Here is a 62,533-nt window from a genome sequence, read left to right as displayed (position 1 = left end):
TCACTCCTCACCTCGCTGGATCACTCCTTACCTCACAAAATCATTCCTTACCTCACAAGATCACTCTTATCTCACTAGATTACCCCTCACCTCACTAGATCACTCCTTGTCTCACTAGGTCACTCCTCGCCTCACAAGATCATGTGCTACTATAAATCACACTTTTCCATTCTGGAACTCCCTACTTAATCCTTCTCCTGATCCTCCTCCTACTTCTCCCATCACCCATCCTCAATCTTCTTCATGAGTTCCTCTTCCTCTCCCCACCTCTGACTTCCTAGTTTTTCTCTCTTTACTCTACCTAACCTACCCAAGACAATCTCATGCCAAGCCATGTCTGTCATTAACATCTATATAAAAATAACTCCCAGCCGGGCTCAGTGGCTCAGCCTGTAATCCCAGCACTTTGGGAGGCCGAGGTGAGTGGAATGCCTGAGCCCGTGTTCGAGATCCACCCAGGCAACTTGGTGAGACCTCATCTCTACAGTAAATCAAAAAAATTAGCTGGGCGTGGTAGCACGCACCTGTAGTTTCAGCTACTTGGAAGGCTGGGGCGAAAGGATCGCCGGAGCCCAGCAGGTTGAGGCTGCGGTGGCCGGGAGCGTGCCACTGCACTCCAGTCTGGGCGACAGAGTGAGACTTCAACTCAAAAAAAATAAAAAAAATAACTTCCAAGTCTACCCACCTCACCCTGGATATTACAACCAGCAACCTCCTAGACATGACCTCAGGGACATCCCAAAGCCCCTCAAATCTGTCATGTCTCCTCTGACGACCCATTATCTTCCTTTCACCATTTAATCTATTTGCTCCCTGGTGCTGCCCATTTTAGCTAGATACTACCCTCCATCCAACTCACCCATCAGGGCACCTCTATTGGCTGACAGTCTCCTTGGCCCTGTCATCCAAAAGGGAGAATCCTAATGATTTTTATCAACTGAAGATTTAGTAAGAGTATCCCCTGTCCATTTCCCCTGACACCACCTGAGAACAGGATTCTGCTTATTCCCCCTCCTTGACTTTTCACAGTTATTATCTAGGGGATAATAACCAAGAATTGAGCATGAAATACCAACCCCTCCACAGCTGAGCTGCCCCTAGGTTTCCCATGTGACACACCTCTCCCTGCCTCAACCTTGGCAATTATGACGAAGCCCAACAAAAAGCTTGTACTCCCTTAACATGCCGCACTGCTGTGTGGCACTGCCTCCTCAGACACACTCCTCACGTGCCCAGAACACCCTTCTTCAAGATTCAGCTCAAGCATCACCTTTTCCAGGACATCCTTTCACACTCCTCCAACCTGAAGAGCCGCCGCTCCTTGGTGCTACCACGGCATTTCACGTCCACCCCCGGCACACCTCACACTCTCTGAAATTCCATCTCTATCTATCAACCTTCCCCAGCAAGACACTGAACTCCCCAAGGCAGGGACTGCTCATAACAGGTGCTCAACTTGATCCCTTCGCACACCAAATGTTACTGATAAATGACTCCTGGCTTGTTTCCAGACTTGTAAGTACCCGGGCATCTCAGATGAGCCCCTTCTACCATGCACTATGTGATCGAGAGGCTCTGTAGTGATCGTGATATTTTATTGTTCAGAGCATAGCAGTGTTGATTGCTACAGTTTGGAATGATGGTCCCCACTGCAGTTAAGAGTTAACGGAATAGAGAACTTAAACTAAAATTAACCATATCTTGCTACTCTACACAGTCTAAGATCTGGCAAGACAAATCTCTTGGGCAGGCACACTGTTGACACAGCACAATGAAATGAAACTCAATCAAGGAGGAAAACCTGCAATACCTTGAACACAGGAAATTCTAAGATCTGCTGACTCATTCTGACTTAAAGCTGCAGTAACACTTGAGTAAAGAGCACCCAAACTGACTCTGCATTTTTTTCTGCAGAGTTCACAGAATTTGGCATAAAGAAACTTCATAGTTGTTCTTTGTAGGCCTCTGCGATTTCTCAGATATTAGCTGCAATCACCTACATGATGGTGTTTGATAGCATTAAGTGGTATTTTTCTTGCAAAGATGCAGTCCTGATCAAAATGCTGAAGGGAGCTTAAAATACTGACAGTAATTTCTAGAACTCAATAAAACCACACAGAAAATCTCTTTCCCCAATGCAAGGCTCAGTGCTGGCTCTATTTGAGGCTGAAGAGCCCTGGTTAAGTCAACAACTCTTGTTCACACTTTGTACAAAGACATCTATACAACTGATTACATCTTAGGAAATAGCATTTAAATATCAACAAACGTGCTCAAAGACAATTGGGTAAATTTTCATCAGGACCAAAATTCTAAGAAACCATATTAGAGCAAATTATGAAGAAAGCAGTCTTCTCAAAATAGGTATTTCCAAGTCATCACTTACTTTGTCGCCCTGTAGGAATCACGTGAATTGCATTATAAAGGGCGAAATGGAAGAAATCTCTGAACTGAAGTTGAATTATGCTTGAATCAGTAATTTATCGTGCTTCTTATGTATAGTGATGATTAAATATTAACCAGCATTACTTCTAATAGTTATTCCATTTAAAATCATAGTATGCAAGTGCTATATTTGAGATATTTAACATGTTAAATGTTATATGGCTTTTCTTTCAGAAAAATAAAAAAACAGAATTCATCACTCAGATATTCACATTTTACTTTACGTGCTCTATGACATATAATCAGCTAGAAAATATGAGCTGTTTCAACAACAAACATCACTTTGACTAAACCAATGTTATAAAATAAAGTTTTATTGTACCCACTTCTTAGGAGGATCATGACTGAATACTTACTTGTTCAGTACAAGGTCAAGAATGAATTTGGATCCAAAAGCTTCAATCTGGAAGCTTGCCTGGGCCAGATGGACAGCCTGTGGATTCAAAAAGACAAAAAGAACCTTAACTTACTTTCCATCTTTAAGGCAGATTATATTCATATCAAGAATGATATTTGAACCAAATGTTCTCACTCATAAGTGGGACTTGAACATTAATCACATTAGCACAAGGGAAGGATTGGCAGTCGATGGACATTGCCAGGGGAGGGAGGGGGAGGCACATAGCACCAAACTGGAATCGGAGACCCAAATCTCACCTGCACAAAGCCTGCTTGTGTAACTAATTCTGACTTGTACCCCACATAGCTATAATTTTTAAAAAAGTAGGCCCAGCTTGATGGCTCAGCCTGTAATCCTAGCACTTTGGGAGCCGAGGTGAGTGGACTGCCTGAGCCCACGGGTTTGAGACCAGCCTGGGTGACCTGGTAAGACCTCGTCTCTACAATAAATCAAAAATTAGCTAGGCATGATAGGGCACGTCTGTAGTTCCAATTACTTGGAAGCCTGAGGCAAAAGGATCACCGGAGCCCAGCAGGTCATTCCAACCTGGGTGGCAGAGTGAGACTCCAGCTTAAAAAAAAGAAAAAAAAAAAAAAAAAAAGTTATATAACTAAAATAAAAAATGATATTTCAAAGGAACAACTTTTGGATGTATCAATTCATTTCTTTATGTGGCAATTCATTTCTTCAGGAGACCAGGTGCATTGTCATGGCTTTGCTGGGAAAATCTAAATACTTGGGCAGCAAAGAGCTAACAAGCAACCAGTCCTTTAAAATGAATCCACTGAGATAAAAACCAAGAACACATTCTTCTGGGCTTCCAAAATGACCATGGTGAGTTATGCAAAAGTCTGACTAATTAGAGCTGGAAGTCAGCCTGTTTTGTGCACAAAGCTCTCTGATTCTTTCTGCACACCTAAGTGAAAACGACGCCAGGACTCTGTTCTTCAGCAGGAATTGAAACTTTCTCTGGAACATTCTCTAAATGCTGTCTCAGCAGAATGTGACAGCAAAATGGGACAGGACAACCTTGTAACTTCAGAAAGCACTGAGAACCTAGCCCTTTTGAATGCTAGAGTGTACATCCCCTTAAAGAGTCACACATTTACAAATACTGTCATTATTATGTCTTAACTCAAAATACAAAGATAATTCCATATAAACATGAATTCTGACTAAGTGTGTTAGAGATTAGTAGAGTTCATAGAAGCATCTTGAATAATGTAAATTAACAAATCAGTGAAGTTTTGTCAAGTATTGCCCAACATAAAACCCTCCCGTGTCACCCTATCAGGAAAAAAAGACAAGGATACATGCGATAGCCTCACCCTCTTCCTTTCCCAGATCACTCCTACAGCACAGCAGGTGTTGCAAATCATCTGTGAGGCACTACATGCATGGCAACTGGACACGGTACAGACACACCAGGCATCCCCCTCCTACGCCTCCCATTCCCACATTCCCCCAGCATCACCCATGCTCCTCTCAGTCTCCCCCTCCACTTTTGATTCTCCCTATTCGTCAGTGGTACCACACCTGCATCACTCGCCAGGACACCTTCCCTCACGCAGTCTTCGTGACCAGGACTCAAGGACCACTTACATATCCCTCCCTCCATCTATCCTTCTCCATCCCTCCCGTGGATACAAACTCCCAGATACATATCACAGGGGTCTTGCAAACAGGTGTCAATGGCAACCCTTCCCCCAAATCTCTGACCTTTCAAGTAATTCACCAAATTCATCTCCAAGACTATTTTGCCATGGCAAATCCATAAGACGCTCAAATAAACCGTGTTTTCTACTTCTAGTCAAGCACACTGCCAAAGCAGTCACTCACTAATAACTGATACAATGTAAAAAGAAAATTAACAAATGTTAAAAGGTAAATACAAAGCAATGAGAGAGAAGGTTCCTGAAGCCTTAACATGTGGGACACCAAGCCAAAAATTCCAAACAGTCACACAGAGCAGGGTCCCCACACTCATCCTGGGCTTCCTGCATCCAGGCAACTGCATGACAGAGGAAGGAACTTTGGACTGTCAAGTGTGAACTCTGCCAGCAGCAGCAGAACTTCTATTTATTCTAAATAGCCATTAGTGTTTAATGTAAATTCATTCTGTACCTTGAAGCATTAATTTTTACATAAAGATATTTATACAGATGAATAATTTATACAAGGAGATATTTTTCAGTTCTAGCTCCAAAAAGGTTTTTCTTGAAGCAAGTAAAACTTTCTGAGAATAAGATAGGCCCATAAGCATATTTTCCTTTAAGAATATTATGGGCTGAGCACAGTGTCTCATACCTATAGTCCCTACACTTTGGGAAGTCGAGGTGAGAGGACTGCCTGAGCCCAGGAGTTCGAGACCAGCCTTGGCAACATGGCGAGACCTCATATCTACAATAAATAAATACATAAATAATTTTTAAAATTAGCTGGGCATGGTGGTACATGTCTCTATTTCCAGTTACTTGGGAGGCTGAGGTGGAAGGATCTCCTGAGTCCAGCAGTCAAGGTTGCTGTAGTCATGATCATACCACTGCACTCCAGCCTGGTGGCAGAGTGAGACTCCAACTCAAAAAAAAAATAATGCGGTAGAAAAGAGTTCACTAATGGTACCCTGGTCTAAAAAAGATGATAACCATACTCCTTGAGCACTAAGGAGAACCTGACAGTGACTCAGTAAAAGGCTAGTTTTACAGCAAATAAGCAGTGAGCCAAGTACAAACACCAATGACATCCTGCTGCAAAATAAGTCTGGCACTGAAGCAGTACCCATCGTCTATAGAATTGTAGGAGTTAAACAACTGGGTCATTGTTAAAACAAGTTTGTATCTCATCAACATGACATGTTTCAGTAACAGAATTTAACAAAAGAGCTAGCAAAATAATATTGGGTTTTCCTTTTGCTTTTTCATTTACTCATTCCACACACATATTAAGTCCCCCCTTGGGTATAAGTATGGCTGGGACACAGCCACTGCCCTCAAAGAAGTGACAGAGAAGCTAGTAGACCCACCAGCCTCAGCTTTTGTAGTGGGCCCCAGGAGAAGAGGGGCCCAAAAAGGCTCCACTGACAAGGTGCACAAAATTTCAAAAGATGAGTAAGAATCTGCTTGCCAGGAGAATAGAGAAAAAACACTTGCAAAACTAGAGTCAAAAATGAATGTGGGAAAAGAAACCTTTTAACATTTTTTTAACATGAATATGGCCTGTAGGAAAATGGTTTTCAGAGGAAATGTCAAAGAATGAAACTGAAAAGGTTGGCTGGAGACCAGCAGGCTTTGTGTGACATGTTCGATGACATAGACAGTGACAACTATGCACATGTGGCCAAGACAGTGAGCTTTCCCCTAAATGTTCATTCCCCCCACTCAGTCAGTACCATGTCTGGAACATGCCATCAATCGTCATCATCGTCATCATCACCACCATCATTACCATCCTCATCACCATCATCACCACAACCATCACCACCACCACCACCACCACCACCACCACCATCACCACCATCACCATCATCACTATGACCATCACTATCATCACCATGACTATCACCATCACCACCATCACCACCATCACTATCCTCATCACCATCCTCATCACCATCACTACCACCATCATCACCATCATCATCACATCAACACCATCATCACCATCACCATCATTATCCTCACCATCATCACATCACCACCACCGCCATCATCACCAACACCATCACCATCACGATCGTCACCTCCACCATCACCATCACCACCACCACCACCATCAGCAGCAGCACCATCAGTACCATCATCACCATCATCACCATCATCACCATCATCACCACCACTGCCAACACCACCACCACCATCACCACCATCACTATCACTATCATCACCATGACTATCACCATCACCACCACCATTGTCACCATCCTCATCAACATCACCACCACCATCACCACCACCACCACCACTACCACCACCATCACTATGACCATCACTATCATCACCATGACTATCACCATCACCACCACCATTGTCAACACCCTCATCAACATCAGCACCACCACCATCACTATCCTCATTACCATCCTCATCACCATCATCACCATCACCATCACCACCACCATCATCACCATCATCATCACATCAACACCATCATCACCATCACCATCGTTATCCTCACCATCATCACATCACCACCACCACCATCATCACCAACACCATCACCATCACGATGGTCACCTCCACCATCACAATCGTCACCTCCACCATCACCATCACCATCGTCACCACCACCATCAGCAGCAGCACCATCAGTACCATCACCACCACCATCACCACCACCACCACCACCACCATCACTACGACCATCACTATCATCACCATGACTATCACCATCACCACCATCACCACCACCATTGTCACCATCCTCATCAACATCATCACCGCCACCATCATCAACATCCTCATCACCATTACCACCACCATCACTATCCTCATCGCCATCCTCATCACCATCATCACCACCATCATCACCATCACCATCATCATCACCATCATCACATCACCACCATCATTACCATAAACACCATCACCACCATCACCATCATCACCATCATCATCATCATCATTCAAACATTAACACATTATTCTCCAGAACAACAAAAGCAATTTACCAGACCAGTAACAACATACCTGTTTCTCCATAGGAGAAAAAAAAATCTGATTTCATCATTTTTATCAGGAAGAATGTTTTAACATTTTGACTTATTTTAATTCTAAGAGGCAGCACATATTCTATAAGTGATTTAAGATTTCCTCACCATATTCATTTTCTATGTGCATGTATCAAGTGGAATCAGTATTTTCATCTAATACATGTGTATCCATTTTAAGTAATTTCAATACATTGATATATGTTATTTTTCTTATATTGTTTCTCTTTCCAGTGCTGTACATTACACAATTACATATAAAGTACAGATTCTTCTCTGTACCAAAATAAATACCTGGCGAGTACTTTTTCCTATCATTCTGTATTTCTGCCCCATCTTAGACACAATTAAGATAGCTTCTCATTTCTGATTCTATGTTATTCCATTTCAATTTATCACTTTTTCTTTAACAAAGTACTATGCAGTTTTGATAAATGTTCATTTTAAATGTTTTCAAATCATGTAAAGTGTGCCATCATCATTATTGTTTTATAAATTGCATTGTTGATTACAAGTTCTTTATGTGATATTAACCCACTTCTTTCAAATGGTAGGAAAATTAGAAGAATGGCTGGGATAAGTAGCCATGTAATCTACAGTCATGTCACTTTTAGTTGATTGAATAAGACTTTAGAGCTGATTAACTGAACAGTATTACTAAAGCCCACTAAAAATACAAAGACTACCTACAGTATTGTTTCTCTTTTACAAAAAAGGAACCACACACAGTGAGGTTTCGAAATGTGTTCAGTAATACAAAATCAGATCCCAGGAATACTTCAGGAAAGAGTTCATGAACCACAGGTCCCAATCAGTTATTTTCTCTTTTGAGATATCTCTTAAACAACCTTGTTTTTATAAGGACATTCACTATAATAGCTCTGTGGAAGAAGCAGGGTCTTATAGCCATAGAGTATCATTTCTCATCAAGAATGAGCACATCCCCAGGCTCAGAATTACCACCCTGGAGGACTGAGAACAGCTGTTACCCAAGCACTTTGGTATTTTTATTTTAAGTCAGAATTTTCTTGTCTGTTGACAAGAAATTACAGAGAGAAATTACAGGAGCTCTGTAAACAAAAACAACTAAATTATATACACAAACCTCCTTCACTGGAGAACAATGTACACATCTTAACAATGTGCTTTTGCTTTTGTTTTTTCTTGCTAGTAGACAGCACCTATGGAATAGTACTCAGTAACCTTGGAAGACTATTAGACTCCTCAGGCAAGGCTTGCTACATACTTTATTATCAGGCAGTGTTAGGATCTTAGGCAATCATACATGCACAACTGTGTGTCAGGCACAAGGCACATGCTGAAGAGGCACAATTAACATTTTCTTGGAATTTGAGTTCTAGAATAGTTAATATGGTCATGGAAAAAGAAGAAAAATGGACCACTGTATCTACTTCTAGAAATAAGAAGCAGGTGTCTGGAAAAAGAAGAAAAATGGACCACTGTATCTACTTCTAGAAATAAGAAGCAGGTGTCTCCATGCAACTGCCACAAGTGTGTAACAGACTTCTTGGCTGCTCAGCAAGGGTCTGTAAGTTCCATAGAGCAGTGGTCCCCAACCCCTGGGCCACAGACCGGTATGGTCAGTAACCTGTTAGGAACCAGGTCACACAGCAGGAAGTGAGCAGTGGGCAAGTGAGCGAACTTTATCTGTATTTACAGGTATTTCCCATTGCTCACATTACCATCTGAGTTCCACCTCCCTGTAAGATCAGCGGCAGCATTAGATTCTCATAGGCGCTCAAACCCCTATTGTGGACTGCGCAAGTGAGAGATCTAGGTTGCACACTCCTTATGAGAATCTAATGCCTGATGATCTGAATTCGAGCTGAGGTGATGATGCTAGCACCGGGGAGCAGCTGCAAATATAATTAACATTAGCAGTGAGGTTTGAATGCACAGAAACCATAATAAATCAATTTTTAGCTGACATATAAAAATAATTTCATAATTTCATAATAATTATTTCAATATTTATGGAAATAAAGTGCACAACAAATGTAGTCATTTGAATCATCCCAAACCCATTGCCCTCTCCCTGCATCCATGGAAAAGTTATCTTCCATGAAACCAGTCCCTAATGCCAGAAAGACTGGGAACCACAGCTGTGGAGTGTGCCTATGACTGGAACTGAAATGAGAAATGGAAAGTTAACAGTCTCCAGAATTCAAAAAATATTAAGAGACTGAATTTTATAATTCAGGAGAAATTGAGGCACTTGGAGAACTGAGTTTCTACAGTAAGGATCACCACATTCTCTGAGCACATTTACTTCAGCATGTTCTAACTCATACATGGTCCGAAAAACAACACAATTTGAAAGTGGTTTCTCTGCCCTTAGGATCTATTCCACTTATTCAGGGAGACACTCATTTAAGTAATGAAGGACACATGCCTAGAGTGGACTATCAACAGACAAGAAAATGCTGGCAATGGAGGTAGGAAGCCCCTTGGGGTATCCAACAGACCTAAGTAAAGCCCAGTGGAAAGATTTGGGCTCTGCTTCCTAAGAAGAGGGCTGTGATCTAGGCTTCTAGCATGGAGGGTGCTAGAGAGGAGAGGCAGCCTTGGAGTCAGAAGCCAGGACTTGCAGAACTGTCTTTCCCACCAGAAGGAACTGTGATGACCATGGAGCTGTGGACCATTCTTTTGTTTTTATTTCTTTCGTTGCTATGACAGTACTGTTCATTCAGTGTTGATTAAAAAACTGGATACCGCATACATGTTGTGTGTGTGCAGGCATGTGTGACTGTAACCTTTTCAGGAATATTTTTTATTCTTTTATCTGTTGCTTGTGACTATTTTTCTTACTCTTACAGTTTTTCAATAGACCCTTCAAGAGTTTCTACTCCAGTTTCTTCAAATATAGTGGAGACAGTCCACAGACTCTCAAATGTCACCTTCTGAGATTGAGGGCATTTGTGATGTTTCAGAGAAGACAGATTAGGAAATTCTCCAACTGATATGACAGGAGGAGAGCCAGTGGACCCGGTGCCATGGGAGCCTGCCTTGGAGACAGCAGGCATGGAGGCAGAGGACACTCGGCTGGGAGGCCTGGCTCTGAGGAAACCTGCCTCATGGACAGCCAGGCTTGAAGTCAGAGGGCGCCTCACTGGGAAGCCCTGCATCAGCTTGGATGCTTGGGATGTTTTCCTTTTCATGAAACAGGAGACACAGAATCTGGTAACCCAAATAATTAAATACCAGTGAGAAATCAACGTCAAGTTTAAACAAAAGTAAGTTTGAGGAAAGTAAGTTGCTTTCTTTAGCTTGTAGAGACTTTTCTAAAGAGGACTGGTCTGGGTCTACCCTGAAGCTGGAGAAACATAAAAGTCCAGCTTGTGGACCTTTTTTCTGTGTAATGCAAAAATCTCACTATGTGAATATATCTTGGGAGTTTCCAAGTCCAAAAGAAAATACCAATAGGTCACTTGTAACTGCAATCCAGTTCTAATCCCTTCTTCTAACCTCTTGCACTCAGAGACATCTTGCAGATCCCCCACCAGCAACTCAACCACACTTTTTTATGAAGTAATAAAAGACAAATAACTTCATATTAAATAGTACAGCATTGGAACCAATTATTTTATTGTAATGACATTTGGCTTATAGTGCAATTTTGTACATTGAAGAACTTTTTATGACAAAAAATTCAAAATTTTATATCTTGTATTTTTCCAACATGTAGTAACATGTGAAACCATCACCAACATGTATTGTAGGCCCATTAATACATGTTGTGCAATAGTAATTTGTTTGATGTCTTCCACCTAATGCTTTTCTTTTCTTTTCTTTTCTTTTTTTTTGAGTTGGAGTCTCACTCGGTCACCCAGACTGGAGTGCTGCTCCCAGCCACCGCAGCCTCGACCTGCTGGGCTCCAGTGATCCTTCTGCCTCAGCCTTCCATGTAGCTGGAATTACAGGCACGTGCTACAACACCTGGCTGATTTTTTTATTTATTGTAGAGATGACGTCTCACCAAGTTGCCCAGGCGGGTCTCGAACCCACAGGCTCAGGCAATCCACTCACCTCAGCCTCCCAAAGCACGGGATTACAGGCTGGGCCACCGAGCCCAGTTCACCTGATGCTTTTCTATTCGAGCAGACAATGCAGTCTCTTTTTCTTTCTCCTACATTAATAATATGCAATTTATTGTCTAATCTATACACCACTGTGAAAGCACTTCACACATTATCTTTCTATATAATGCCAACTGATATTTCTTTATGTATATACCCCATTTCCTTGTTTGCTTTTTCATGCAATTCAAATGGAAAACTTCAAGGAAACATACATTTTTGGACAATTTGTGCAGGCATAAGTTTGTCTTATATAATCACCAGCAATCTTTTTATGTTCCCTAAAGGGGAAGTCCAAGTGGTTTTCTAAGTTTTTAATATCCCCTTAGAGGGGACATCTAAGTGCAAAAGGCTAAATTGACATGTTGGCGACCGCACTGACCCAAGTCATCATAAAAACAACGTCTTCTATTTTTTATATTTTAATCATGTCATGTCGATCCAGAGCAACACAACACCCCATGAAGCTGGTAGGGCAGATGTTTTTAACTCCCTTTTATAGAAGAAAAACATTTTTGAAAGGCACAGAGAGATGAAGTGGCATTTTTGTGCAAGGTCATGCACCAAAGGAAGAAGCGAGAGGCGTCGGCTACAGCTCACTGAGGAAAAGTGCTCATCCAGGCCAGAGGTCCTTAAACCTCTGAGCCTCAATGCTTTCTGGTCATCAAAATATAAATAATAACAGTTGAACAGCAGCATGTGTGTGAGGATTAAATGACATAATAATGTAACAGGAAGTCGTTAGAAAAAGCTGGTCACATTAAAAGCGCTCAGTAATTTAGGAAAGAGACACAAAAGCGGGGGTGGGGGGAGTGTATATTAACATTCTGGAAAGGATCTCAATCAGCCCACCTCAAAACTCTCCCACAGAGAGCTGGTCACCACCTTTTAGCAAATTTCAAGGTGCATTCCTACTCTGCAGAATTTTCAGATTTTATATTTTTATAGCAAATTTCCATTATGGGTTATGCTCAGACCTTGTTCAAGTTGTCGTGTCTTTAAAATAATATGAATCATTTTCCTGAGAAGTGAAACAGCTGCAAACGTTACATGAAGGCAGTTCTGCAAATTAAGGTAATCTACTGAACATTCTTGCTGAGCTGCATTTAAATAGGTAGCTCGTGGGAGAGAATATCATTATGTTTCCTTCTAGCATATTCCAGCTGACAGTATTATGGACCCATGAACAAATCAGCATTGAATACCTACTTTGTGTGAGATACTGGGACAGATGTAAAGCTATGGAGAATCGGTATTTATACCAAAGGATGATAATCTGGTTGGAAAAATAAGATGAGTAACCACAAAGAGTGAAAACTATAGTATGCCAATTAAATAATAATAGTAAATATTATTTGCAAAGATGCCACATACTATGTAAGCATAATTAATTACCAAATTTGGCGTATGGGTAACAAATGCACTTGAATTTGGAAAGTGAGGCAGCTAAGGGCCAGAGAGAGCTGAGAATGGCCCACAGGAAGTCTTTCTCATACTGAAAGACAGAATTCAGACACATCTAGGACTGACTGATAGGATGGAATCCAAAGTGTTTCTAAGTGTTTGCTGACAAATAGATGCTTTAAGAAACATGTCTTCAAAGTAAAACACAGGATGCCTGCCATTCTGGAGTGTTACCCTGCTATCTGAATTGTAGTGAGAATCAGAGATGACAGCTTATCATAAAATATTTCACAAGATTGATAAGTGGTATGAACACATACATGTCCCAAAAATGCTCACGTGCTCTGTTCATCAACCTCTCTGTGCCTTAAACAAGGAAGTTGAAGTCATAGCCTGCGAAGGAGTCCAATGCATCTGCACAGCCAACCCTTCTCCCAGGAGGGAGGTGGTCACAGTGGGACCCTAGGCTGTGCCAAGAGCCAAGACAGAACATCTACCCTGAGAGAAATCTAACCAACATCCAATGGTCCAATCTGATGACACGAAAAAATAAAAGCATGAATTTGGGGATTTTAAGTTCTGACTAAATCTTTACAAGAGCTGTTTTCTAAATAAATCCATTTTAAAGAGATTCCAGATTCACCTTCCTTCCTTTTCTTGCCTTCCCAGCTTGAGGTGCTCTCCAAGTTTAACAGACAAAAGATGGACAATGAAGAGGAAGAGGAGCAAGAGGCATCAGTAATCCAGGTAGGTACTCCAGTGAGTAAATCACATTTGCTGCACTACAATTATTTTGATTCTTCATGGTCAGCCAAGAAGAGATGCTCTACATAGTCCCAGGGCGGTAGGTGGGAAGTCAATCAAATGCTCTCCGTAATGACTATTTAGCAGCCTGGAAGACTTGGTGACAACACACCTTCACTGTCAAAACATCCTTGGACATTTACCTTAAGCGTCCGCTACACACTCACCCTTAGTGATTGACATGTGCTGGATATTAAGCTGAAGATGCCCACTACAGAGAGATTAAGTCACAGGCCTCCAGGGCACTTGCTGTGCAATGGACAAAGCAGTGCATGTCTCGGCACCCTGCACTGTGCAGTTCTCATGTGCTTTCTGGAAGATGAGTGAAAGTACAGCTATGGCAACAGTTGCCATGGAAGCAGACCCTTCTGTTGCCTTTCTAGATAAGCAAGTCTGATGTGACGCATTAACCTTGTAGCTGGGGTGTGACTCACCTTGTGCTTTTCCTCGTCAGCTCTGACAACACCAAACTGCAAACCTTAAGGAGTATCTCACTCCCCACAATCCCTTCCATCCTAATGTGAGAACGTGTTTGTCTTTCTAGCCAGAATTATTGAACACCCACTAAATAACTTAAATAAAAGAATGAAATAAAGTGTAAGTTTTGGAAAGCAAAAGACACCAAGCTTCACGCTCCATGTCTGTGATTCACAACACAGCAGTTTCCAAACTGTGCGTAGAGAATGGGAATACTATCCTGAGTGGAAAAAAGCCTCCCCTGGGGCCACACTCTAGGGGAGTCCTGCCTCCCCAGTCTGCCTCCTTTGGTTCTTGGAAGTTTGGCTATGACAGCCCCATGGACTCAAGTCAGTTCAAATACCTCTCCAGGACAACAGAAGGTTGTCTAACTTGCATCTTGATGATGACAGCATAAGGATTGTTAAGAATGAATAATTCTGAGACCCAGTGTGAGAATTTTGGCACAGCAATTGCACAGTTCACTCAAGCACTGCTGTATCTAGCAGTCATCAATGACACAGTATAGACTCAATTATTAATTTCCAGCTCTTCCTCATTAAGAAGCTGCTGAAAGCAGGTAACCAAATGAGACTGAGCAGCCCAGGCCAGACATCTAGACTCTCAAAACCTTGATTCTAACCCTTGTGCGTATGTCTACAGTTCCCACCGGTGCTTTTTGTTGGAATCTCTATTATTTCCATTTGCAGAAATGTTTCAGGCTTTGCATATGAGACTGCTCAGAGTTCATCCTGGATACCCAGCTGCCTGACAACAGCATCCCAAGAGGTCTTCATTCTTTTGGACTACCCCCAAAAGTCATGCATTCCTAGGGCAGAGCTCCCTTTGTCTACACAGACACAAAGCTACAGACTTAGAGGAAGCCCAGTGCTCTCTGGTCCTCAGTGTGTCTGGCTCTGTCCTGGCTCTGAATTCCAACCCTGTTATAACCATGAATGTGTTGTATTATGCCCCTCTGAATGGAAAGAAAAATTATTAAATTGGGGTCAGGCCAAAAGTGGATTCCCCAGTTTACAAAAATGAAGGTGTCATTTGACTTCCTAGTAGCACTAGCAAGGCCTGTTCCTAGACACAGAGGCTCACAATCATCTTGCTTCACAATCTTACTCAAAACAAATATGGACACTACACATACTTTGCCCAAAGTCAGATGTAGAAAAGTTACTATGGATGTGATCTCATGTTCTCTGACCTCCGGCTTCCATGGAATTCTGCGAAGTGTCACCCATGCAGCCTATACTCACACAGTGCTTAAAAGCAGCATTTAGAATACTGACCACTGTGCAGAACATCCTACCTACCTTAAAAAGCAAACAGTAGCTCTCACCATGTCCATGTAATGTTTCAGGGTTACTAAAACTCCATTTTTATTATCAAATGGGAACCCAGAATTACATGGACCCTTGAAGACACAGAAATAGAAATAGTGCTTTGGAAGATGTCTATTTCCTCAAATTATATACTTTCTCAGTGAACTCTACATGATACATGCGGTTATCCACTCACTCAACAAATAAGTATATGTGCCGACTGAGTTCAGGCAGAAGTGGGTTTTTCCTCAACCACTGCTCCACCCACCCACTCACCCCAGAAGAAATACAATCAATAAACAAGTAAGGGCAAAGCAAGTTAGATGGTGCCAAGTGCTCCAGGCAAGAAGACTAAAGTAGATAAAGGTCAAGGGGAGTGAGGGAGTGCACAGAACAAAGGGGACAGTCTTAAACAGAACTCCCGAGGAGGGGACATCTGACGGAGGGGACATCTGACAAACGCTGGGTGGTGTATGGAGAAGTCTGGGGACAGGAGACAGCTGGTCTGAAAACCTGGAAGGACCATGCTTGCTCAGTTAAAGACCAGCCGTAGGCCAGCCCCAGCCGGGGCCAGGGGAGGGGGTCATGAGGGTGTCTTCGGGCAGTGAAACTGGAGACCAATAAGGGTTTAACTGGGCAGGGCTGTACAGGCCACAGGAAGAACTGTGCCTTGTACTCCTAATGAAATAGGAAGTCACCGAGGATTCTGAGGAGTGACATGATCAGGTTTTCATTTGTAAATGTTTGCTCAAAGCTATCATGCTGACAGATGAAAGGGGTCGGTGAAGGGGAGGAGGCGGAGGGCCCAGTTAAGGGGCTGCTGTAGTACTCCAGCCAGGAGCTGATAGGGTAGGATGTGGTAATAACAACGGTCAAATTATGAGTAGAAAGTGAAAGCAGGTGGGGCACTGTGGCTCACACTTGTAATCTCAGCACCCTGGGAGGCCGAGGTGGGAGGATTGCAAGCTCAGGAGTTCGAGATTAGCCTGGACAACATAGCAAGACCTCATCTCTACAAAAAATTCAAAAAATGAGCTGGATGAGGTGACTTGTGCCTGTAGTCCCAGCTACCTGGGAAGCTGAGGCAGAAGGATCGCCTGAGCCCAGCTGGTTGAAGCTAGGGTGAGCCATAATCATATCACTGCACTCCAGCTTGGGAACAGAGTGAGACCCCCAATTTAAAAAAAAAAAAAAAAAGACCCACAAAAGTGAAAGCAGAGGCAGCAGGAGGCTTACAGATTAAGAGTGAGTCATGGAGGAAATGGAAGAACCAAGGAAACGCTTCAAGGTTTAGCCTGAGTAACCGGGATGAGCAAGCAATTGACTGAGCTGGGAGGACTGAAGGGGGGTGAGGTTGGTACCCAAGGACTCCACGCAGGGCCTGCTGAATGTGACACGCACATTACATATCTAAGTGGAGATGTGGAACAGGTGGTGAGATATAAAGCATAAATCCTTTCACCAACTAAGGGTATATATCTTTTAATTAATGTAACTTAAGTAATGGGCTAGTGAGTAAAAGATCAAGCTATGAATGAATGAGTGAACAAATGAATGAATACTGGGGACACAAAAAATTCCAGTAAAAGAGGGAGTATAATTCCACAGATAACTTTCTGATACAGCTGGAGCTTAAATGAGAAAACTAAGGTAACTGAGAGAAAAGGCTACAAAAATTGACGTAAAGCAACTGACTTGCTGGGTTGTTTTTTTTTTAAGAGACAAAGTCTTGCTCTTTCACCCAGACTGGAATACAGTGGCGCGATTGCAGTTTACTGCAGCCTCGAACTCCTGGGCTCAAACGATCCTTCCACCTCATCCTCCCAAATAGCTGGGACTACAGGCACACACCACCACACCCAGCTCATTGGGTCTTAAAGTCCACAGTTTCAATAAGAACAGTGTCACTTTGGAACCCAAGAGATATTCTGCACTACAAACTCCCCAAAAAGAATTCAAGTTCAAGAACATCATTTTCTTTTTTTCTTTTTTTTGTAGTTATTTGGGCTATTTTATTTTATTTTATTTTATATCAATATTTTTTATTATGATATTGTGGGGTACAGTTAAGGGTTAGGTATACAAATACGTTTCATTCAGGTACCCTGTTGATAAGAGGTGTTTCCCCGTCCCCAGACAGATATTTGCTACTGTTAATCCCATCTCCCTCCCCCCCATAGTTTCCCACTACTGTCAGTCATTTTCTTATAGTATTACATTGGATGTTCAAGGTCCATTATATGAGTGAGAACATGTGATACTCGGATCTTTGTTTCTGTGAGAGGTCACTCAGTATTATAGACTCTAATCCCATCCAGGTTGCTGTGAAATTCATGATTTTGTTCTTTTTTATGGCTGCGTAATATTCCATTGTGTATATGTATCACATTTTTTTATCCAGTCCTCTTTTGATGGGCAGCATGGTTGCTTCCAGGTTCTTCCTATTGTGAACAATGCTGTGATAAACATACGTGTGCAGGTATCTTTTTTATATCTTTTTTTTTTTCTTTTTTTCTTTTTTTGAGTTGGAGTCTCACTCTGTCACCCAGACTGGAGTGCAGTGGTATACTCCCGGCCACCGCAGCCTTGACCTGCTGGGCTCCAGCGATCCTTCCATCTCAGCATTCCAAGTAGCTGGAACTACAGGCATGTGCTACCATGCCCAGCTAATTTTTGATTTATTGCAGAGACGAGGTCTCACCAAGTTGCCCGGGTGGGTCTCGAACCCGCAGGCTCAGACAATCCACTCGCCTCGGCCTCCCAAAGTGCTGGGATTGCAGGCTGAGCCACCAAGCCCAGCCAAGAACATCATTTTCACATGTCTTATACATTCATGTTGAAATTACAAAGTAGTGATCAGGAGGTGAAGATGTTAGTCTTCCAACACACCATCTGGGTCACATGAGTGAATGTATATACACCTAATACACCTAACAAATACCATAACATTACCTTTGACTTTCTGAAAGTCCCCTTCCATATTCTGGAAGTCAGGCTATCTTTACTGCTTTTGATATGCCACACTTGCCTTACTTTTAAGCATACATTATCATATACACTGTCATATATAACTCATTTTAGGAATGTATAAAAGTATGAACTTACTGATTCTAATTTACTATGTCTCTCACATCTTAGAGGTCCAATCTTAAGTCACAGAAATTAAGATATATCCCACATCCTACTGAATCTGAGGGGGGACCCAAAAAACCCAGAATTATCCTTTGGAGGGTGGGCCCCTTTGTAGTACAGGCTTCCCCCACTAGGTAAGTCTTCTAGGAACCCATCAGCATCTATCTACCAGCTAGCATTGTGAGAGGTTGCATTCAGCTTCAGTTAATTTTCTTTCTTTTTTTGGAGATTCTTTCTACACATTTGCCCATTTCATGATGGGTGATTTACTAGCACACCTGTCCACACCATGCTGAGTATTCAGTTTTTGACCAACAACAGCATGACCCCTGGGCCCCACCATTTATCCCATCTCGCCCCCAATGCTTTTTTTGTTTGTTTCCCTGATTTTAAAAAGTCCTCAAAGGGAAACATTTTGCCAATGTGGAAGAGGTGAAACAAAAAACAACAGACACGCTAAAAGGCATCAAAATGGATGAGGTCCAAACTGTTTTGAGCAATGGAAAAAGCATTTGAGAGGTGTATTGCATCAAATGAAGAGTACTTTGAAGGTGACCAAAGTTTAAGCATGTAAGAATAAATACACAATTTTTGATAAGTAAATTCCAAGGTTTTGTGGGTCCCATCTCATAATATAGGTTTCTCAAAGTTTCTTCCTATTTGAAAATTTAAAGTTTATATCATGAAATCTCGATATAAAATGACTTTAAAGTATTGTGCAACTCTCTTCATTTCTACATCTCTTCCCTGGCTGCTACTTAAGTCAGCAAATGACAAGGAGCATTTTCTTGATTTTTTTGGTAAATTCCCAAAGTTTCCAAATATTTTAATAGTGCCAAAGAATAAGAAAAAAAATAGGTTGGGCACAGTGGTTCGTGCCTGTAATCCCAGCACTTTGAGAGGCCAAGGCAAGAGGATCACTTGAGTCCAGGAGTTAGAGGCTACAGTAGGCTATGATCATACCACTGCACTCCAGCCTGGGTGAGCACGACACTATTTAAAAAAAAAAAAAAAAAGACGAAAAGAAAGCAATTTTTACAATTTTATATTATTTCACTTATAGTTATTTCAGGTGATGTTTGTATTACCTGAAATAAGCAAGTAACTATATCAGGGCAGTATTTAGTTAGGTTCAGAAGCTACAATGACAAACAGTTCAAAATAAAAACTATTTGTAGTACATGAATTTTTTTTCAAAAGACAGAAGACTATAATAAATCTAACACTGTTTTATCGTAGCCAAAAAAAGCTACTTGAAGACTCCAAGACTCTTTTCTTTCTGCTTTCCATTCCAATGAACATTAAATTAGCAAGTTTCCCACAAAATAAAAATTGCAGAATCTGTAAGAATGCCGTAGAACTTATGTCAGGGCAGCAAAAGACTAAGTCTGTTGCTCAGCATGCAAATGGATGTAACGCAGGAAACGGTGTTAGTGACAAGTTGCCATTTTCCTGACTCACAGGTTCACAATTCTACTGTGGGTTTCTTAGCCGTAGCACCATGATATTGAGACAGGGGCTGTCCTGTGTGCCATGGTGTGTCCAGCAGCATCCCTGACCTCTCCCACTCAATTCCAGGAGCATCCCACATTCAGTAACAACCAAGGTATCTCAGTGCCCAACATCCTGGGCTAGGGAAGAGCAGAGCTGCCCTTGGCTGAGAACCCAGTGCTCTGCGCACAGGAAACACATGGATCCGTAGATGCCTTAGACATGTCACCTTTACGCAACATTCAGATTTATTCCAAAGCTCATGATCAGCTGTCACCAAAGCCCTTGGAACAAACAGCGGAAGCAGCGGAAGACAGAACAGGGCAGTTGGCTCTCTCATGGTTCAGTGTAATCCACTGAGAAGAACACGATTTTTAAAACTTTATTGCCATAGAAGCCCCCCCCCATTAAACTATGGGTTTAAATCTGTCGAACCAGCTCACATACATCCTTCAAAAACTAAGGAAGGCAGGAACACTGCAACTGTCTACACAGGCCAGAAATGTGATCTTTTGAGAAGCTGATTAATACTGCATTCTTTCTCCCAAAGTGGCAGTGTCTTATTATCTGTTGAAATGTCATTTGGTGACTCAACAAAAAACAGCTGTAATTTAAACAGAAGCTGTGAGAGGGAATAAGTCTCATGTGCCACTGCTGGGAGTTCCTGCTGTCTCACAAACAAGTCACGTGATGTGGGTGAAAGCCCAGATCTCAAGTCCTATCCACCTGCTGACAGCGCCCATATTTCCATCTCAGTCTCTCCCAGTCTGCCCGAGACTAGGGTCAATGAGGTCTCCACATATGCACAGAGGTGACAACCGCCCCCCCTGCTGAACAGGCTCCTTCCACACTCTCCCACCAAGCCTTCCCTGCTGGGAAACAAGAGCAATGTCCCCAGTAAACCTAGGAGCCACTCTTGATGCCTAGAATTATTTCCTGCTGCCCTGACAAATGTTCCTGAATTCTAGGCCTTAAAATAGCACAAACTATTGCCTCAATCATCTGGAGGTCAAATGTCTAAACCCATAGTATAGACTTTACAGCAAAGGTGCTGGCAGGGCTAGTTCGATCTGGAGGCTCCAGGAAAGAGCCTGTCACCCAATATTTCCCAATGTCTAATGACTGCCCATGTTCCTCAGCTTGTGAGTCCCTTCTTGCATCCCTCAGACCTTTGCTTCAAGCACCCCTTATTTCCCTCTCACTCTAACTCTTTAAGGGTCCGTAGGGTAACCTTGGGTCCACCCTGAAAACCCATGGTGTGCTCCCACTTCAAGACCCTCAACTTACAACTGCAAGGTATCCTTTGCCACATAAGGTCACAGACTCACAGGTGCTAGGGATTAGGATATGGACATCTTTGGGGGGTCATTCTTCTGTCTACCACAACACTAGTCTACCTACCTACCCCCAGACTGTCAGCAACCTAGAGGCTCCACCTCCAAAATATGCCCAAATCACCCTGGCTCCCTGAAATTCCCCTGCTCCCAACCTAGCACAGGGCCCCCCACCTCTGCCTGGACAACTGCCAGCCCCTCCCAACTGATCTTCCTGCAGCCATCTTGCCCCCCCCCCCATCCAACTTCCCCAGAGCTGCCAGAAGAATCTTTTTAAAATATCAAGCAGGGCCGGGCTCGGTGGCTCAGCCTGTAATCCTGCGCCTTTGGGAGGCTGAGGTGAGTGGATTGCCTGAGCCCGCAGGTTCGAGACCCACCTGGGCAGGCGAGACCTCATCTCTACAATAAAATCAAAAAATTAGCCAGGCGTGGTAGTGCGCGCCTGTAATTCCGGCTACTTGGAAGGCTGAGGTGGAAGGATCGCCAGAGCCCAGAAAGTAAAGGCTGCGGTAGCCGGAAGCAGCCACTACACTCCAGTCTGGGCAATAGAGTGAGACCCCCAACTCAAAAAAAAAAAAAAATCAAGCAGGGATACTATCTCCTTGTTAAAACCCATCAGGGGCATCCTGATGTGACCAGGTCAAAATCCTTATAGGCCCTTCAGTCTCTGGCCCCTTCTTACCTTTAAAAAACAAAAGGGCAGGAAAAGTGCAACTTTTCCCTCCATGAACTGTCTCTCCATCCCTTGCCACCAACCCTCAGAGGCTCTGTCCTCCATGTAGGACACAGGGCAAATGACCACAGGGGTCCTTGTGTTCCAGCTCTTCATCCCAAGGTTCCAAGCTCCCCTTCCTCCCAAAGGCAGAAGACAGCAAGTCAACTCAGAATTCTAACCTGCATCCTGCCCCTCCACGTCCATTTTAATGGTAAAATGACTGCTAAAACCACAGAAAACTGCAAACATGGAAGAAATAAAAAACAGAAGGTCAGGGAGAGGAGGGAGCGCATGACAGTGTGACATACCATTTACCTTTCCAGGCAGACAGACAAAAGAGGCTATCTTAGGTTGATGGATCTAGAAATAGGGCAGAGAGATAAATTATTTAATGTTATAAGGACTAAAAACAGAAGTTTAATGGCCTTTGGGGCATGCTGGGAGAGAAGCTTTTACTTTTAATTTTCCATCCTTATGAACTCTAATTTCTTAGACTATGTAAGTAAATACATCAGAGTAGCCACTTATCAATATCCAAGCACTGATCTCGCAGGGTATGTGCACATGTTTGTGCAAATTGGCTTCAGTTTCCCACCTAGTACAGCATACCTTCACCATGGCTTCCCAACTCTGCCCCCTGGAATTCCTACACCAGAAACAGTCTTGCCAAGGATGTCTTACAGGTCAACTGGGAGCGATATGATCCCGTCAGCAGCCTCTGCTGAACACTGTCTCTGGACCCCTCCTCTTCTTCCATTTTTAAAAAGCCCTTTTCTCCCTGAATCACTGCATGCCAGCCACTCCTGAAGCCAGCTGCTCTTTTCATTGTCAGGTGACAAATACCCACACATCATCATTCTGACTCTTCCCAAAATGGGAGGCAGTGCTCCACAAATATAGCCATAATGGGCACAGCCAACAATCCCAACACGACGACCCATTCCTATGGCTCAGTTCCTCCAGTGACACCCAACCACCTCCTATGGGAGGGTATTTCACAACGTTTTAGAGTCCGAAAGGATTCTAGAGAACAAATACACCCACATCATAAAATCATAAAAATGCAGAGCATGGGACCACTTCAGACCCAAAACTCAAAATCTCTCTTTTTTTTTTTTTTTTTTGAGTTGGAGTCTCACTCTGTCATCCAGATTGGAGTAGAGTGGTATACTCCCGGCCACCGCAGCCTTGACCTGCTGGGCTCCAGCAATCCTTTCGCCTCAGCCTTCCAAGTAGCTGGAACTACGGGTGCGCGCTACCACACCCGGCTAATTTTTGATTTATTGTAGAGATGAGGTCTCGCCAAGTTGCCAAGGCGGGTCTCGAACCCGTGGGCTCAGGCAATCCACTCACCTCAGCCTCCCAAAGGCAGGGGTTACAGGCTGAGCCACCAAGCCCAGCCAAAATCTCTTCAACCACTTCCCCAGGTGGTTCCAAAGTACACTAAAGTTTGAGATTCCCGAATCCAGCTCAATCACAGTATCTTTACAATGAGGAAACTTAAATGTAGAGATGTAAGTGATTAGCCTACAATGAACCATCTAATACACTGCTAGTTAATTATTCTACCTGTAGTCCAGTGTCCATTTACAGGAACTTGTGAGATATAACATGCAAAAATAATGGAGGGAAGTTACTCCAACATAATAAAAGCCATATATCAAAAAGCCCCAACCAACACACCCAATGGTGAAAGACGAAAAGCTTTTCCTCTAAGATCAGGGAGAGGCAAGGATATCTGTCTTTGCCACTTCTACTAAACATGCAGTGGAAGTCTTAGCCAGAGCAACGAGGCAAGAAAAAGAAATAAAAGGCAACCGAATTTAAAAGGAAGGCATAAAATTATCATTGTTCACAGATGACATAATCTTATACATAGAAAACTCTAAAAATTCTATTTAAAAAGTTGTTAGAACCCATAAATAAATTCAGCAAAGTTGCAAGATACAAAAGCAACACTCAAAAAACCATTTTATTTCTATGTACTAACAATGAACCACCTGAAAAGGAAATTTTTTTTAAATTCCATTTACAATAGCATCAGAAAGAATAAAATATAAGAAATAAACTTAGCCAAGGAAGCAAAAGACTGGTGTATTGATAACTACAAAATGTTGCTAAAAGAAATTAATGAAGACACAAATACATGAAAAGACATCACATGTTCAGGGATTAGAAGACTTAACAATTGGCATGGTTAAAATGCGAATACCAACTAAAGTAATCTACAGATTCAGTGTCATCCTATCAAAATCTCAGCAATATTGTTTGAGGAAATAGAAAAACCCATCCTAAAATTCATATGCAATATCAAGGGACCCTAAACAAAGAAACCAATCTTGAAAAAGAAAAACAAAATTGGATGTCTAACACTTCCTGATTTCAAAACGTACAACCAAGCTACAATCATCAAAATAGTATAATGCTAACACAGACATAAAGACTGATGGAATAGAATAAAGAACCCAAAAGTAAATCCTCAATATATGATCACATGATCTTCAACAATGGTGCCAAGACAATTCAAAGGGAAAAGGACAGTCTTTTCAACAAATGATGTTGGGAAAACTGAATTTACACACACACACATACACACACACACACAAATAAGGTGGGACCCTTACCTAATTCAGAATGGATCAAACGTCTAAACATTATTATAGCTAAAAAGACAAAACTCTTTGAAGAAAACACAGGACAAAGGCTTCATAACATAGGATTTGGCAATGATTTCTTGAATATCACACCAAAAGTACAGGCAACAAAATAAAAAGACAGATAAATTGGACTGCACCAAAATTTAAAATGTTTGTGCATCAAAGGACACTATCAACCGGATGAAAAGTCAGCCCACAGAATGAGATAAAACATTTGCTAATCATATAACTGACAAAGAATTGATATCCAGAATATATAAAAAAGAACTCTTACAAGTCAACAACAACAAAAAAACAAACAACCAGATCATAAAATAAGCAAAGAATTCAACAGATATTTCTCCAAAGAATATATACAAATGACTGATAAGCACATACAAAGATGTTCAACACCACTAATCATTAGGGAATTGCAAACCAAACCATAAGATACAACATGCTTATTAGGATGACTAATATTAAAAAATTTTTTAAAAGAAAATAACAAGTGCTGCCAAGGTTGTGGAGAATTGGAACACTTGTGTACTGTTGGTGGTTTATAAAATGGTATGACAGCTCCAGAAAGTAGTGTAGTGATTCCTCAAAAAATTTAAAACAAGCCTGGCTTTTTAAACTGTGTGAGTCTCTCTAAGGTATGTGTGTAAACCCTCAAACATAAAGAGCTTTTCTTGCTACTCAACTATAACCACCACCAATAGCTTGATTTCCTCCAGTGACCACATTACGATTGTAGGGGAAAAAAGTCACCGAGTAGATAGGACACTCCCAGAGGTGGAGCTGAGGGACACAATCCAGTCAGAATGTAAAGGGCCACACTCTGTCTGACATGTACAAAACACAGTGGAGCCAAGTTCTAGGGGAGGGGCCCACTCTGGAGGATGCACCCGGCTGGCGGTCATGGAGAGTGGCCGGACTCTAGATGGCTTCCAAAGATAGAACAGCAAGATTTATTAGCTTGACAGGTGCACAAGAGGAAAAAAAGGGCAAGGTTTTCAGCCTGAGCACCTGGAAGATGGTATCCCATTTACTCAGATGGGGACAGAAAGGCAGGGACAGGCTAGGCAGGACATGCTAGAATCAAGGGCTCTGCTTTGAACACATTAAGCCTGAGCTGCTATCAGACATCCAGGTGGAGATGCAAGATAAACAGTTGTATTACACTCTTTATGAAAGAAAAAAGATGCTCAAACAGCTATCCCACAAATAAATGTTTCATACAAATAAGCCAAACAAGTTCATAAACAAAATTAACACATAAGGACATGAAAACATAGCAGAAGTCCAAGAACTCCAGAAAACTAAAATAGGAAAAACAAATTTAAGACCTGACAGCAGACAGGATAGTTCATAAGTATACTATCTGGGTAATAATCCTAAAATGCATCAGTAGGTCATAAAAGGATTAATGCCACAAATAAAAGAATAAATAAAAATAAGAAAGTGTAGTTCATTAGAAAGGGAAAGAATAAAAATGAACCATTTCCAAAACCTGTTTTACAAACCACTGCAAAAGCCAAAAATAACAAGACGACATCATCCCAATATCACACAGGCTCTGAAGGGAACAAGTCACCATGTTCACACAGCCCGACAGTGACAAATGCTTCTAACTGTTGTCTGAGCATTCTGCAGAGATAAATGTGCTCCACAGGGTGGCCCACAGTAATTAACAAGGTAATGAGTTGACTGTTCTTAGCCATAATCTATAAAAGGAGGAGAATCTTCTTGGTTAAGACAGTTAAGTTGCAAAGCTCAAGATTTTACCTCCTGGTCACAGTATGTTCAATTATATCCCAGCGTTCAAATAAAAGCAGCATGAGATATCTGATATTTTTACCCTGTTAACTCTTTCTGGGTAGGAGGTCTATATACTATTCTACATGTCACGCTTTTATCATTGCAATATTTTATTCCAAAGCCAGCAAATTATCAAAGGTAGATGAAAGTATTTCTTGTGTTTGGTTTTGTTTAGGGAGTTGGAGGAAGGGGAGGAAAGGTGGGTGGATGTCTAATTAAGGTATTTCTTGGAGAAGTTGTCATCTAAATGTGTGCTATTTAATGGTACAAATATTTGGGTCCACGCCACACCCTCCCTGGCAGGCAGCTCCAAGAAGAAAACAGCTCACCTTCCAACTCCAAACACGCCTGATTTCCACCTACTCTGCAATGCCCTGATCACTGGCAGAGGCTGAGGGAACACCTCAACTGCCCGGAGTCTAAGAGCCCTGCCTGCATCCTCCCACCTCAGCTGGGGCAGGACCTGCAACCTGAGATGCTCGCGTATCCTAAAACAGTCTCTCCTTCTTGAGTGTCCACTCCCTCTGAGGTGGAATGGTCAGGCTCTTGTGCAGCCATACAATCAGGAGCACCCCAAGAACCACCTCTTCCCATGACATTCTCACAGTTACCCTTAAACCCATCTTCCTTTTTTATAAAAGAAATCCTTGACTCATAAAAGAGCAATTCATGCCTGGCCTCCCTAGGGCTTTGATCAATAAGGAGCTGGTAACATTTCCCAGGTCACTCCTCTGTGCTAGGCACCATGCAAACTCACTTCCCATGGGGGTCCCACCTAGGCCAGGCACAGCTTCTGAGATGGCAGGATTGCATGTCTATGTGATCCAAAGGGGGCTAGGGCTCAGAAAAGCTCAGTAATGCCGTCGTCCAAACAGCTGGTGACAGCAGACCCAACCCCTGGGCCCCAACCACTCTTCCCCCTGAAGAAAGAGAAGTCAAAGGGGAATTCTGACATTCCAAACAGCTTAACTCAAATCATATTTATCCCAGAAATAAATATACTGGATCATTAAAACAGCAATTTCCTTGCTTTGCACTGAAATATCATGTCAGTATAGAAACACTGGTTATACTGCATGTTACAAAAAGTAAAGTGCTGATAAAAAGTTTAAATTGAGTGCATATCATTTCTTTTAAATGCAAAAGATAAACGGCATATTAACCAGTTCTTATTAAATCCAGTTTGTTTTGAAGATCTACTTCTTCAAGCTTCGTCCTCCTAGAGAATATTTTTCCAAAAAAAAGGAAAGAAAGGCCATTTCTAGAATTGAGGCACACCTCAAATGCTACCTTACAGAAGGTTCAAATGTTCAACAAATAATTTGGAAACATCAAACATAATCATCTTTGCTCAGTATACAAAGAAGAAGGTGAATCTGCTAGAGGAAAAAGAAAGTTAAAAAAGACAAGTAAGGAAAGATAGGCAGACAGACAAAATATTTTTTAAATGCCAGCAGTTTAAACAAGATTATTTATCTAGAGAACTCATTTAGAGGGGGAAAAAAAAGACAAGAAAAGCAGCCACCTGCAGAGGAAGGCTGAGGAGGTATACACATGCGTACTTAGTGCAGGTGTGATGAGCTTATGGGCCTTACCAAAAGGAAAGGTATCCAAAAGGACAGAAACTTCCCTGTTCAACCCCCAGATGTGTGCTAAAAGAAGGGACCAAGGCCCTGGTCGGTATGGTCACTCCATCACTCCTAAGACCTGGACACAAGCCTGCCCCCTGTGGGCTTCTCCCTCACCCCCTGGAGGAGTTGCCTCATCCAGAACATAGAAATAACATCCAACCCTGCAGTCACTATGAGTGCCATGTGAGGTCACAGATGGAAAAGGCCTCAACAAACCGCTCAGGCCACACGCAAAGCTGTGCATTACACCTGCCATCACAGCACGTTGGAGAGTTGGTCACAGGTGACCTCACACGTTCTATTCATCCAGATAAACACAGGGAAGGGTCACCCAAGCATTGCCTGGCGTGCCATGTGAGCAGAGTCCACCTGCAGTCCTGTGATGATCATGACACAAACAGGCCTGTGTGCAGCTGGAGACAGCACAGAACACCCCGTTACAACCCAGGCAACAACTCAACAAAGCAAATTTCTGAGTGCCCACGTGAAGGGAAGGGAGCTCTGGTACAGAAATTGGGGTTCAGCAGGTACTCAAAGGTCAGTTCTGGTTCTTTATGATGAGTCTCCTGCTGTGCTTTGACTTGACAGCTACATTTCATCTATAACCCCAAAGAGGGCACAAGAGGGTGGTCCAGGAGCACATAACCACCTTGTCCCCAGCACCCACCAATGAGTGACGAGGAGGAGGGTAGCCCAAGTGGACACACCATGCAGACAGGCCAAGGCAAGTGTCCGCAACCACATCACTACAGACCCAAGCTCAGGAGCAGCAGAGCCGACCATAGGCTCCTACTCACACATCTGCTCATCAGGGTGTTTGAACTGAATAACTCTGTAACAGCATCTATCAGTCGAGGAAACTTTTCCTTTTCCTTTCTAAATAGAAGGCATAGGGAACACTGGGCGTTAAGGCAGATCTTGTTTACAAATAAGCACCTTCACAAGAGAACTGAAAGCAGAACCCAAATTCATCAACATGTAACATTCCAGATGAGGCAGTCAGCCTCTGGCTGTCCTCTAGCTAAGAAGATACCTGCATAACAGCACCCTACTTGAGGCGTTGCACTAATCCACAGGTTCTATTGGTCCAAGATCTGGTGTCCCATGATGGACAGCACACCTCAAATGCTACTTTACAGAAAGCACAGATCATATCTAAGTTGGCTGTGAATGAATAAGATTGTTTTTAACTTCTTGCTTGTTATTCCAAATAAAAATAACTGGACCTAACTTTTTCATCATGGAATTCCTAGCATTAAAGTTGACACAAATTGTAATGATTTATATAAATTCTAAACATAAAAACTCCCTTGTGAAACTGTGGAATTCAGACACTCAATGGACTTTGAATGAATGAATGAATTAAATGACTGCATGAGTCCTTCATGAGGTTGAAGGGCAACCACATCAACCGTGAACTGAAAACTCTATGAATAAAGCCTTACAATTATGAACATTCTTGGAAGGAATAGAATACTTCCACTCAGAAACTAATCCTCTAGGAGCACTTGACTACTCAGCCCTTGAAGGCAGAGACACGGGCCTTCTGAGGCAGGAACCCGACAGAATTCAGGCCACGACTGGCAGCTCACGCTCCTGCCCTAGTCACAAGGGCTTCCCACAACTGGCCCCAAGTCTGGGCAGGTATGAGTGGAATCACCCAGACAAACCCTCCCCTGATGGGGATCACCTTGGTGAACAGGCCTGGAAAACTGCTGGGGGAGAAAGATCTAGCACCTACACAGGATAGGACAGAAAGCTGCAGGTGTCCTCGAGAGAACCATACACTTTCATCATTCCATGGGAGAAGGTGCCTGCTGATACGGGGCCTACTGGTGTGAATAACAGGGGTCACGTGATGAGGCAAGTGTCCAGAAGACAAATCCATCAGTAGAGAGACTGGCAGACCCATAGCAAGAGGCCAGGGGCGCCAACAAGACCCCATGTGGGAGGTGGGGGGCAAGGCAAGGAGCCGTGGGAGGCAGCAAGACTCAATCAGCAGGAGATGGAGGAGTGGAAGAGTCAAATACGACTCCAGAGGTTCCCTCTTAGATGGCTGGGGAAACTGAGGCATGCCTCAGGAAGACACAGGACGGCAGAGGACAATGCTCTCTTGCTGACTTGGGTGCTACCTCCAGCCCTGGCGATGCCCAGCAACTGCTTGGGGGTTACTTCTTGATTGTAAAGAGAAAGACAGTGGCCCGTGCTTTCAACAAGGCCCAAGAACAAGTGAAGACAGGATGACAATGGGAGGCTATGCAATGGCAGGAGTGAGTCAAGTTTGCAGGGAAGCAAAAAGCATAACTTGGCCTGCTGGCGCGCCTCAGAAAGTGGGCTCAGGGTCACAGCTGGGGAGTATGGCAGGCCAGACTTGGGATCATGGCCAGGGAGCATGGCAGACCAGCTTCGGGAGCAGGCTCAGGGTCATAGCCAGGGAACATGGTAGACCAACCTCGGGGTCACAGCCGGGAAACACAGCAGGCCAGCCTCGGGGAGCAGGCTTGGGGTCCCAGCCAGGGCACATGGCAGACCAACCTTAGGGACCAGGCTCGGGGTCATGGCCAGGGAGCACAGCAGGCCACCCTTAGGGAGCAGGCTCTGGGTCACAGCCAAGGAGCAAGGCAGACCAGTCTTGGGGAGTAGGCTTGGGATCACAGCTGGGAAGCACAGCAGGCCAGCCTTAGGGAGCAGGTTCAGGGTCATGGCTGGGGAGCACAGAAGGCCAGCCTCAGGGAGCGAATCAGGGTCATAGCCAGGGAGCATGGCAAGCCAGGTTTGGGAAGTAAGCTCGGGGTTGTTGCCAGGGAGCACAGCAGGCCAGCCTTAAGGAGCAGGCTAGGTTATAACCAGGTAGCACAACAGGCCAGACTCAGGGAACAGGCTCGGGATCATGTCTGGGGAGCACAGCAGGCCAGCCTTGGGGAGCAGGCTTGGGCTCATGGCTGAGGAGCACAGCAAGCCAGCCTTGGGAAGCAAACTCCGGGTCAAGTCTGAGAAGCACAGCAGGCCAGCCTCAGGGAGCAGGCTCGGGGTCATGGCTGGGGATCACGGCAAGCCAGCCTTGGGGAGCAAGTTTGGGGTCACAGCTGGGGAGCATGGGAGGCAAGCCCTGGGGAGCAAGCTTGGGTCATGGTTGGGGAGCATGGCAGGCTAGCGTTGGGAAGCAGACTCAGAGTCATGGCTGGGGAGCACAGCAGGCCAGTCTAGGGGAGCAGGCTTGGGGTTGTAACTGGAGAGAATGGCAGACCAACCTTGGAGAGTAGGCTCAGGGTCATAGCCGGGGAGCATGGCAGGTCAGCCTTGAGGAGCAGGCTCGGGGTCACAGTTGGGAGCAGGCAGGCCAGCCTTGGGGAGCAGGCTCAGGGTCATGGCTGTGGATCATGGCAGGCCAGCCTTGGGAGCGGGCTCAGGGTCATGGCCAGGGAGCACAGCAAGCTAGCCTTGAGGAGTGGGCTCAGGGTCATGGCTGGGGAGCACGGCAGCCCAGGCCAGAACAACACAACCAGGAACACTCCATATGTCACATGAGAGAAGTGTCAAGGTGAGGGGCCCACCTCAGGTGCACAGATGGCCAGGCAAGTGACAGAAGGCTGACAGTCAGACAACAAGAAGCCAGCAGCATGTGGCAGGGGGGTGAACTACACCTACCTAGCTGTGCTGGCCCTCGGATCCTGGGGAGAAGTCATTGCCTCCACACTGCACTGTCCTGGCTTCTTCAAGTCCCTGCTACCACCTTCTGCTGCCACCAACACACGCATGGCCTGTCCTCTCTGAGAAAGCCAGTGCACCAGGGGCCGCATGGATGGCACTCCATCAAGCCTGGCACATGCTCACCTCTCAACCATGCAGGATTACCAGCTGATGGAACCAGGGAGAGTTACACCCAAAGCCCTCTCCACCCAGCACACATGTCCTTTCTAGCACAAGTTCTGCAAAGGAAAGACTGAGTTCGAATCCCTGCTCTGTGGCCACTTACTCACTGCTTGTCCTACTTGGAGACGTGAACCATGAACCCAGGTGGTTCCATCTGGAAACACCTCAACTATGGGTGCCTAGGGGATCATGTCAGATATTCTATTTTAATGACAATGTGACCCTAATGCCAATGCTTCACGGTTTCGCACCCCTGGGCTTCCCCTTCTGTGCCACCCCAATGGCCACTGCAGTTGTCAGGCCAGGCCTTGTATAGGGTCATCTCTGAGGAGCACGGCAGGGCACCGTGCTCCTCAGACATGACCCCACACAAGCCCTCTCCACCTAGCATGCATGCCCTCCCCAGTACAGGTTCTGCAAAGGCCTCACAGTCCTGCCCCCATGTGAAACACAGATGCTTCACTGGCTGCTCTGCAGGGCCAGCTCAACTCCCTGTTTCTTGACCTGGGCTCCTCCAGCCTGCTGCTCCTCCTTGGAGCCACCTGGCTGAGCTACACTCAGTGGGACATGGCAGCAGCTGAGCCATACTCAGCAGGACATGGCGATGGCCCTGTCCCGATGCCTGCCAGGGACACAGGCAGGGCAGGGGTGACTCCTCTTCTCCTCCAAAGAGGCATTCAGTCCATGTGTGCTAAACCGGACAGATATGAACACCTACCAGGCATCAACTGCCTCACAGGAGTTCTGTGATAGAAGGGCACATCCCGCTCCAACACCAAGCAGCTGACTCACAACCATGACAAGAGGCTGCCACAGTGGGCTCCAGCACCTCATGAACAGTGGGCAGCAGCGGCAGGCTCACCCATGAACTGCTCGTGCAGGTGCTTCCACAGCTCTAGGCTGCTAAGTAGGTGGTGTGAGCACACAGTACAGAAAACACAAGGCCACAATCCCCTCCTACTGATCTGGCATGGGGCTAAAAGCACCTGCTGGCATCTCAAGACTCTTTCTGAACTTCAGTTGGATTATGTCATGAAATCTCATGGGACCACTCCACCATCCATTCCACCATCCACTCCACCATCCACTCAACAGATACTAACTGAAGGCCAGGCAGTACACGTGAACTACCTCACTGCAACCTCGTAATGACTGCTCAGGAAGACCCAGGAAACATGGGCAAGCTGGTGAGGACAGTAAAAATGCCAGTAATCTCATGTAACCTAAAAGTTGCCACTCAAACCAATTCTGAGAAAGGGCTCTGTGACAATTGAGACGTGTCAAATTCCCCTGTTCAAGTCAGGAAAAAGTAGGGTCTTTCACAGTAGAAGTCATTAGATTTTATAAAAATTTCTTTAGCTAAAACCTCAACTTCCTAAAGAAACTTCTAGAAGGAGATTTTTTCCCTATGTTCCATAGAATAAAACTTTCTATTGATTTTTTAAAATTAATTCCTGATAATGATCATAAAAATATATGTCCCAGAATTCCAAAAAGGTGTGACAACACCTTGTGGGAGAGACACGTGGGACCTTGTGCCACACTCCTCTTTCTGTCGTCCCATGCCAAGAACCACGGGGCACCTGGCTCTGGAAAGTCAAGAAACATGGTGGAGCCGGTCTTGTCCTCAAATAGAGAAGCAAATAAAAATAATCACCAAGACCTCAATTCCCTTACATTTCTCTCTCTTTACCCTGAGGGAGAGTAGGGAAGGCAATACAGCAGAACCACACACAGATCAGCCCAAGTCTGCTTTCCCAAGGCCCTCTGCTATGCACAGTGCAGCACCTCAACCCCTTCCAACTGGAGGAGAAAAGGATCCTAAGGGAACAGGATGCAGGAAAAATAACATCTTACTTATTTTCTTTTTATTTTTTTTGTAAAGACCAGGTCTTACTAGTTACACAGGCTGGTCTTGAACTCCTGGGCCTAAGTGATCTTCCCACTTCAGCCTCCGTAAGTGTTGGGATTACAGGCATGATCCACTGCACCTGGCCACGGGACAAGTGATTTTTTACTAAAGGAAAGTTTCACTAACAGGATTGTCTCAAACAAATGAATGAATCTAAAGTGTTTTTCCTGCTTTTTAATGTATGGTCCATTTTATTAATATGTTGCATTGAGGGTTAATAAAGTGCTTGTGTTTAGTAACTATTGCGTTCCATTCATGCTCGTAAAAGTCTATAAGTGAAAAAGAGAAGTCTTAATAACAAAGTGAAATGGATCAAGAAAATCAGTGTTTTTCCTTATCTATGCTCATACAACACCCTGACACTCATGCAGGGGGCTTTTCTCTACACCAAGCAATTCTGCAGACTTCACTGGATACCACCTGGCATCTTCAACTTCAACTAATCCTGACACTATTAGCTCAAACCTCGTGGCCTGGAGGTGCAGTCCCACAAGCCTCCTGACATCCCTTTAGTAGCCAGCATAACACAAACCCAGGCTTCAACCATACCTCAGGGTTCCCACCACCCCCTCCGATTAACTTGCCAGAGCAGTTCACAGAACTCAGGAAAACACTTGGCTCATGCTTATCTATACTGTAAAGGATCTTACAGAGGACACAGAAAAGCAGCTGGACGGAAGAGCCACACAGCGAGGCACAGAGTTCCAGGCCCTCCCAGGAGTCTCCTCCAGAAACCACGTTCAGCTATCCGGCTTCCAGCACCCAGTCCTCTGGGGGTTTCATGGAAGCTTCGTAATGTAGGCATAACTGATCAATCACTTGTGATTGTTCATCAACTCAATTTTCAGTCCCTCTCCTTGGAGGTGGGGCTTAGAGTTCCAACCCTCAGATAATGCCTAGGTCTTTCTGGTGACTAGTCCCTATCCTGAAGCTGTTAGAGGCTCCCAGCCCACAGCCATTTCATCAGCACACAAAAGACACTCTTTTCACTCTAATGCTGTAACCAGGAAACAGGATGAAAATCAAATATATATCTCACAATACCACACAAAACAAAATTAAATGTTTCCGTGTCAGACCCTAACACTGCTTGCTACATGAGAGCAACTGACTTCTTGGCTAGTAAGAAAAAATTTATAATGAATGATCAGAAAATAAAACTGTCTATAAAGAAACCCAAATTTGGGTATGCACCAAAAATAAAGGAACACTACGTTGAGACTCAAGGTGTCAAACTCCCTGTCTGCACTGGACACTCTTGGCTCATGATTATTATGCTGGCATAATTACTGAGAGTGTCCGTTTTTACTCTCAAAAATGGCACAGTTTGGACAACTCAGTATATACCACTCTATCTGGAAATAAAAATGATTCCTGAACATTCTCTGACAAAGGAACATTAAGGTTTTCAGAAACATCCGGATGCACAGAGAAATGCAGCACAATTCGCTTTTACACTCCCCAGTCCTGAAAGAGTTACTGAGCACATGAACTGTCACTGCTGTAAAGGAATAAAGATTGACCAACACTGAATATTTGCAGAATTTCTTCAGACACAAGTGTGGGGCTTGGCCTTGCAACCTATATTTGGAGCTCCCTCCCGCCCCATCTCGGGATCTGGAGCCAGGCAGGGTGATTCAGCACCTCCATGGCATTCATTAAAATGCCACAGTGCTGCACAACCAGGAAGGGGAAAAGGTATAGGACACACAAACATCAAAATCAAAACTGCTTTCTTTAAAAACAAAAAGGATGAAATGCTGTGCATCCCTGCTGAAGGGTTCGTAAAGCAGCCGAAGTGACAAGTGCGTCTCTTACCACTGTCGCCAGGCAAGTCATCCTACGGTTGTGCAAACTGCTCAAGAGATGCTCAAAAATACATATATGGGACATCGAAGAACACAAGGGACCTTTCAGGGGCTGGGCAAAGGAGAAACACGCTGCATCTGCTTGCATGGGCTCACCTTCCAGATCCTGACTTGTTCCTTGCCTCCTAGAGGGCAGACTGCAACTTCCCACCCTTGTAGCCCTCATCTCTCATCTTTGAGTCCTTACACACTGCTCTGCACACAAGAAATCTGCAACCAATGTTCAGTGAAATAAACTAATACAAAAAGGAGGAAAATGCTTTCAAATATAATTTTTGCGCCAACATTCTTTTCAAAGTGCAGTATAAAAAAAAACCCAATCCAGGAATAGTGGCTCATGTCTGTAATCCTAGGATTTTGGGAGACAGAGGTGAAAGGATTGTCTGAGCCCAGGGGTTCGAGACAGCCTGGGCTACTTGGTGAGAACTCATCTCTACAATAAATAAATAAATAAATAATAAGCTGGGTATGGTGGTACACTCCTATAGTTCCAGTTACTTGAAAGGTTGAGACAGAAGGATCACCTGAACCCAGGAGGTCGAGGCTGTGGTGGCTGTGATTGTGTCACTGCACTCCAGCCTGGGCAACAGAGTGAGACTCCAACTCAAAAAAAAAAAAAAGAGAAAGAAAAGAAACTGCCATGCGTGTGGAGGTGGAGAGGAAGAACCATGCCAAGAGCAAGCGGGTGCTGCTGGTGAGAAGAAATCTATTCTTCTAGAAGTGGTGTGTAAAGGTTTGACAAGCCTAATTATCACAGAAAGTCAGATATATTGTAATCAAACCACACCCTCCCCAGAAAAAAAAAAACAGCTACATAAATTATGTTAGATCTTAAGTCATAACCCCCAACACTTAAGTTATAAAAAAGTTCCACTGAAATTTATTTCAAGTCTCAGCTGAGGAGAGCTTGAGCATTCTTTTTTTTTTTAATTAATTTTTGTAGAGACAGGATCTCACTATGTTGCCCAGGGTGGTCTCAAACTCCTGGCCTCAAGTGATCCTCGCGCCTCAGCCTCCCAAAGTGCTGGGATTACAGATGTGAGCCACTGTGCCCCATCAAGCCTTCTTTAAAACAGACTTTGAGGCACTTTTTATTTCTTTTCCTCAGCACCCTTTGCAAAGGTACTGGAGTTTGAGAAGTCACCACCTAACCACTGAAAGTCTCCTTCATAAGGAAAGCTATCAAATGGGCCTCAATGCATCTTATCAAAACGGCCTTGAGTCCCTCTTCCTTCAGGACAACACCCACTCCTCCCATCAATAAGACAACTAGGTGAGCATGACCTAGTAATCAGCTCACAGGGTTATACAGGAGCTCATAGGACAGGGCTGGTAGAGAAAGGAACAGTGATTCCTGCCAACTCCCAATAGTGCAAAACAATGTTGCCTTCTCCAATAATACTCCACACAAAGGAAGCATTTCCTCAGGGACCTGACTTGTAAAAAATAGTAAAACTGAAACATTCAGGTCCCCTGAATTTTACAGTAGCCAAAAGCATTAAATGTCTAGCTCCCCATTTGTAAAATAGGCATAAATACTGTTACCACTTTCCTATATTTTAGAAAACGAATAAAAATGACATAAGCCACAAATATTCTCTTAAATTCTAGACATTTAGACAGTTACTTGCTCTTCTGAATAGGCATAGGTCAAAATAAAATATTTGACATATAGATTCTATATTCTGCTCCTGATAAAGAACAGAAGCACTCACGATCCACTCTGTAAATCTGCTTGGGGCCCAAAATATCATAAATTCAAATAAGGAATAGAAGGCAGGAAAAAAGACCTCTTAAACTCTTTGGATATTAAACACATTTGTCTTCCACTAAATGCCTTTTTTAAAAAGTGTCACCTTTTGAACTAACCAGAAAGTAAAGCAATTGCTCAGTCAATACAGATTCAGTCCTGACAGATTATGCCAACCAAGACTGGTCTTCATATTATACAAATAATTTGTTTCTATTCATCATAATCTTTCTAAATGACAAACTGTTACCTACCAAAAATATAATGGAAAAAAGTATTTTTCTCTACTAATCAATTAAAGGAAGAAAGGGGTTGTTCACATTTAAACACTCAATTTTAGGTGGAAAGACTGACAGAGACACTGCAGCCAAATAGCTTTTGACAGCACTCCTCTGTGTTCAACCTGGCAGCAGCTTTTACTCCAAAAGATGGAACACTGCACCCTTACATAAAGCCTCCCAGAGACCCGTCAGGACCATGGACACACTCATTCACTACTATTTGGTGCCCAGCACCCCTGACAGGTACTGGACACCACTTCAGGCATCTAAAAATCCAGTCCCAGCTGAATCAGAGAAGCGAAACACACAGCAATCTAACCCTGCAGACCCCAAGTTAATCCCCTCTGGCTTCTCCCCTGTCATAACGTTAGCTACTTTCTTAGTAAAATGCTGCAGCAAAGTGTGTGAAATCAGATTCTGGCAGAAGATTGACCAAAGAACCCTCCTGTGGCTGTGCCCTCAGCATAGCCAGCCTGCTGCCTACCTTATTATGTTTTTGCTGGTGTCGTGCCTTTGTGTCGAGAATGTGGTAAGGGCTTTCTGTGTCTTGGTTGATGTAATACACAAGCCTTGCAGGCAGTGTGATCTCCTTCTGCACGGCAGTCCTGTAACTGTTGTTACTGCTGCTGTTCTGTTGCAATGTAACGTCTCCAACGGCCAGGACTTCCAATTTTTTTTCTGCAGTTTCATTCCAATGCGGAGCTGGGGGACAGGAAACACAAATACACACACACACACACAAATCTATAAATATATAAGCACTGAGACACATCTTCCACTTGACTGCAAACACAAAGTTTCCTATTTATACAGCATGTAAGAAGTGGAGACACAGGAACGCCAGGTATTTCAACGATGAGATGGCCTTGTTAAGTCAACCAGGCTTACACCATCCTGCACTGGTTATTTTGATTTATGTTTTACGTATACATCGCCCGGTCCACCACAAACTCAACTTCCAAGTACGGAGGAGGACAGGGCAGAATGAACTTGAGGAGTTACTCAATAAACAACCCGGGATCCTGGCCCTGGCCCCACCTTCCTGACTGCTGCTCCACCTTCCTGACTCCTGCTCCACCTTCCTGACTCCTGCTCCCACCCGAGAGCCAGGACGCCCCCATGACTTGAGCACTGAATTCATGGGCACAAAATGCCGAGTCTTTTGACGAAACGGACCGTTCCCTTCTCAACTTTGAGATGAGCATATCCTTCGCCACGGAGGGATGCAGACGCTGGCGACTTTCCAATTTCTTTTACTTTCCTGCAGAGGCCAGCGCTCTGCGGTCACTCCAGTCATTCATGCATCGGACATTACTAGGTGTTAGTTATCGTGACAAGCCCCGGAAGAGCCCACAGCAAGGGTCGTGCACGAAGTAGGTCCTCGGCGCCTCCCCCGCCCGATTCCAGCAGCGGCAGGACATCTGAGGGGACAACCACGGCCGCCGCCACCGCTCCCTCCCGCAGGGCACAGCGCCCGCGCTCCCCCGCAAGTTGCGCGGACGCGCAGGGACCCGGGCCCCAAATGCTTCCCGAGGGCCCCTCGCATGGGAACGGCTCTGGCTAGCGCACAGAGACGGACCGGGCCCGGGGACCAGCCCAGAAGGCAGGCTGGGGCGCGCGGACGCAGGGCCGGGGCCCGGGGAAGGCAGGGTGCCGGGCGTACCCACCGCGGGGCCGGGCCGGGGCGGCGAACGCAGGCAGCAGCAGCAGCGCGAGCAGCAGGCGGGCCGCGCGGGCCGGGACGTGCGGGGCGCGGGCGGGCTTCGGGCCGGCGGGGCTGCAGCCCGGCGGCCTCATGGCGCATCGCCCCGGGCGTGGTGAGCGGCCGGCGGGCGGCGGGCTCAGACGGGCGGGGCGCGCATGGCGGGTGCGATTCTCGCGCTCCCCCGGCGCTCCCAGCGTCTCCTCCCGCAGCGCTCCCGGCGACTGCGGGCTGCCGCGGGCCGGGCTGCCGGGCGCGGGCAGCGCGATGCGGGGGCGAGCGGTGCGTGCGCCCCGCCCAGAACGCGCCGGGTCCGCGGTGCTGATACTGCCGCCGCTCCGGGCGCGGACGCACTGCGCATGCTCCGCCGTGGGAGGGGACCGCAGTGATGCAGCATCCCGCCGCGGAGGTGACGGCGGCGCCCCTAGGAGGCGGCGAGTTGCGGGTGGCTGGAACCCGTCGCGGGGGGACAGGAGGGTGCAGGTGATCCGACTGGGGCGAGGGATGCTCCCGAGAAAACGGTCGCGGGAGAAATCCCCTGCCGTTCTACCGCACAGACCTCACACCTTCTCGCTCCAGCCCCCAGCTCGGGATAAACGGAGGCCAAGCTCGTCCTCCTCGGTCCTTCATGTGTGTCCTAAATGCAAGTCATGTAGAGGTTTGTAGCCTGCAGGCTCACTCAACCGCGGGGAAGCCGGCTAGAGCAAATAGGCAGCTGGGACCCCGGGGCGCCTGGGTCCCCCTGCCTGGGTCCTTCCCCTGGGTCTTCCCCACGGTCTTCCCCACAGGTCCTCTCCCTGGATCCTCCCTGCGTGTCCTTCCACCTAGGCTCTCCCCAGAAGTCCTTCCCCCTGGATCCTTCCCCCAGCGTCCTCCTTCCCGGGTCTCCCCTGCATGTCCTTTCCTCTGGATCCACCCCACAGGTCCTCCCCTCCCCCTCCCTGGGTCCACTTCCTGGGTCCTCTTCCCCAGATCCTCCCCCTGGATCCTCCCCAAAATCCTTTCCCCTGGGTGCTCCTCCCTAGGTCCCCCCATCCTCCCCACAGGTCCTTCCTCCTGGGTCTTCTTCTCTGGGTCCTCCCCACAGGATTCCTCCCCATGGATCCTCCCCCTGGATCTTCCCCACAGGTCCTTCCCCCTGGATGCTCCCAGCCTGGTCTTCCCCCCAGAGTCTTCAGTCCCGGGTCCTTCCCCAGTCCTTCCCCCGGATCCTCCCTTCTGAGTTCTCCCTCCTGGATCCTCTCCTCCCAAGACCTCCCACCTGGATCCTCCACTCCTGGACCCTCCCTCCCAGGTTCTCCCAATCTGGGTACTTCCCACCTGAGTCTTCCCCTCCTGGATCCTTCCCACCTTAATGCTCCCCACCTGGATCCTCCCCACCTGAGTCCTCATCACCTAGATCCTCCCCTCCTGGCTCCTCCCCTCCTGGATCCTCCCCACCTGAGTTCTTCCCGTCTAGATCCTCCCTTCTTGGGTCCTCCTGGTCACTGCCTGGGGTCCTGGAGGAAGAAGATTAAGGCAGAAGACATTTGCTCACAAGTTCAGAGAGCAGGACCGAGTGTGTGTGGAAGGCCCTAGAAACGCTGGTGGGGAGAAACAGATGAGAGATGAGCACGTAGCACTATCTTGGGAAATCTGCTGTTTATCACCCTGGGTGGGCACACATGGAGGAGGACACGGTTCTATTTTGAGCTCCAGTCCTGACATCTGCAGAGAAGAGGAGGGGTTTCCTCTGGAGGCTGTAAAAATGCAGATTCAGGGCCCCTGGCAGGCCAGTTTGGTTCACAGTCTCTGAACCTAGTGGCTTCGAATAAGAGCCTGGGGCATGTGTCTGCCCCAAACTCCTCTAGGGCAAGCACGCATTCATCCATCCTCCCAGCAACAGACTGGGCGATAAGTGTTGTCTTACTGCATACTTGTATTTAAAATGGAAACAACAACACCTACTTTGGGAGTGTGGAGGTTGTCAAGAAGTCCATGGGTTTAAAGCACCACGGCCAGGACAGAAGACAGTGCTAGCCATCTGTCTTCTTCTGCCACCAATTGCTGAGAAAAGCAGAAGACAAAACACACACACACACACACACATACACACACACGCATGCACGAATCCCTAAGATTAGCTGCTGGGGAGTTAAATCCTGATTTTATCTCTTCCTTTCTGTGTCAGAGCTCAGATATCACTATTATATATGTGTTCCTGTGAATTTGCTGTTGACGCCACCTACCCCACATGAGGTCAACAGTCTTCCTTTCAGCTCAGTACTGTGTCCCTAGGACTCAGCACAGCATTTGAGGCACAGAGAAATCTCCTGGAAAATATGTTGTGAATGAATGAATGGTGCCCAGAAGCAGGACTCATTTTCAGGACAGGACAGGGAACACTCCCGCCTCCTGGAGCTCCTGCTGTGGATAATGTTCCCGGGGACGCCCCCTCAAGGCATACGTGTTCTGGCCAGGCTTCCCCCATTTATATTTGATGTAACATATATCCCAAAAGGGGGCCTGGCAGAGAGAAAGCCGAAAGAAGAAAGAAGATGCACAGAGAGAGGGAGAAGGGAACGGGCGGTGAGAAGCACCCAGGTGCAAGTCACTTGAAAGGCATCTCTTGCAATTGAGTGACAGCCTTCTGACGTCTGTTCCAATAAATACGTCTGCCAGCCAACCTGCACAGGCTGAACGCCTGCCAGTTAGGACCATCATCACATGCACCTGGGGACAGAACAAGCATTCGATTCAGTTTCTAGTAATAGCAGGTGTTTACAAAAAGGGATGTCATCTTACATACCAGAATCAAAAGACAGCATTTATTTACAGAACTTTAGTGTTTTCAGACATTGCTAGAGTCAAGATAATGTATCAGTAAATGAAACAGTGAGTCAGAGAAAGAGCAAATCACTTAGAAAAAAGGTACTGGAAGTTTAGTCCTTAAACCATATATGTAAGGGACAGTGAAAAACAGAATTGACTATTCTTTCATTGACCAATTTGTTAGACTCAATGGTATTCTCATTAGGTAATCTGGAATCCTTATTGTTGCAGAGTTTGCATCTACACTTTCCCTCTGTGTTTTCTTGTTTTTTTGTTTTTGTTTTGAGTTGGAGTCTCTGTCGCCCAGACTGGAGTGCAGTGACACGCTTCCGGCCATCCTGCTGGGCTCCGGCGATCCTTCCGCCACAGCCTTCCAAGTAGCTGGAATTACAGGCATGCGCTACCACGCCTGGTTGGTTTTTTGATTTATTGTAGAGATGAGGTCTCGCTGCCCAGGCAGGTCTCAAACCCGCGGGCTCAGGCAATCCACTCACCTCAGCCTCCCAAAGCGCAGGATTACAGGCTGAGCCACCGAGCCCGGTCCCCTCTGTGTTTTCATAAAACTCAGTGACTTTCTTCATCCTATACTACCTGCTACCCTGGCCTGCAGGTGTGTATTTGTGCCATCTCTGGCCATCTCTGACCCCAGAGCCTAGTCGGCACCTGGGGTAGAGACAGCACAGGATACATGTGTGTTGAGGAAACAGGCACACACAGGTAGGGAAGGAGGGCTGCTGCAAGCTGGACTGGATGGAACAATATTCCAGAAGCTTGAGTGCTACCATGGCTCTGGTTACAAACATGTGCTGGCTTCCAAGTCCATCAGAGGACCACCGGAGGGATCCATCAGAGTGGCAGATGTGGAGAATGGCCACAGTCATGGATGGGCAGCCAAGAGGTCCCAGAAAGGAAGTGACACAGGCCACATGGATGCTAGGCCAGTAGACGAGGCAGTATGTGTGCAGGGTCCAGAAGGGATTGGGCACTGCTCATACGCAGCTGGTCAGTCTTGTGAGGGACGCCAGAAGGTCTCTCTGCTGTTGTCTGTTTCCAGAAGCAGAGCTGGACCCACTTTGAAACCAATGAGAAAAACGGTCCTGGACAGGCACAAACAAAGCTAGCCGTAGACATGTCAGGGTGGAAGGCATCTGCCCGCAGGGCTGAGACTCAAGAAAGAAACAGAAGAAGGGTCACAGAAGGAAGGCCTGGGGCTGCAAGGGGCCACAGGGAAAAAAGTGGGGTGGCAGGGCAGCTTCAAAAGCACAGCTGAAGTGGAATGATCCATTCCTAAAAAGCAAAGACCCCCATAAGAAGTTGCAGATCCTGGGTGGCATCATGTGGAGAGGCCTGGGGTGGGGGTGATGATGCAAGCAAGGCCCCACAGCCCTAGATATCCAGGGACCAGTGGGTGGCTCAGAGTGGCCTGAAGATGGATTGTTCCAGTGGAGACCAAGGCTTCGAAGGACCAAAGACAATGTGATTCCTGGAGAGCAGAAGCAGCAGGCATCAGACAGCACCAACAGCACCACCGTGCCTGGGCTCAGTGCTTCCTACGCAGCCCACAGAAGAAAGGCTGCCGCTCATGGCCACATGTCTCTACACACCATGTTCTTTCTTCACAAACCTTTAAAAACATAAAAAGCCATGCCCTGGTTTGTCAGCCCACATTTAGCTGCATATATCTATATTAAGCTTGAGGATTTTTCAGCCCTGTCTCATGTCCTCTGTTCACAAGAGTAAAGGAAGTAGGTGTGGAAACACACACAGCTCGTATTCCGGAAGCAAGTGCCCCTGGACAGATTCAGCTGTCTGATCAATAAGTAGTCGCTAAACTCTTAAAAGTTGTTCACCACACGCAGGGATTCCTAATGAAGAACGTGTTCTCCTTTTAGAGGTGATTCCCAGACTTAGATCACGGAGGGAATGCCAAAAATCATTCTCACACACACACACACACACACACACACACACACACACACAAGACGTCAAAAGTATTCTTGATGTTCCCTTTCTTTGGCCAAGCTCTGCTTTCTGGGGTGAGCAGGGAGATGGTGGATGGATGTCACAACTGTGATAGTCAGGAAATGGAATAGCATAAGCACCGATGGCTTCCCCAGGCCTGTCACCATTGGGCACTGCCCATGCTCAGACTCAATCCAGAAGAGAGTCCCAGCAGGGAATCCAGATACAGCCACACCCAGCATCACAGGTCATCTTCACGTTCAGAAACAGGTGCATACATCGGCTTGCTTACCCTACTACCAGTTCAGAAGGACAAACCCCAGAGGGACAATTTCAAAGTCACAGGGCAACTGATACCAGCACTACTGGGAAAGGAAGAACCTTCATTACCAGAAGAGCAGCAGTCACAGACATCTGCAACAGCATCACCGAAAAGACAAAAGTGTGTCAAGGTGTCAAGGCAAACACACCCGAAGGAAGGGAACCCCCAAAGAAACCAAAATTTAAGTTCTTAAAGGACATTATGATAAATGGAGGTTAACTGGGAATTCTTGACAGAACAGGATACACTGGAAAAACAGGGTTTTCTCCCCACTCCAAAAACACTGGGTTTGTGTATCTCACAGTCCAGTGTGTTTACAAGCTGTGGCACAAAGGGATAAACAAGCACGTCATGGTGATTTGTGGTGATAATGTGTGCTTTGCAAAACTTCAGAGAACCATGTTTATTAGAAATCAACACTGAGTCAACCCATCATGATTAAGCCCTCACAGGGTCACAGAACAGTGCTGGGAATTTCTGCAGAAGTAAATTACCACATACTCACGGGGGGCCTCAGCCACTTTTATAGACAGTGTTTGAATTTCTTCTAAAGAGGTTAGAGCCCTGGCAGTAGTTAATACGCTAATGATAATCTCTCCTATTTGCACAATGACACTGTTTAAGTCCTTTAATGATACCTGCTTTTATTACTGAGCACTGACACATTGCAAGTGCTTTATCTGTGTTATCGGATGTGGCCCTTGACCCTACAACACAGAGAAGACAGTAACTCCTACTCTTTGTGGAGCCAAGACACTCAGCAAGGTTTCTCAGTCCCAGTCACCTAGAGAGAGATTTTCTTTTTAATTGTATGCATTTTAGGTGTACAACCTTATGTTTTGATATACAAGGGGGGGACCCAGAAAAACCCAGAATTATCTTTTGGCGGGCAGGCCCCCTGTAGTACGGGCTTCCCCCATCAGGTAAGTGTTCTAAGAACCCATTGGCATCAGTGTACCAGCTAGTGTTGTTGTGACAGGCTGCATTCAGCTTCAGTTTTTGTTTTGTTTTGTTTTGTTTTTTTGTTTTTGGAGATTCTTTCAACGCCTTTGCCCATTTCATGGTAGGTGATTTACGAGCACACCTGCCCACACCACACTGAGTTTTCAGCAGTTTTTGGCCAAAAGCATCATGACCACCATGCCTCACTCTCCCTATTCACCCGATCTCACCCCACGCGAAGTTTTTTGTTTGTTTCCCCAGTGAAAAAGTCCTTAAAGGGAAACGTTTTGCCAATGTGGAAGAGGTGAAACAAAAAACAGCAGAAGCACATAAAGTCCTCAGAATTGACACGTTCAAAAACTGAGCAGTGGAAAAAACATCTCAATAGGTGTATTGCATCAAATGAAGAGTACCTTGAATATGGCTGAAGTTTAAACATGTAGGAATAAGTACACAGTTTTTTATAAATAACTTATGTTTTGGGGGGAGTCCCCACTCATACATAGTAACGTGGTTACTGCATTCAAGCAAATCAACATACCCATCATCTCACACAGCAACTCACCATGTATGTGTGGCAAGAATACCAAAGTCAACCCCCTTAGCACATGTCCAGTGCACAGTGCAGCACCATCATCTGTTATTTTCATACCAGGCCTCAGACCTCTAGACTCACCCATCCTTCATCACAGCAGTTCTGCGCCCTCTGACCTGCCTCTTCCCAATTCTCCCCCTCACCCTATAACCACAGTTCTATCCTGGGTTTCTATGTATTCAACATTTCTTTTAGATTTCACATGAGACCATGCAGTATTTTTCTTACTGTGTCTGATTTATTTCATTTAACATAATGTCCTCCAGGTCCATCCATATTGTCAAAAATGGTGGGATCTCACTATCAAAGGCTGATTAAAATTTCATTTTATAGCTGATTCCACCTTTGCTAATTATATGAATGTATTAACTTATCACATTTACCTTAAAATTATGCATATCTATGATATATCAATAAAAAGAAGAAAAATCTATTTGTGTGTGTATACACAAACAACATTTACCCACACATACTCCATGTGTTTATCCATCCATTCACTGACATACTTCAATTGTCTCTTTGTCTTGGTTATCATGAATAACACTGCAGTGACCATGGGAGTTTTGCTTCCTCTGTATACCTGCCCCAAAGAGGGATTGCAGGTCCTACGGTTTTCCTATTTTTAATTTCATTAAGTCTCCATGTTATCTTTCACACTGGCGACTCCCATCTACAATCCCACCAACACTGTGCAAGTTTCCCTTCTCTCCCACCCTCACCAACATTTGTTCTCTCTGTCTTTTTGATAACAGTCTCCTAACAGGTGTGAGGCAATATCTTCATTGTGATTTGAATTGGCTCCTAGAGAGCTTTGACAGCCTACCATTACCTGAAATTTAGGATTTTTGAAACTGGGGCTCAACATCCATGCTTTAAAAAATCCTTCCAAATTAATGGAATGTGCAGGTGGAGGTGAGATCTACCATGCAAGAAGACCTCCCTGAGGTCACATGACTGCCCAACAGCACAACTGCAGTTGAGCACGGGATTCTAATCTTGTGCTGTCTCCAAGGTCTTCTTCCCTTTCTTCCACTCTTACCACAGGCTAACCTGAACAAGGACAGAGAGGAAATTAGTCAAATATAATTGCTGTAGGACCTAAGAAAATATATACCATTAGAAGATATTTAAGCCCAAAGCTGCCTCTGAGATCACCTAGGAATGCCAGCCCTGGAAGTGCAATTGTGAAAACAAGGCTCAGAGTTTAAGCCAGTTGCTCAAAGTCACCAATAGTGCAGGCAAAGCTGGGAGTAAAGTTCAGGTCTCCCTTTTCGAGGCTTTCTGTGTTTTGTACACAGTTTGTTTTTTTAAAAATCAACTTACAAAAATCCCAGTCTGTCTGAAAAGTAATCCACATGACATTGCTTTGTAAAGGTGAAGCCAGTGCAGCTGTGAAGTCTGGAACCCACGTCACCGATACCTATGAACCCAGGTCCATCGCTTGAGAGCATGAAGTAGCATCATCCTGCAACAGGAACAAAGCCTGCTAGGCAAGGGCAGAGCTGTGGGGAAGGTCACGCTCATGCTTGGAGGGAACTCCCCCAAATAAAATGCCCATCCTTCTCCTGATCTTGACTTTTGGGTCTCAAATATTCCCAAAGGACAATGTTCTCATCCAATGATTTCCTTGTAATAATACCCTTAGTATGTCTTACAAACTCAACAGACACAGCTGCTTAAATCCTGTTTTAGGTAGTTTTGAATTTGGTGAGAAAAAAAGAACATGGGTAATAATAAAAATAAAATAATAACAAGGAGGAGAAAGAAAAGGAGTTATTTATATAGCCCCTACTGTGTGCCAGCTGCTGCATTCAACACACTAGCTGGCTGACCTCACCCCCCATACAACACTGTTAAGATGTTACTACCATTGCCCCCATTTCTGCTGATGACGGAACTGAGACTTAGAGAAGATAAATAACTTGTCTAAGTCTAGAAGCAGGGCCAGATCAAGAGCCTACGTGGGCCTGACCTCAGAGCACACACTCCCAGCCCCACCACAATGACTCACAAATACCATCACTGAATCAAGTATAGTAATAAATTCACACAAAAATATTAAACCTCAATCTTCTATTCATTCCACATTTAATTAGCAAACAATTTTATTCATGCAGTCAAAAAAGCACTGATGTTATATAATCTGTTTGACCACAGCCCCAAACCAAAACACCGGAAACAGAACCATCAAATGGAACTAAACGTTTTAAGATCATGAACTTGGCTATGGACACAATTTCAGTTTTGTCTGTTTAAAACCATTGACACATTGATCCTCACATGGAACTGTCTTGAATTATGTTCCTGGATCTGTCTGTTTTGCGTTGCTATCAGGGAATACCTGAGGCTAGGTAATTTATTTTAAAAAGAGGCTTATTTTGGTTCACAGTTCTGCATGGCACAGGTATCTGCTTCTGGTGGGGCCTAAGGAAGCTACAATCATGGTAGAAGGTGAAGAGAGAGCAGGCGTGTCATATGACGAGAGCAGAAGCAAGAAAAGGAGGAGGTACCAGGCTCTTTTAATCAACCAGCTCTGACATGAACTAATAAATTGAGAACTCACTCATCACCATAAGACAGCACAGAGCTCTTCATGCCATTCACCCCCATGACCCAATCACCTCCCACCAGGCCCCTCCTCCAGCACCAGGGGTCACATTTCAACAAGAGATTTGGAAGGGACAAACATCCAACTATATCATTCCTAACTTTACATTAAAGACTTTTTAATGCTTCCAATCTACACAATTATTTGTATAATTCCAAAACAAAACCTAATTACGGTCCAGACATTTGTTTCTTATACTGGAATGCTACTCCACAAGACAGGGCCAAGACCCTTGCTTCCCAGGGGTTTTAATTTTTTCTGAATTCTAAACTAATCAACAAAGCCATCCATTAATTTTTTAATAGGATTGATTATAATTAGCAACATTTATTAACCATCTACTCCTATCAGATAACATTAGCTTTTTTCATGTTAAGATGTTTGGATTTCTAGACAGGTGTGGTGGCTCACACCTACAATCCCAGCACTTTGGGAGGCTGAGGCAGGAAGATTGCTTGGATCCAGGAGTTCCAGACCAGTCTGGGGAAAATAGTGAAACCTCATCTCTACAAAAAATATCACACAATTAGCTTGCCATGGTGATATGTATCTGTAGTCCCAGTTACCTGGAAGGCATAGGCTGAGGGATAGCTTGAGCCCACAAGGTCAAGGCTGTGGTGAACTATGATCACGCCACTGCACTCCAGCCTGAGTGACAAAGGGAGACCCTGACTCAAAACAAAACGATGCTTAGATTTCTAAAGACATAACTATAAAAACTTAAGCCCTGTGCAGAATCATTACTTATTCATATTCTACTATTGTCCTAAGACCAAAAAACTAGCTAACATTTGTATAGTTTCTTAAATAATGCAATGTACTTTTGCACACATTCTGTAACTTAGAGCCCTGCAGTTTGCAGGTCAGGGCTGGACTTGCTGCATGATGTCTTTTGGACTATTCATGTCACGGATGTGGACACAATTAAAGGCAGGAATCAAATGATAGAGACAAACAAGTACTTCTTGGAAAAAATAAGCTCGAAGATTCTCCAGAGCCCAGTTCTAAGAGTTCTTATTTGCTATTTTGATAAATTATCTGAGGAAAAGATTGCATGGTGAAATGTCCATCTTGCAAAAACATTAAGTTATTTCACGTACTGAAATGTTTGGGTGAATTGAGATAAGATATAAACAGATCTTCTCAGTTGCAGACATGGAAAAAACTGATAAGAGTTTTAATATCAACAAGTGAGTTTTGGAAAAAGTAATCTAAACTGCCTGGATATATCTAAACAGCCATTCATTTCATCTTAAAACATTCCTGCACACACACACAGACATATACACACAGTCACATGCTTACACAAACACACACATGTTCACACACACTCGCACACACTTACACAAGTTCACACTTACACTCATACATCTCATACACACACCCACGCTTACACACATGCACACACACGCACATCTTCATACACACACCCACACTCATGCACACTCACACACATGCACATCCTCACACACTCATACACCTCATATGCACATCCACGCTCACCCACTTATACATTCTCACACACACTCACACATATGCCTCATACACCCACACTCACACATACACTCACACACTCACATACTCTCACACATGCTCACACACACATGTTCCCACACTTGCACACACAGTCATATGATCATACATTCTTGTACACACACTCATGCACACTCATACACACACCCCTACTCATGTACACACACATATGCACACTCATGCACACTCACACTAATACACACAAACATGCTCACACACACACTTGCCTACACACACACACTCACACACACTAATACATCTCATACACATACACATACATGCTCACACACTCTCATACTACATCCAAACACACATGCTCACATACATTCACACATGCACTCACACACTTGCACACATGCTCACACTCACACATACATGCACACTCACACACACTCAGTTCTAATATGGGAAACGGTCTGTAGAGTCAATATTGACCATTCCTTGAATAAAACAACTTCATTTAAACAACCAAATTGCTGCCAGAGGAGTATCTAAAACAATAAGAACCACACCATCCAGCAAGATGAAGAATGAGAAAGGATACAAAGGGGACTCAAAAACCCGTTATTTATTTATTAAAAATTGTGTATCTGTTCTTACATGTTTAAACTTCAACCACCTTCAAAGTACTCTCCATTTGAGGCAATACACCTATCAAGATGCTTTTCCCACTGCTCAAAACAATTTTTGAACTCATCAATTTTGATGCCTTTTAGTGCTTCTGCCGTTTTTTGTTTCACCTCTTCCACATCAGTAAAACATTTCCCTTTAAGGACCTTTTTCTTCCAGCTGGGAAAAAAGTAGTTCAGGGTGAGATCAGGTGAATAGGGAGAGTGGGGCATGGGGTCATGCTGGTCAATAACTGCTGAACCCTCAGTGTGCTGTGGGCAGGTGCATTGTCATGGTGGAAGAACCAGTCACCTGTTTGCCACAACTCGGGATGTTTCTTTTATAAATCATGATGCAAGTTTCTCAAAACTTCCAGAAAAACTTTGGTTGACCATTTGGTATCATGTTTTGCGGAATACACACAAATTTTTATAAATAAGTCCCAGATATCAAGGGGGTTCCCCCTTGTATTTTCAAAGGCTTTAAAATGGTGACTAGTGTCAATAAGTGAACATCATCATACAAATCCTGAACAATATATTGTGATGAAAGTAGCATCTGAAACTTCTGCCGTTTTTTGTTTCACCTCTTCCACATCAGTAAAACATTTCCCTTTAAGGACCTTTTTCTTCCAGCTCGGAAAAAAGTAGTTCAGGGTGAGATTAGGTGAATAGGGAGAGTGGGGCATGGGGTCATGCTGGTCAATAACTGCTGAAACTTGAAGGAGTGATTTGGGGCACATCATAAGTAGTGTCACACATAGTGCTAACTTAATTTGCAGTGGACTCTTCTTGGGGAAACTTCCCTCCTCAGATGTCTCCCCACTTCTGAGAACACACTAAGAAGTGGGTCCCAATAACCATGTCTATGCCTCATGGTCATGCTTCCTCAGGATCACCCAAATCCTGTCATAGCTCATTCACTTAGAGTCAAGCACCTGGTTGGGCAGGATCACTCATGGTCATCTTTCAGACACACTTGACAGATAAAACAGCCAAAAGTCATGGACTCACAAAAGCTGAATCAAAAGTCACTGATATCATCCTCCCTCTCCGTGCAGGGGTTTCCTGTAGAACAAGGGTTGAAAGTCAAAATGCCTGCAGGGACTAGGCAGGTAATGAGAGAAGTGAGGGTGTCAGACAATAAGGAATGCTGGGGACTGTGACAAAGAAGGAAACAAACGCCTTGTCTACACCAGGCAGCCCCACCCAGCTCCACACAATTGTTATCTTCAGGCAAATGGACCCTGTGCTGCTAGACTTTCCAATTTTTCAAGAGATGTTGGAAATCCAGGTTTTTAATGACCTTAAAATGTTTAATTGTTAACTACTCATCCTACTGTTTGAAACACTGCCTGAATTCAAAGTAAGCATGAGAGCAGACTTGGCTCACAGTAGTGCCGTCTTCTGTGTGAGAGAGACCTAATGGCCCAGTGCACATTCTGGCAGCTCGAATCCTGAGCTCTTCATGAGCCAAAGCCTATATGGGCATAACTTCCACTTTGGATTACATAACTCTGGCCTATGGATCAGAACAGAATCATCCCGATACGTGTATTCCTTCTTATTCTTGAAATGTCCTTCAAAAGCAATGCCCAAGCTTTCATCACCTTTTGCCCTTGACTGATACATGCAGTCTTCTTTCGCTCTCTAAACTATCTTCTTTAATCATCTACAACTGTGTTGTGCTTTTCTTTACATCGTTTTCATCTTGCTCCTTCTCCAGTACCTCTAGTGACTCCCTACTGCCTTTCAGGTCACGTGGTCTATCTCACAGTTGCCTATTTAAATCTCCCAGTTCATTCTTCTGCTCTGATGTATTGTCTTCCAGTCCTGATATCTCATTCTGAGAGGGTGGAAGTCTTTTTCATTCTAGGCCTCGCTTTTCTCTGTCCCTTTAACTCTTTCCCACTTTGGGTCAGAAGGGATGTGTCTGATGAGTAAATTTGAGAAGAGTAAACAGGACATGCTCACATCAGCATTCTTGTTCTACCCTGGGGTTTCCTTTCTCCCACTGGAATTGACCTTCCCAGGGACAGCAGAAGTCCTCCACTGCTAAGAGCAATGTTCTTGCCTCCATTTGTCTTTCCACTTGCACAGAACCTGTCAGTGAACCGAGGAGCTATTTGTTGTCCCCTCTGGAAAGCGCAAATTCACCACGGTCTTCCCAACTTGGGAGATTCTGAAATACCACAAATCTTTACACTAAAAAGCAATGTCTTTGACCTTGCCCAAAGTAGTCTCAACCTTGCAAAGAGCATTATTAAGTCCATAGCAAAGGATACTGAGTGTTAGTGATTATGTTGTACATCACAGAAAATGTGAGGGTGCCCACCAACAGCAGCTGGTGGCGGTGTGGGAGGAATGAAAGCCAACTCGATGACTCACAAGGTGTTTGTTCTTGCCAATGAGTCTGTAGGTCTGAGAAAGGCAAAGATCTAGAAAGACATCTGGACGATCAGGAGGCAGTGTTGCCCAACATTTGTCACACTAGGACCCTCACAGAGAAGGACAATAATTGTATGGCACTCTGGGGTAAACAACAAAGTCCACTGAGTCAGAAGAGACCACGATTCAGGACACCTCAGGCCCCACCTGGGTGCCCCCAAGGCTAAGAGGCTCAGTATCTTAGCGCAACCTTATACCTGTGCACAACAGTTGAAAAACTGCCTCCTGTTCAGGAACCACAGCTTATTCATCTTTGTTCATCTAGAATCTAGCAGAGGGCTGCAGCACTCAAAAGTGTTTACTGAGAGATAAATACAAACACACAGACTCCTTCTGACCCCAGGGAATGGAGGGTGCAGGATTCAAATAGCTGAAGTCCACAGAATCGGCTTGATCAGAGAAACTGGACACTGGTTCTCATCTATCATTCTCATGGATTTTTTTAAATAATAAAATAGTTGGGCACAGTGGCTCACCCCTGTAATCTGAGCACTTTGGGATACTGGAGGCAGGAGCATTGCTTGAGACCAGGAGTTCAGCACCAGACTGGACAGCATAGCGAAACCCCATGTCTACAAAAAAAAAAAAAATCAATAAATTAGTCAGGCGTTTCGGTCCACACCTGTGGTCTCAGCTACTTGGGAGGCTGAGGCAGAAGGATCACTGGAACCCAGCAGATTGAGGCTGTGGTAAGCTATGATCCTGCTACTGTATTCCAGCCTGGGTGACAGAGTAATACCCTGACTCAAAGAAATAAATAAGTAAATTGCAAGCAACAGTGTGAGACCAACACACATTTGTTGCTGGTAAAAACACAAATGGGTGCCACTGTTCTGGAATGTGAGCCCTAGGCCTTGACATTTTCATACCCTTGGACTTTTAAGAATCTTTTCTAAGAAAAATATCAAAAACAAAAATTACCCCCAAATAATGCTGATCTATTATAGCATTATTTTGCACAACAGCAAGGCATTGATTAAGTGAATCATCATGTGATGGAATTTTATAAAGCTTTTTATGTTTCCTTCACAAAGAATTTTGATGACATACAAAATGCTTCTTTTGCACTATTAAGTGATAGAAACAGAATACAAAATGGCATATGAATTGTAATTTCAGCCGTTTAAATATAGATGCACATAGTAATGTTCTAAAAATAACCAAATAACCACAGACTGATGGAATTATTAGCAATTATTGTTTTCTTCTCTTTACGATTCTATGATTTCTAAATTTTCTATAGCAATACTACTTTATTATTAAAATCAAAGTATGTCAATTATAGCCCATATCTTTCAAATTAAAAAAAAAAATGCTTTCCTTTCCAGGATAGAAATGTCAATATTGAAGCTGTCAATTCTGGTGGCACTCAAAGTCCACATGGCAATACCATCATTTTCATGCAGCTCAACTGGCTATTTTTGTCAATCACTTTAACTGTAGTTTCTAGTACAGCTGTTATTGGGACTTCTACTTCAAGGCAATATGAAATTAGAAGAAGCAAATAATACAATTATTCTGTAATTATTTTTTAAAAATAAAATAAAATCATAAAATATGTATGTAAAATCATGCTTATGGAATCTGTAATAAAATGAAAAATACTTTCAACAGTAAGCAAATTTAAGATGCATAATTGTATATATAGTACGATTACAACATTTAGCTTTTGTAAAATATATATCTATGTTTAGAAAGGAAAACTCCAAAAATGATAACTATGTTTGTCTCTGAGTAATAAGATGGAGCAATTCTCATTCTCCTCCCTGCTTTTCTTCATTTTTTAATTTCACACAATCAAAATACATTAATTTTATGATGATAATAACAATAAAATGTCATTTTTAAAATTCAGAATTCAACCCTTAGGCTAATTTTGGTAGAATTTTCAAATCAGATTAAATAAGGCTAAATTGAAGGGGGTTCTAATTATCATGTGAGGAAGGAAACTTTGACAGGAACATCAATCAATAAGACTAAAACAGTCTCATTGTAGCTTTAAAAAGACCCCATTCAGCTCCAAGTTCATAATCTAGTCTGTGGTCACCCTTAGACTTGAGAACAGCAGTTACACTTTGACATTTTCCATGCTAGTGACTTTTCTCTGTAATCCAACAACTCACAGCTAAGTCCATTTTTTTATTTAAAGTGTCTCTAGCAACAAGATACTGCTTGGCAGGCATAAAGAAAATAAAAATACAATGTCTTCTTGTTGTCTTTTTCATCTTCGACATGTTTTACTGAGATTTACTTGTCAAACAGGGACAGATGTGAAGAGTTTACCAAGAAAGGTCACAGCCCTTAGCATACAATCACGGAGAATGCCTTTCTGCTCATCTGTGTTGACGTTAACTAGCAATATGCTTGGTTGAGGTTTCCTTCTAGAGAGTGAATTTTGCCCCATTACCGGAATATCTTTCTTCCACTTCATAAATCTGACAGTGTGAGCATCAAGAAACCCAATTGCTACCTGGCACTACCTCTAGTGGACTGGAAAATTAGTACCTCTGTGTTTATGACGCTTCTGGCTACTTAGGGGTGAAAACAGAAGGGATCCAAGGAGGCTATAGAAATGCAAATAAGACAAATGGTGAAATTTATTTCTTCTGTTCTTCAGAATGTAATCTACCAATCACTTTGCATTTTAATGTGCTAGGATTGAAAAAGAAAAATTAATATCAAGAAGCATTTTAGCTGGTAATAAATTATCAATTTTAAACTAAGACTTTTTTCTAATGAAAGAATCACTATGTCAGAGAAAGTATTTGTTTACCAAGAAACCTCCTTCCCCTCATTCCACCTGAGTCTATAACCCAAAGCCGCTTTACCATAAATACAAGGATTTATTGATACACTAGGGGATTCTCTGAAATCTGTCGAACATTTCTCTCCATTCTTTCTACTCCCACACTCTAAAATTAAAGTGAAAAATAGAATATGCATACAGATAAATAAATTTCAAAGATAAGTGGAGTGAAATATGATGAGTAGAAGAAAGCACATTGTGGCAGAGAATGCTAATTGCTCACCAATGTCTTAATCTCGCTCATGTTTGGCACACAAACTACATTTTCCAGCCACCCCTGAAGTTATGAGGAGGGTCACATGATTCCTCTGGCCAATGAAATACAGGCAGAATAGATGACATCATTTCTAGATCTAGACCAGAAAAACCTCCATATGCAATCCTGCCCCTCATGCCTCGCTTGCCAGTTGAATGGAGGAGACCCAAAGGGCATTAAAAAAAAAGAGGAAAACAATAGAAAAAGAGCCGGGCTCGGTGGCTCAGCCTGTAATCCCGCGCCTTTGGGAGGTTGAGGTGAGTGGATTGCCTGAGCCCGCGGGTTCGAGACCTGCCTGGGCAGCGAGACCTCATCTCTATAATAAATCAAAAAATCAGCCGGGCGTGGTAGCGCATGCCTGTAATTCCGGCTGCTTGGAGGGCTGGGGCGGAAGGATCGCCGGAGCCCAGCAGGTCGAGGCTGCGGTGGCCGGGAGCGGCCACTGCACTCCAGTCTGGGCGACAGAGTGAGACTCCAACTCAAAAAAAAATAAAAGAAGAAGAAGACAATATCAGCAGCCAACAGATACACGAAAAATTGCCAGTCTCACTAATCATCAAAGACATGGAAATCAAAACCACACTGAGATAACACCTAACTCCAGTCACGATGGCTATCATCAATAACAAAAAACAACAGATGCTGGAGAGGTTGTGGGGAAAAGGGAGCACTTCTACACTGATGGTGAGAGTGTAAACTAATACAACCTCTGTGGAAAACAGTCTGGTGATTCCTAAAAGATCTAAAAATCAACCTTCCATGTGACCCCACAATCCTCCTACTGGGAATATACCCAGAGGAACTCAAATTACTCTATGAAAAAGATACATGTACATGTATGTTTATCGCAGCATTGTTCACAATAGCAAAAACACGGACCCAACCTTGCTGCCCATCAAAAAGGACCAGATAAAAAAATGTGGTTCATATACACAATGGAATATTACGCAGCCATAAAGAAGGACAAAACTATGAACTGCACAGCAACCTGGATGGACCTCAAGTCTATAATATTGAACGATCTATCGCAGAAACAAGAACTGAGTATCACATGTTCTCACTCATAAGCGGACCTTGAACAATTATCGTAATACTATAAGAAAAGGATTGGCAGTAGTGGAAAAACTGCCTGGAAGGGGTGCAGGATTGGCAATAGTGAGAATCTGCTGGGGGTTGGGGGGGCACACCTCATCAACAAGGGTATCTGCATAATGAACATTTGTATACCTAACCCTGAATTGTACCCCCACATCATTAACATAAAAATTTTTTTTAATTAAAAAAAAAAAAAAGACTGGGAAGGAGAATTGCCCAGAAACTGCTTGTTCACGATCACCATGTGGAGTTATTGCATAAACAAAAACTAAACTTGTATTCCATTAAGCCACCAAAATGTTTGGGTTTCTTGTTTCAAAAGTTAACCCACCTTGCTACCATGATCACATATATGCAAGCAGCTATTGAGACAAACAACTACATAGAGAACTGTAATGTGATGAAAAGCAGAGACTAAAAGATAACAAATCCCTTTGTTTTACAGATGTGGTTAAACATTTAAAACTTTTTTGCGCTGGGCTCGGGTGGCTCAGCCTGTAATCCCACACCTTTGGGAGGCTGAGGTGAGTGGATGGCCTGAGCCCGCGGGTTTGACCCGCCTGGGCAACTTGGCAAGACCTCATCTCTACAATACATCAAAAAATCAGCCGGGCGTGGTAGCGCATGCCTGTAATTCTGGCTACTCGGAAGGCTGAGGCGGCAGGATCGCTGGAACCCAGCAGGTCAAGGCTGCAGTAGCCAGGAGCGGCCACTGCACTCCAGTCTGGGCGACAGGAGTGAGACTCTAACTCAAAAAAAAAAAAACTTTTTTGCATAACTTGGTGGCCATGATTCTGAAAACTTCACATCCCTCTACACAGTACGGATAAATTACTACAGTTGTGGTAATCACACAGATCGTGATTAGATTTGGGGAAAGACATTTCAGAGGAGTTAACATTTCAGCTCAGTCTTGAAAGATGAGGAAGAGTAACATATGCCCATCCTGGGCAACTTGGCAAGAACTTGTCTCTACAATAAGTAAAAAATTAGCCAGGTATGGTGGTGTGTGCCTGTAGATCCAGCTACTTGGAAGGCTGAGACGGAAGAATCACCTAAGCCCAGCAGATTGAAGCTGCGGTGGCCGTGAGTGTGCTACTGCAATCCAGTTTGGGTGACAGAGTGAGATTTCAACTCAAAAAAAAAAAAAAAGTAACATGTGATTAGTGTCTTAGAATTGTAAATCAGTAAGGGTCTTTACAGATGAGGAAACTAAGAGCCAGAGACATTGAAACCTGTCCAAGGTCACCTAACTGCACTGTAGCTATCTTTGTTTTAGATGAGGAATCTCTCATCTTCCAGGCTAACATTTCTCGCATTTCTCATTTCTCCTATCTTCCTTCACCTAGGAGGGCACAGCTGTTCTCTGAATTATCTCATTAGGCAATGACTGCATTTTCAAATTTTCAAATACCCTTCTACACACAGAGACATGCATAAACACACTTAAATGTAAGTAGCGAGGTTTCAAGTTGAGCTGGGGCAGAATTTCTAATACAACTACGTCCATAATGAAGGAATGTTACCCCATTCCTGCTGTCTTTGGATTGGAAATATCTTGCCACACACTGTGTGGTAGCTCATCTCCAAGGATGGCTCCAAGTCACATGCCTCATGGAACCTGTGCCCTTGTAGATTTCTCTCCTACAATAACTCAAGATCTCTGATCACATATGACCACAGTGGCACAGTACCAGTTTCACCGTTTGAAAGGACTGGCTGCTTCTTCCTCCCTCTTGAAACATTCCACATGGGGCATCCACAGTCACAGAGCAGGAAGTACAGCAACCTGACTAGAAAGGCCTTGCAGAGAGACCGCATGGCCCGGGGAGGTGGAGACTACGTGGAGAGGGACAGAAGTCTGGCCGTCCCAGGAGTCCAGGAACAGCCACCAGATGCCCCCACCACAGCCAGCTTCTGATGGCAGCCAGAAGGAGGACCTCAATTAAACCAGTGGAAGAACTGCCCAGGTATGCCCAGCAGAACACAGAACGATGAGAAACAATCAAATGGTGGTTGTTTTAAACCACCCAGTTTTGAGGTGGTTTGTTACACGAGTGCAAATGACCAAAACCGAATTCAACTTACAGATGTATCATGTTGCCCTAACAAAAACTTACAACGTATGACATTGGCTTTGGGATTCAGTGGACGGCAGAAGTAGAAAGGGTTCTTGAGGAGATGAATAGTGAAAACTTGAAAGACACTGAAGAAATTGCTTTTGAAATCTGGAGAAAAAGTGGCCTGAATTATATGTAGACCAATTAGCAAAACTGTCACCCGTAACACAGAAGATAGAAAGGGTGTGTGATAGTGCACACGTACACCAGTAACATCCTGCTGGAGCTGTTGCCAGTGAAATGTGGCATCATGAGCATCTTCAGTGTGACCAGCTGCTTCTTCATGGTCACGAGCCTCAAGAACAAGCTGTATGGCTTGGCTGATTTCTCCAACGAGTGCAAGTTCAAGGAGACCCTCCTTCCCAACAACTACAATGCCTACGAGTCCTACAGGTACCCTGGCATGTTCGTGGCTCTGAGCAAGAACAGGAAGACCAAGAAGGAGAACCATGTGTTCCCCCACCATCAAGGTTGCCCACTCCCTTCCCAGGCTGTGACCTCTGGAGGAACCCTGTCTTGGCCTCAGGAAGCCCCAGGTCAGTGAGCGCTGAGTGCTGCCTTGGTGCACTAGCATCAGACAGAGAGTTGAACGCAAGCGTCAGTGTAAGACACTTAAGTTAATTATTTAAATGTGTATATATTGATGCCAAACTACTTAACGTTCTGTGGGTGTGTTTCATAATTTTTCTTGGAGAAACAAAAGACAAAAAAAAAAATCAGCTCTGGCTTTTCTGGCGCAACAGTGGAGAATCTTACCCTTGGATTTATTTAACTTGTCAAAAAAGTTATCATGAGTATGCTGCTATTCTGTGTCTTAAAAAATGATGATATGAGATTCTGATGGCAACCCCTGTAGCAGGGGGCCAAGCATTCCTCTGTCTGGACCTTGGGAAGCCAGCTAAGGAGAAATTCCCCGTGCTAACACCCTCTGGTGGCCCACCCCTCTTGCCCTGTTGCTATTAATCGGGGCATATCGGTTTACTTTAGGTACTGAAAGTACACTGTCGAAGTCTTTACTGCCCCTATTTTTAGATCAGCCGAGACTAACCTTTGAACTTTCCTGTAGTCAATCTTCCTCGACCTACCAGATAGAAGAGACCTCAGACAAATTTATGTACTCCCATTTTCCTTTTGGGGATCAGCCACAGCCCCCATGGCCGTGGCCATTATGGAAAAAACAAAGCTATTTTGTAAATAGGATAGACAGGAGTTAACATCTCGCTGGTAGGCGAGAAACTGATGAGTTGGTGTATTTGCGAGCACAGTCCAAACCCTAGGGACGAAATACAGTTGGTGATTGCAGATGCTTCTGATGATGTAATAGAATGAAGTCTCACTCTGTCACCCAGGCTGGAGAATAGTGGCACAATCATGGCCACAGCAGCCTCAACCTCCTGGGCTCGGGCAATCCGTCTGCCTCAGCCTTCTAAGCAGCTGAAAGCCTTCCAAGGCGCCCACCACCGCTAACTGGTTTATTGTAAAGATGAGGTATCACCAAGTTGCCCAAGGTAGTCTCAAACCCGTGGGTTCAGCCAATCCTATTGCCTCAGCCTCCTAAAGTGCTAAGATTACAGGCATGAGCCACCGTGACTGGCTAGAATATATTTTTTTAAATAAACAAATAACCAAAGAAACACCCCCCCAAACAAACAAACAGGCTTCCCCATGCTAGGGGAGCTTTGTGCTAGAACGGACTATTATTTTTAGGTGAAATGTCCGTGTAATTGTACAAGCCATTTGGTGCAGTGTTTGCAGGGAAGGGCAAGTCACTTTCTGATGCATTCCCTGCCTAAGTGTGTTTAACAACTACTTCACAAGCCTTGAAACCACTGTTGAAAGATGCAGAAAGCTCAGATCAGGAGCAGAAATCTGTCATTCTAGGTGGGTTTTTTCCATCTTGAAGCCAAAAAGTATTGCAGATAGCATTGGTGCTTCCCACTCGAACCTTGTCACATTTGAGCTATCTTTACCCCATGATTTACTTTTAGTAAGAGTAATCATGAAAATATTTACAGCTGTTGCAGTAATAGGTTACAAGTAATCTTATATTTTTCTTACAAACATAACCCCTGTCGTTGAAACAATCAAGGAGACAGGGTCAGTGATGTTTTAAAAAGTTCCAGGGTGATGGCAAATATTTAATTTTAATGAATGACTTTTTCGAGTGTGTGCAAAATGACCTTAGCTTGCGACCAAAAATGCTCCGAATGTTTCATCAAGACTTTAAGACTCTCCTAATGCTTCTGAACTGTTTCCCGAATTAACTTTATGGGAGTCTACAGACAGCAAGACTGGAACATGTGACTGGAGTATTTGCCTTTCACATTCCTTTTTTAAAAACTCTTGGTTCAAATGCAAATCATAGACTTAAAATACTCTTCTTACCCAAAGCCTAGAAGAAGGTAATAAACAACTGGCGAAAGCACTAAGACGGGACTGCACATCTTAAATGGCTCTTGAGACAACATCTTAAACTCTTCTAAATTTTTTAACCAAAGTGGGGACCAAAGGGAGGCTCAAATTTTACCTAAGATGTCCACTTATATACTAAATCCTGAATTGTACTGAGCAGACAACAGATACATGAAAAAATGTTCAGCCTCACTAGTCATCAACGAGATGCAAATTAAAACTATACTGAG

At 44.3% G+C, this 62,533-nt stretch overlaps 1 protein-coding gene across 1 annotated transcript; it reads right to left on the bottom strand.

The window, feature by feature from the left end:
- Positions 1–2,741: 2,741 nt before the first annotated feature.
- On the bottom strand, positions 2,742–39,880 carry LOC103252189 (disintegrin and metalloproteinase domain-containing protein 23-like). The gene is made up of 3 exons (XM_008050810.2): positions 39,751–39,880; positions 38,568–38,785; positions 2,742–2,878 (listed from the first exon to the last, which is right to left on the bottom strand). Exons 1-3 carry the CDS (start codon positions 39,878–39,880, stop codon positions 2,798–2,800), a joined length of 429 nt encoding a protein of 142 aa, XP_008049001.2. The 3' UTR covers positions 2,742–2,797.
- Positions 39,881–62,533: the final 22,653 nt, after the last annotated feature.

The sequence above is a fragment of the Carlito syrichta genome, unplaced genomic scaffold, assembly GCF_000164805.1.
Source record: "Carlito syrichta isolate Samal-C Ts95f unplaced genomic scaffold, Tarsius_syrichta-2.0.1 Scaffold153714, whole genome shotgun sequence".
Lineage (NCBI taxonomy): Eukaryota > Metazoa > Chordata > Mammalia > Primates > Tarsiidae > Carlito > Carlito syrichta.
This window is presented reverse-complemented; position numbering and strand designations above follow the sequence as displayed.

Bases quoted from the DNA above. Each gene is read 5' to 3' on its own strand.
- LOC103252189 (XM_008050810.2), bottom strand. From the start codon at position 39,880: ATGAGGCCGCCGGGCTGCAGCCCCGCCGGCCCGAAGCCCGCCCGCGCC. The intron at 38,786-39,750 runs GTGGGTACGCCC...CCTGTCCCCCAG, and splicing joins CGCCCCGGCCCGGCCCCGCG to CTCCGCATTGGAATGAAACT. The intron at 2,879-38,567 runs GTAGGCAGCAGG...TTGAATCCACAG, and splicing joins ACCAGCAAAAACATAATAAG to GCTGTCCATCTGGCCCAGGC.